At 37.0% G+C, this 72,089-nt stretch overlaps 5 protein-coding genes and 2 long non-coding RNA genes across 7 annotated transcripts; 1 reads left to right on the forward strand and 6 right to left on the reverse strand.

Annotated features, from left to right (window-relative positions):
• Positions 1-16,890: 16,890 nt before the first annotated feature.
• On the reverse strand, positions 16,891-17,734 carry LOC132601751 (uncharacterized). The gene is made up of 2 exons (XM_060314817.1): positions 17,386-17,734; positions 16,891-17,216 (listed from the first exon to the last, which is right to left on the reverse strand). Exons 1-2 carry the CDS (start codon positions 17,732-17,734, stop codon positions 16,891-16,893), a joined length of 675 nt encoding a protein of 224 aa, XP_060170800.1.
• Positions 17,735-20,171: 2,437 nt separating this feature from the next.
• LOC132602440 (uncharacterized) lies at positions 20,172-22,188 on the reverse strand. The gene is made up of 5 exons (XR_009567779.1): positions 21,862-22,188; positions 21,624-21,705; positions 21,475-21,520; positions 20,859-20,913; positions 20,172-20,745 (listed from the first exon to the last, which is right to left on the reverse strand). It is a non-coding gene; the product is annotated as an uncharacterized LOC132602440 (long non-coding RNA).
• A 4,087-nt stretch (positions 22,189-26,275) lies between these two features.
• On the forward strand, positions 26,276-28,020 carry LOC132601753 (uncharacterized). Its single transcript, XM_060314818.1, has 3 exons — positions 26,276-26,318; positions 27,099-27,277; positions 27,571-28,020. Exons 1-3 carry the CDS (start codon positions 26,276-26,278, stop codon positions 28,018-28,020), a joined length of 672 nt encoding a protein of 223 aa, XP_060170801.1.
• Positions 28,021-36,605: 8,585 nt separating this feature from the next.
• LOC132601754 (uncharacterized) lies at positions 36,606-38,033 on the reverse strand. Its single transcript, XM_060314819.1, has one exon. It carries the CDS (start codon positions 38,031-38,033, stop codon positions 36,606-36,608), a length of 1,428 nt encoding a protein of 475 aa, XP_060170802.1.
• On the reverse strand, positions 38,034-39,092 carry LOC132601755 (uncharacterized). The gene has a single exon (XM_060314820.1). It carries the CDS (start codon positions 39,090-39,092, stop codon positions 38,034-38,036), a length of 1,059 nt encoding a protein of 352 aa, XP_060170803.1.
• A 21,474-nt stretch (positions 39,093-60,566) lies between these two features.
• LOC132602441 (uncharacterized) lies at positions 60,567-62,821 on the reverse strand. The gene is made up of 3 exons (XR_009567780.1): positions 62,627-62,821; positions 61,627-61,692; positions 60,567-60,670 (listed from the first exon to the last, which is right to left on the reverse strand). It is a non-coding gene; the product is annotated as an uncharacterized LOC132602441 (long non-coding RNA).
• An 828-nt stretch (positions 62,822-63,649) lies between these two features.
• Positions 63,650-64,246, reverse strand: LOC132601756 (uncharacterized). The gene has a single exon (XM_060314822.1). It carries the CDS (start codon positions 64,244-64,246, stop codon positions 63,650-63,652), a length of 597 nt encoding a protein of 198 aa, XP_060170805.1.
• Positions 64,247-72,089: the final 7,843 nt, after the last annotated feature.

The following is a 72,089-nucleotide window of genomic DNA, read 5'->3' on the forward strand; positions in this document are numbered from 1 at the left end:
ATGAAGGGGAGCTCCTTCGTACATATAGTTGTTGTGGGGGAAGATATCGAAGATGGCCTTAAAACTGACAGGATTGTTAGTGTACTAAACAGGCCAGGCGCGCCGGGCACCATGAGTGGCAAAAAGAAAAAAGAAGACATAGCTTGCGCTTCTAGAACTGCTAGTCCAAAAAGTTAAAGAAAAGAGATAGTCCACAAAAATCCAAATAGCTACCAATCATCTCCACCAACCAACTACACAATCACCTCACCCCAATATAGCCCAATGATTGTGTGCTACGCATAGCCTAGCTACTCAGCCCCACGACCAAGCAACGGAACCCAACGACCAAATTAACGAATGCCAACACCTAATAACTAAGCTCCACAAAACCAAACTTTCCAGAACCAGCCTCCACCGGCAAACTATGAAATGCCTGAAAGAAAACCTACGAGAGCATTCACTCCTCTGCCGGAATCAAGGACAAGCCTATTTGCCAAACTAAGGGATGCCGGACGAATAAGTGCCATCTCACCAAAACATGCTAACCCCGCTGATCGATGGTACAACCTAGATATCAATTGCGCCTATCACTCTAACCAAGCTAGCCATGCCACTAAATATTGCATAAACCTAAGACTCAGATTTCAGGACATGATTCACAATCAAGAGCTCATCTTAGAACCAACACCGCCAAATGTGGACACAAATCCTTTCCCAAAACATGGAGAGAACCAAATTGACAAGATAGAGAAAGGTGATGAGTGGGAAGAAAGCCCAGCTAAAATTCATTCAGATGTTGAAGGATTAGAGAGCACTGTCGCCTCATTGTCGCTGCAAGAGCGAAAAGAAGTGGTACACCCTTCAATAAAAGGATGTGAGATATTTTCCCTAATTAAAAGACAGCCTTTTGTGCTCAGGTACCCTCAACTATGGCTCGAATTCACAACGAGCCCTTTATACTCAGAACATCAGGATCAATTGAGAATGAGCCCTTTGTGATCAAACCACCACACCGAATTATGATCAACAAAGATAAAGAAATAACTGTTGTAGTTCAGGGTATGACCAGGTCAGGAAGGTGTTATGCCCCAGAAGAACCTGCGCCCGAAGCACCTCCTTGCAAAAACCCTCATAAGAAACCCATAACTGAGGGTGAAGCTGAGAATTTCTGGAGGCAAATGCCGGTCAAGGATTATTTGATCGTTGAGCACCTGCACAAAACTCCTGCAAGAATATCAGTAATGTCACATTACTCAGTTCATCCCAACACCGTTTAGCCTTGATGAAATCCTTGGATGAAGTCCAAGTACCTGCTGGCACCACGAGTGAAACATTGGCCGAAATTGTGGGGCATGTTATGCGGGCTAATATGCTGCCATTCTCTGATGAAGAATTACCATGGGAGGGGAACTCCCACAATAAAGCCCTGCACATAACAGTCAAATACCGTGACAAAATTATTCCACAAGTATTGATTGATGGGGGAGCTGGGCTGAATGTATGCCCTGTGACGACTCTGAAATAGCTTGGATATGATATTGGTAAAATCCGCTAGAGTCGGACCAACGTAAAGGCTTATGATGGCGCAACCAGGACCCGATTAGCGAAATAGATTTACACATACAAATAGGCCCCGTAGAGTTCGTGGTGGAGTTCGCCATTATGGACATCAAAACAAGCTATAACCTGTTGTTGGGACGACCTTGGCTGCACGCCGCTGGAGTTGTAGCATCTTCGTTATACCAATCTATTAAGTTCATATGGGATAATCAAGAAGTCGTAATTCACGGCAAAAGAAGTGTCCACATTATCCAGATGACTCTGTGCCAGTCATAGAGAAATCACTAACAGGTGCTGACTTTCACACTGTTGAGTTAGCCATAATAGGTTGTAGGGGAGATGATGAGAACATCCCCATGCCACCGGTCTTCAAGATGGTTGCTACATCTATGATGAGGAATGGGTTTGAACCGGGAAAAAGTTTGGGAAAGAACTTAGAAGGAATCACAGAACTAGTAAGTATTAAATATGGGAGGTACCGGTTTGGGGTTGGATACAAGACATGTCAGGTAGAAGAAGAGGAAGCAGGGTATGGACTAAGAGGTCCCGTCGAAATGAAAAAAACCATTCCCTCATCTCTACCAATCCTTCATTACATGCCCATGGAGCCACAACGGTGGAGATCCAGAAGAGGGTTTGAGGACGCTGTTCGGAGAAGAAGAATGCACAGCCAACATCGAAGAATGCTTTGAAGCATAAAAAATTTGCCCTGCTGAACCAGGAGAGACAACATATGGATGGACTTCTACACCTTTGTTCACTCTGCGGTAGAAACAATGCTCATTTTTAGAAAATGGCAAAAGTCAGCTTTGAGGCCCGGCTAATGGCCTTTTTATGTTTCCTTATTTCACGTGTTGTTTAAATAACAGGAAATGGCTCGATGTTCCATTCCGAGTCAGGACCGTCATTTGTATTGCCTTTTAAATTTCAATGAAAATGCCTCAAAGTTTGTAATAAAAAAATGTTTTACTTCGCCTATATAAATATATATATAATACAACTATATATTAATGCATAATTAAGATTGCGTTTACATGAATAACAACCATGTTACTTTATTGCACTATAATAATACAGAGGCCACAAATAATGTCATGACATGTTACAAAGCAAGTGAAAATGACGATCAAGGAGGAGAGACAACTGAACCAAAGGGTTTAATAGATGTCGAAGAAGAATATGAGAACAGACCCATGCCAAACCTAGAGAAAACAGAAGCAGTGAATCTAGGAAGGGAGGAGTTGGTAAGGGAGACCCAAATAAGTATGCACTTGGCAGAAACCGAGAAGGAAGGGTATCGAAGTCTACTAAAAGAGTATGAAGACATTTTTGCTTGGTCATAAACCGATATGCCGGGTCTGAGTACGAATATTATTGCCCACGGGTTACCAATCCTCGAAGGGTTCGCCCCGGTAAAATAGAAAATTCGGCAACCTAAGCCTGATATTAGCATTTGGATTAAAGAAGAGGTAGAAAAACAGATTCAGTCAGGGGTCATTCAAGTGACACCATACCCGACATGGTTAGCGAACATAGTTCTGGTGCCAAAGAAAGATGGGAAAATAAGGATTTACGTGGATTACCGTGATCTTAACCGCGCTAGCCCAAAGGATAATTTTCCACTCCTAAATATCCACATACTCATTGATAACTACGTCAAACAATCTTTTGCGGATTACTACGCCAGCTATCATCAGATATTGATGGATGAAGAAGATGCTCAAAAAATGGCATTCATTACATCGTGGGGGGTGTATCATTATCGAGTAATGCCTTTCGGACTCAAGAATGCCTGTGCCATTTACATGAGGGCAATGACCGCCGTCTTTCATGATATGATGCACAAAGAAATTGAGGTGTATCTGGATGACGTTATTGTCAAATTCCGAATAGGTGAGGACCACCTTGAACATTTGCGAAAATTCTTTGATAGACTCCGCAAGTACGATTTGAAGTTGAATCCTGTGAAATGTGCATTTGGAGTGCCTACCGCAAAGTTACTGGGATTCATAGTCAGTCGCCTGGGTATCGAGTTGGACCCCACCAAAATCAAAGCAATCCAAGAGCTACCACCTCCTAGAACAAAGAAAGAGGTCATGAGCTTCTTAGGAAGGCTGAATTACATTAGACGGTTCATCGCCCAGTCCACAGTGATCATAGAACCAATCCTCAAGCTTCTCAAGAAAGACGCTCCAACCAAATGGATAGAAGAATGTTAGAAAGCCTTTGACACAATAAAAAAATACCTGTCAAACCCGCCTGTCTTGGTTCCGCCAAGACTTGGAAGCCTTTTGCTGCTATACATATCAGTATCGGAAAATGCTTCTGGGTGCATGTTAACACAAAACGACGAGACAGGTAAGAAAGATAAGGTTATCTACTATATCAGTAAAAGGTTCACACCTTGCGAATCTAGGTACTCCTTGGTGGAAAAGACATGTTGCGCCCTAACCTGGGTATCTCAAAGTTGAGACATTAAATGGCCGCTTACACGACTCATCAGATTTCTAGCCTATGCCCATAGGGAAACTGGCCAAATGGCAAATGCTTTTGAGCAAGTTCGACATACAGTACGTCGCGTAAAAGGCAGTCAAAGGGCAGGCATTGGCAGACCTATTGGCAGGAAGCCCAGTAGATGACAATCCATTACCTTTATGGACTTACTTTCCAGATGAAGAAATAATGACAATTGAAGGTGAGGAAAGTGAAGACGAGTCAGGATGGAAAGTATACTCTGATGGAGCAGTCAATTTTAAAGGATCGGGGATCAGAGCTATCTTGGTTTCAGACTCAGGCCAATATTATCCAGTGGCGGCCAAGTTAAATTTCAATTGCACTAACAACATGGCTGAATATGAAGCCTGCATCCTAGGTCTACGCTTAGCTCTCGACATGAATGTGAAAGATCTTCAGGTAATTGGCGACTCCGATTTGTTAATACACCAAGTTCGAGGAGAGTGGGCCATAAAAAATGAAAAGATCGTACCATACATCAAACTTATGCAGAGATTGGCAGATCGTATCTGAGAAGTCAAGTTCAAACATATACCAAGAACTCAAAATGAGTTCACCGATGCATTGGCGACGATAACATCCATGATCCAGCATCCCAACAGTAGATACATTGATCATGTCAAAATCGCGATGAAAGATCAGCCAGCCCACTATGCATTTATAGAAGCTGAGACTTATGGAAAGCCTTGGTATGTTGACATCAAAATATTTTTGGAGAAAGGAGAATATCCCGAATAAATCACCTTGAATCAGAAGAGGACTATCAGTAAATTGGCAAATGGCTTTTTCCTTAACCAGAATGTCCTTTACAAAAGAACTCCAGATTTGGGATTGCTCAGGAGTGTGGACTCTTCTGAAGCCACAAAATTGATTGAAGAAGTGCATATTGGAACCTGCGGGCCTCACATGAATGGGTTCGTGCTAGCGAAGAAAATTTTGAGAACAGGTTATTATTGGATGACCATGGAAAATGACTGCAGCAAATTTGTACAAAATTTCCACAAGTGTCAGATTCATGGTGACTTGATAAAAGTCCTTCCAACAAAACTAAATGCTATGACATCACCTTGGCCATTCGCCGCTTGGGGCATGGATGTCATAGGACCAATTGAGCCAGCCGCGTCAAATAAACATCGTTTCATCTTGGTTGCCATAGACGACTTCACCAAGTGGGTAGAAGCAGCATCTTACTCATCAGTGACAAAGAAAGTGGTCACAGACTTTGTGCGTAACAACATTATATGCCGATTTGGCATCCCAGAAACAATCATAACAGACAATGGGGCTAACTTGAATAGCCATTTGATAAGAGACATATGTGCATAGTTCCGGATTACCCACCGGAATTCAACTGCATATTGTCCGCAAATGAACAGGGCTGTAGAAGCAGCCAACGAAAACATCAAGAAAATCCTCCGAAAGATGATTGATCACTACAAAGATTGGCATGACCAATTCTCTTATGCGCTGCTGGGATACCGTACTACAACCAGGACCTCGACTGGAGCCACTTCGTACGTGTTAATGTATGGCACCGAAGCAGTGATACCAGCCGAGGTAGAGATCCCTTCGCTTCGGATAATACAAGAAGCTGAGTTGGATGAAACGAATGGATCCATAAAAGGTATGAGCAGCTGGCTCTAATAGCTGAAAAAATGATCGTTGTTTTCCATGGTCAATTGTACCAGCAGAGAATGGCGCGTGCTTTCAACAAGCGTGTGAGAACTCGGGTGTTTCAGATTGGGCAATTAGTACTCAAACAAATATTTCCTAATCAAGAAGAATACAAAGAGAAGTTCACACCAAACTGGAAAGGGCCCTATATGGTACGAAAAATGTTGTCAGGAGGAGCTATAGTGCTTTCTGAAATGGATGGTCAAGAGTGGCCAAGAGTGATAAATTCAGATGCCATCAAAAGATACTACGTGTGAAGAAGAAGAAGATGACGGCAAGGATTCTGAGTTTCCATAGTTTAGGTGTTCTTTAGTTGCATTCCCTCTATGTGTAATTTTACATTTATTTTAGAAAACCAAATCCAAAAATTATGTACGAACTACGCAAGGACCTGATTCCCTATACTTATAAGGGGATATGTAGGCGTTTTTCCAAGCTCAGTCGCTTTAACCTAAAAAATCCAAATTATATATATTGAACTACGTTATGACCTGATTCCCGCTTGGGATACGTAGGCGCTCGTTTGAGCTCGGTCCCTCACAAAAATAAAAATTGATATGCTTATCCTGAACTACTTTTCGACCTGATTCTCGAAACGGGATACGTAGGCGCTCTCCTGAGCTCGGTCATTCCAAGAACAATTTCCAACAAACATTAGGAAACTTCAGAGATGATTCAGCAAGAGGAAGATAAAGGTAACCCCACAAGAAAACTGGGGTAGAATTTTTTAGAAAGATCTCAAAAATTCCTTGAACGCGGTGAAATCAAGAAGTAACAAGTACACACTTACACCGGGGCAAATTTTTCGAAAAGGATTCGAAAATTTTCATGAGTCGAAATCAAGAAGAAGAAGAAGAAGAAGAAGAAGAAGAAGAAGAAGAAGAAGAAGAAGAAGAAGAAGAAGAAGAAGAAGAAGAAGAAGAAGAAGAAGAAGAAGAAGAAGAAGAAGAAGAAGAAGAAGAGGAGGAGGAGACGGGAGACCTTGCTTGAGTGACTAATGTCATGACATTAAAAAGGGCATATACAAAATATTATTTTCAGAACATCTATACATATATCTTCAAAAGCAAACAATCGCATAAAACATTCCTAAAGGAAGAACACATGATTTTAAAGAAAATGAACATCATTTCTTTCGAGGTACAAGCAGCAGAGGTCCATACGCATGGAAGGTGATCGACCATATAGGAAACTGACAAGTTTTTTTTGTGGATGCAGGGACAAACAGGCATGGATACTTTACACTAACACGTTTGCTAGAATGATTCAAAACAGGGTAACGATGGCAAGCAAAGTGAAGAAAAGATCCAACAATAGCGGTACAAAGAACACGCAAAAGGGTAACAAAATCCGTCCCAAGTGAAGTTTTCATTACACTGACAAGTATGTCCATTTTGCAGAGCATAATAATTTTACAAAAGAAAACCTTTTAAAAGACTACTTGGACATATAATCACGGTATCAGAGGCCGAGTTTCCACTAAAAAACAGTTTTCTATATCAAGGTATTGAGACCCTAGCCTAGACGTTGCATGGCTCTCCTTGATACATTAGCTGAGTGGACGTCCAAAAATCAAAATCAAAATGATGCGTTGATAGCGGGATTGAATGTCGTTACTCACAATCGAGTCTAGTCCTTTTGGAAGATGCAAATCCTGTCGATGGGCGGGTATTTTTTCCCGAAGTCAAAACAGGAAGGTGTAAGTCTTGACACCGAGCTAAGCTTTATTCCTCAAAATGAAGATATGGATTAGGAGATTACGTGCCGAAGGAGCTGAGTCGCTGTCCATTTATATAGCCAAAAATAGGTAACGTAATACCGAGCTTGATGTCCGCAACCGTTGAAATACGAATGTGATTCCTATGTCAAGATTTGTGGTCGCTATTGCAGTCTATTTCAAGTTAATAAAATAATGATTCAAGGACTGTGGTAGTCATGAGAAAAGGCTCTGCCTCTGAATATGCCGTAGTTAACTTGAAAATTCTGACTAAATGTTGTAATTCTGGACACGGGGGTTAGCGGTCATCATGAGAGGAATATGATCCCACACTCTGATAAGCAGTCTACAATTAGATATTTTTGACTATAGGTGATGTTAGACCAACTGGTATACCGCGGTCACTGTATGCGGATAACGGGATGGGCGACACCAGATTTGGACAGTCATCGCGATATGCAATCATGATGTGATGTCAAATTTTTTAGGGTAGTGGATACCGTAAGAAACAAAAATGGCCCCACACGAGAAAACATGGGTTTCATATTTGACATATCGAGTTACGAAAATGACAACCGGACTGGGTATGTAGGTTCGCAGAAATGCAGTATAACCCGACCCAGATCCCAACAGAAGTTATCATTTGAACAATGGAAACATCTGATAACGACGAAAAAAAATCGATCAAAATATCGTGATTATTATCCAGAGTAGATTGCTTTCGAAAATGTACACCAAAAGCACACACTTACAGGAGAAAGGAAGAAGATGGATAAACGTTGACAAAGACGAATGTAGTGGTACGGAGTGACGACAATGACAACAAAATGGCGAAATGCCGCACAGGTATGACTACATTAAAATTAAAAATTTTAAAAGACTAACTTGCAGGGTTCAGCGTTCGGAGACGGGCTAGAAGCTACCAAAGGTGGAAGCAAGAGCCGGATCCAAAACATGCGGAGCATACGTGGAATTCTTTCTTGGACAACCGGTCAAAAACCGTGTACGAAAGTTAAGCTTTCTACACCAGGGTTAAAGAATGATCCAAACATCAACACTAATAAGACTTAAAAAAAAAAAAAAAAAAAGGCCTCCGGCTCGGATCTTCAGCTGGAAATGGCCAAGGAGGTTCCCACATAAAGGATATTCCTTTTTGTTCTCTCGAGTCGAACTATAATTGGCCTGATTCCAAAAGCCAGGGATATGTAGGCTACTCAAGTTTCGAGGCTCGGCCATATTCCTATAGTTATCTTAGGACATTCCGAGATAACCTGAAAAGACTCCTATATTATATAGTCCTCATAGAGTCAGAACTACAAACATCCTGAATTCTCACGTTGCCTAAGATATGTAGGAAGCCCAGAAACTAGGGTCCGGCCATACATTCGAAATATTGCACAAAAGGACTGTAATTTCGATTATTCGATGAAAATTAGGTTTGTCAAATTTGTAACTCAAGGATGGCCTTGCCATCCTTGAACTTTGAAGGGGCAATTGTTGACACCTAATTTTCACATCATAAAACGTATATTTCAATTTTTATATTTCCCGAGTCCAAGACAGGATAAGGATTCCCTTAAAAATTAAAAATTTAAAAATCCCGAGAAAATTGGAAAGTTGATGTTTAATTATTATTCTGTGAAAATTGACAATTACAAGAAATTACGAGTAATTTGTTTTCATAAATATAAGTCCAATAAATAAATAATACACATCTTGTTCCGTTTAACTCGGGAAATTGTTAATTAAAACAACGTATGAATTATGATTTGCTTTTGACCGCATTTTTTTCACATTCTTAAATATTATCCGGAACTATGTCAATATTAGGCTCGTTTCGAAGCTAATATTTTAAATTTACGAATTTTAAATTCTAATTAGCCTAAATAATTATTTTATTTAGTTATAACACTTAGTTTCTATTTAATTCAAATTGGATAGAGAGAGAGTCTTTTAATATTTTAAATAAAAGAGGGGTCTTATTTGATTTTTTCCTTTTAACAAAAGGAGGGCAGAAGTTTAATGAAATAAACTTTACCCCCCTCCAGATTTTATTTTGCTATGGCTCGTCTCTCTCTCTCTCTCTCTTCGTCGGAGGCGATTTAGGGTTGGGTTTTCCTTTCTTTTGCCACCGCGACATGGTGGTTTCCGACCAAAATTGAAAGGGCTTTATATCCTTTCACTCGTTTATGGTGGTTCCAGGTTCAATTGCGTTAAATTTTTTATAAGTTACACCAGTTATACCTTTTTCTTTATGGATGTTGCTCGAGTCACCCATGTGTGTGGTCGCCATGGGCGGGACCTCGAGTCCCTTGCCACGAGTTTCTGCTGGTTTAGGTGCGAATTTGAGGGTTTTAATCCCCTTGGTACAATTATGCCGTTATATGTGCTGTTTGTTTGTCCTATATGTGACTAGGTGTACTATGCAGTTATTTGTTCCTAAATTTTAGTGATTTTGAATGAGAATTTTGGTACGAATGGTTTGGATTTTTGTTTGCTTGTGTGATGTGTACAAAATCTGAATTGAGGATAGTACTAATTGTACAATTTTGCAAGATTCTTATCCTAGTATGCCTAAAATTCGAAATGTTTGAGGTTTTGGGGGGGAAATCTATTTTGGGAATATTCCTTCCCATTGTTTACCCCTAAGCTTGTGGGATTGCCTATAAATAGAAATTTCTATTCGTTTTTAGGGGTCGAGATTTTTGATACCCGAAGAGGATACTAAGTTTACAATCTTATATACCACTATATTCCTACAATATATCATATATACACTACATTTTACAACATATAAACACAATACTATAGAGAATACTAAGATACACTACTCTATAAACATATACCTCTTAAAGAATACAAAGCTACTTTCCTATAAAAAGGGAAGAAAGGTGTTAAGGTCTTGTTTGGTGTTGAAGCTTTGGATTTCAACCTCTCCTATGATCTTTAGGTTTCCCCCAAGAAAGGTAACCACCCATGCTAACTCTGTTTACTTCATTTTAGCTTGTTAAAATGCCATTTTCTGTGCTATACATGTTATAAAAATGCTTTCTTGTATTGATTATTGTTTATATGGCTTGTTTGTGTTGTTATGATATTGTTAATATGGTCTGTGTTATTTCAAGTTAAGAATAGTGTTAAGAAGGTTTAAAAATGAAGAGTAATTGTTATACCCTATTTTAACCGAAGTCAAAATAGTTTACAACATTCCGGTAATTCCGGGGTTAATTAAAGTTAGGGAGTCGCCACCTAATTATTTATGGTGAATTAGGGAACCTAAGGTTAATTAAAGTAATTATCTAAATTTAACTCCGTTTTAATGTCTACGAAATCAAAAGATTCTAGGTAAGGGTTCAATTAGTCTAAAGGGAAGGTATTAGGCATCCTTTAAGACCCATTAACAATGGTTAACCGATCGGACTTATGCTAATTAGGCTGAGTGTAAATGTAAAAAAGTTTAAAATCTAGGTGTTGAGAGGGACGTAACTAACTAAATATGTTCAAAGAAAGGGAATATTTGTAAATGTCAATTTTAGCTATGGTAGCAATTATCTTGATGTAAAGACTTCCAAGAGGTTCTTATGTTGACTATATTTGAAAGTTGCACGGAAGTGGAATGGTCCAGCCCCTGCCATGACTGTGAAGGCTGGTTTTTGCTCGGAAGAGGAAAGAGATGAGAGAGATGATCTGTGCGGAGCAACGAACGTTGCCCAAAATGGGCGGGCAAGGTCTGGAATGGCAAAAGGGATTAGGGTTTTGCTAGAAATGGGGAGGAGAGGAGAGGGAAAGGAAACGAAGAGATGCGGCGCGTTGATTTTCCTTTAGGTTTTTTTCTTTTCCTTTAGATTGTAGACGACGGGTAGGTTTTAAAAGAAAGTGGGCCGGGTCGGGTAGAAGGCGGGTGTGGGCTGAATGGTGAGCTGATTTGTTTTTGTTTTTTTTGGATTTGAAATGGGCTGCTCGTTTGGGCTGGACTTAACATGAGTTTGGGGCCTGATTTTGGATCAATTTCTTCCTTTAATTAATTCCCTTTGGGCTTCTTAGTAATTAATTTCTACAACTTCTAAGTGACTAACTCGTACATATATAATGATGATAATTAGTGATTGATATGTAGAAAATAAAGGACTTAATGAAGTATAATTAATTTAACGAGTCCAAAATCGGAAAATGGAAATGATGACGAACCATTTTGAAATTTGTGATAAAGTAATGCTAGTAATGTTGATAGTAAAATAGTGAAAATGAAAGTAACGGTATTAATAGTAATATCAATAAAAATAATAGTGAAAATAAAGCATTTAGCTCGTCAATAAATTTAGAAGCCCAAAGAAATAAATAGGAATAAAAGAGGAACGAAATTGGGTGTCAACAGTAATGCATGTTTTTTTTTCTTAACTACAAGTCTACTGCTCCATTGATTATTGTTTGGTTTTCAAAGCTTTGTTTGGTTTAAGCCTTAAAATTCTGTATAGATTAGGTTGTGAGACTGTTCTGTTAGTTCTGGGTCCTGGATGGTTTAAGATGTAACGTAAATGCTCATTTTAGCCTAAGATTTATTGTTTTTTTTTTTTAGAATTTTGAAGTTTGTTTAAGCTTATTCTTTGAAAAATAAGAAATCTATCTAGTATTAGTTTGATAACATCTCTGAAAATATGATGTTTTAAACAAATAAAAAATGGAAAGAAAGGGGTTGTTTGGCCACTGTTTGTTGATTTTTGACTTCTATGGTCTTGCTTAAGGATGAAATCTGTCTAAAAAGAAGTAGGACACTTTAATACTGATTAAGTTTATTAATGAGGTGTTGAGACTAGGGGTGGGCGTTCGGTTTTTCAGTTTGGTTTTTTCAAAGTTCGGTTTGGTTTTTCGGTTTCGGTTTTTTGAAAGTGGACACCGAACACCGCACCGAATTAGTTCGGTTCGGTTTTTTGAAGTTCGGTTTCGGTTTTTCTAATTCAGTTTTGTTTAGCAATTACACATCTCTCCATTTATTTCCATTTTTCCTTCTTGATTGCTTCGAGTTACAGAGGTTTACGCTAGACTAAATGTTTGAAGGTTTGATGAGTTTAGAATTCAACCATAGTGATCACCCACACATACAAGATAATATCTTCTATATACAAAAAATAATGTATTATACAATTATTTGAGTGTATAATCAAATTATGTGAGTTATATCTAATTTATTATAATAGGTGAAATAAATTATATGAATATTATTCTATGTATAACATTTTTATTATACTATATATAATAAAAATCAACACTCAAATTATTATTATACTTGTGTTCAATATCCTGTAGTGTTAAATGAAAACTGAGATTTTATTTTTTATGGAACAATGAAAGAAGTTGAGAATAAGGAGGTAGTAGAAAAGGTAAGAAAAAAACGCTGGAAAAAAATCTTGCAGAATAAGGAGGAAGGATGAAATTGTATAAAAACAGTTATACTATGAACAACAAATAGGTATTGGAGTTATTCACGTTTGAAGGGTTTCCTTATATATAGCAATTTGATTTACTATAAAACACTTAACCTGCCATGCAATGTTTAATAACATTTAGTTGCTAAGAGTATGTAAATATTATAATATTATTGTCTACTTATGTTTTTTTCCCCAAAAAAAATTATATTCATGTAGTAAATTTTCAAAAAAAAAAAAAAACTTCGGTTAAACCGAACACCGAATTTGCTATTTAAAAAAACCGAAACTGAACCGAAACACCGAAAACTGAATTCATTCGGTTCGGTTCGATTTTTCGATTTTCAGTATTTATGCCCACCCCTAGTTGAGACAGCTTTAAGGGTAAGAAGTGCAGAAAAACTTGCTTGCTGGTTGTTTTAATCCTTGTTGAAGTCTTTAAGTTAAGAAATTAGTAGAAATGAGGAGATGGACATGTGATTTAGCAGTAGACTATCCCCGCTTGTTATTATTGTGAAGAACTGTAAGGGTGCTGCCTAACTTTTGTGACTCCTATGCAATTTTGCTCCAAAGTTGTTATGTGTTCATGTCCCTATATAGCTATATTATGCATATCTTGACCTGCTTGCTTAGCATAAGGTGATCTGGGTCTATTTTTGTCTGATTTGACTAAAACAAGATGTATTAGGGATGAATCTTTGAAAATCCTCTGCTACTATGAGTTGACTCACCTACTTGAATACTTGAAGGGGTAGAACCAACACTGTTTATTTGATTATGATTCCTGGAATGCCTAGAAATGTGAATGACAAGGCTCTGAGTAGAAAAAATGGGTTTGAAATGACATTTAATTGTCCTTAGGACTCTCTGAGTTGATTCATTAGGACAATTTAGACTACAAATAACCTTGACTATGTGTGATATTGTTTGGATTAGCTTCTAAGGTTTTTTTTTCTGGCTTAGGACTACTTGATTTCTACCTGTCCTGCTATTTTTCCTATCTGCCTAAGATGTACTTGTGCATGCCTTGATTACTCATCTTAATCAATAGACTTACCAAACCCCAATATCTTTGTACATGTGCTGGGAACTTGTATAACTTGCCTTTGTGTCACTTGTTTTGTGCTAAGACTACCTAAAACATGATTTAGCAAGCCTGTCCAGCCCATTTGCCTAGTTCATCTTTGCACATCTACCCTGCCTCTATCTGTATAAGCCATACCGTATAGATGATCACCTGAACTTGATTGACATTCATTTTTCTCATGTGTGACACTTTGCTTACTTTGGCTACTTCATTACATGTGACTCTTCTAATTTTCCTCTTCACTCTACAGTCATTCTGGGAACCTCTACATTAATATAGGTCTATTTGCATACTTTGAGTGTCATTAAAAAAACTTTATTCATCTTTGAACTTGAGTTGACTACCTAATCATGTATGGTTTGTTCTGTGTACCTAATCATGTATGGTTTGTTCTATGAGAAACTGGGATAAACTAAATGTCACCTTTTAAATCTGAGAAACTTGCTTTCAAAGGCTTTTTATGCATGACTAATGTTTCTGACCATCATGGATCATTATGAAAACCAAAGTATAACCTTTTACTACTCTAAAAATTGGAAGCCTTAGTTGACTTGGCATTAAACTCCTGGATACTAAACTTGGGAGAATGGCCTTTGGAAACTAGTTCTGGACACCTTGCCTTGCAATTTGTTGAAACCATCTATGTGCAAATGAATTTAGTGCAATGATGCAATTAAAGCTAAGTGATAATTGTGTGTCCACTATGGACTCTGTTCTTGTGTATTTGGAAGTCCTGCATGTCACTTTCCTACTTCTAATTGTCATTTGGTTCTAGCACACCTTATGCTTTGTGTTCTCATAGTTGACTCATCATTGAATCCTTGAGACTTTGCATCTTCAAAATACTGCTATGCTGTCGTAACTTATTCTCTATTGATTGTCATGTGCTGTGTGTACTGTCCTTCTTGGCCTTGCTAAGTTTCAGTGGCTTCTTTTGCCTGATTGTTGATTTGTGGCATTTGCTTAGCCGTTTTATTAAGTTTAGAGGTTAAAATTAGAATGATGTGCATCACACATGTGAGATTGGCTGGATATAGAAGGGTATGCCCCTTTTAGGGGGATTTCCCTTCTATATCCAGGTATATCAGTTCTTGGAAAACATGTATACATGGGTATATTCATGTATATCTTGACTCTTACACTTAGAAAATTTAAAGAAAAGAGGTTGGGAAGAGGTATATTGGACCGTATGTCATGTATATCTGTTTTCCATACTTAGAAAAATTAAGGGAAGGCCTTTTGGCTCTGATATTAGGTCTCTGGTCGATTGATCTTCTATTTCGCAATTTCTATGATTAATTAGTCGATTGGGTTGCTGTTTATATGCTATTATTTGGTTATCTGTTGATGGGCTATGGCCCAATCTGGTTGTAGTTCATATTTTTGGCTTTGTAATAATTAGTTTGGTTTAATTTTCTGCATTTGGATTTAATTATTGAATGAATACTAATGTCGAGTATTCCCTTTTGCATCTTATACCCCTTCAAAACCCATTGGTGGGCTTCCACGAGGCCCATCAATATGTATAGATCGAGTCAATGCCAAAAAATGGAGTGCATTTGGATCTTACGCCGGATTTGAGGAACCCGTTGCATAATACCTCTCTATTTGGGCTTGATCGGCCCAATTCTCAACTATTTACTTTAAGTCTTTTAAATTTATTATGTGCGCTTTAATTATTGGAATCCATACGATTAGATTATGGGTTAGAGTCGCTAAAAATGGCTTTTACAAATAATTAAAGATAAAGGATAAAAAAAAAAAGGATTATTTGGATTTTAAGGACTAAATCTGCCAATTTCCAAATAATTACAGACTGAAATTGACATTTTTAAAACTTGAGGACTTGGACCGTTTTGGATTGCTCTAGAACTTATGGACTGATTTTGAACATTTGAACTTGTGAAAATACGTATGAAAACGGATTAAAAGCTTAGGTGTTCAAGTCTGACACCCATGCTCGATTTTGAGCGGAACTATACTTTGATGATTTCTTAAAAGAGAACTTTTGCATGTAAATGACACCCCTTTTATTGCGAAAATCTAGATTTAAGCAATTTTTGTCCAAAACGATTTATAATCACAAGGTAAACTATTAGAATCCATAGGTAAACGGCAATTGAGCGGATCCTTAATACCAGGGTGCCTAACACCTTCCCCGGGAGATCACCAGAACTCTTACCCAGACTTTGGTAGATTAGGATTCTTTTAAATATTTTAAATGAACCCTTTTCGAACTGGTTTTCCTAATTTCCTAAAAATTAGGTGGCGACTCTAAAATATGTCCTTTAGAGCACCATTAAGTGGTTGGCGGGTTTTTCCGACTTTCCCGATACGATTCATAACCATACTTCCCTGGGACACCTCCTTCCTTTTATGAGGTATGTGCGAGCCGATTAAATTTAGAAATTCCCAACGCCCCCTACAGTAGGACTAGAAACAAGAAAGAATTTGGATCATAACACATATGTTCTGAGGCACTTGAATCAATGATCCAGGTGTCTGATTTTAGACTAGAAAATATTGAGCCCGAATATTTACCACTGCATTCGCATTAATCCCTGATCCTCCTCCTTTTGCTAGTTTAGATTGCTTGTGTAAATGCTTTATTTCAGTAACTTGTTTCTTTGTGAACTGCTCTCTAAAACCATTGTTATTGGGTTTAGTGTTTTGTGCTTTAGGTTCTTCATCCTCATTATGTGCTAGAACTGCATTCCCCTTTATGTTGTTATCAAGGTTTTAGAATTTGTGAACACAAAATCCTCTGGGTAACCAATAATCCTGTAGCAGTCATCTTCTATGTGACCTGTATTTCCACAATTACTGCAGGTTACATTAGGATTATACTTTTACTTTTTCTTTCCTTCTGAATCTTTGTTGCTGCCTCACAAACTTTTGTGGTTGGTTGTTGAACCTTTGAGGTGCAGATTCCCTCATTTTCCTGATTGTATCTTGAGTCTTTGATTGTTTCTCCCCTTTCCAACAGCCATGAATGCTGCAAATTGTGCCATCAGTTGTGTGTTAAATTGCTTGTTCTGTCCATTTACCATGAAAGATGCAAGATCAGAGGTGAATTTTGCATTTGCATATGCTTCTCTCTGGTTCTCATCCTGTAAGAAGAGTGAATATGCAAGGTCCATATTAGGCAAAGGATTCAACATCAGAATATTCCCCCTTGCTTGTGCATACACATCTTTCAATCCCATCAAGAATTGAATAAGTCTTTGATCCTCTAGTGATTTAGCCAATTCTGTCTTTCCTTCACACAAACATACACATGAACAACATATAGCTACATTGAGTGAATCTAATTCATCCCATAGTACTATATCCAGCAACATCACTATTTCCTTATGTTAATCCAGATAGTTCCTTTTGGAGGTGATAGAGTTTGGCTCAATTTGATTTGCCAAATCTCTTCTCCAAACCGTCCCATGAGTCTTTGGCTGTCTTAGAGTACTTAACACTATTTGCTATGTCCTTTGATAATGCGTTTAATATCCATGGGATGTCATTAACACAGCTCCAATGTTCATATTCATCAGATTCCAGATCTGGAGTTTTACAACCTCCATTAATGAAGCCTAGCTTCTTTTTGGCTGAAAGAGATAGCAAGACAGATCTTCTCCAACCCTGGTATCCTCTTCCATCAAACACTGTGTTGACTAGAGTCATACCAGGTGAATCAGAGTTATTTAGGTGATAAGGGTGAAGATTGTCAATGGTCATTGTTTTTCCAGATTTCTCTGTTTCATTAGTTGGTGTTTTGTCACCCATTTTGCTCTACTGAAATTGATTGTGAAATCTGGATTTTGATGTATGAAGATAAAACTTTGGATTGAGCTATTGCTCTGATACCATGAAAGAAATTGAGATTGAGATTGATGTGGAAATTTTCTCTTACCTTGTATTCATCATCTCTACATGTATATATACACTTGATCATGTGCAAAAGAATAATAGAAAATGATTAAATATATACACTTGTCCTATGCTAATTCATCTACCAAGAAACATAAAATTATTCCTTCACATGCTGGTCATGTGAAGGAAAGTTGGTGGAAATTTCCAAACGTCATAGCTGTACACTTCCTCATCTAACGGCTAAGATACAATCCATCTTATTTTATAACCAACAGCTGTGATGCTTCCACGTGTATAAGAAAAGAGTCAAACTGGGCTCATGTGGAAAGAAGACAAAACTAGACAAAACTTGTGTCTGAATAATTATTTTATCTCCTTCATCCTTTGTCTTCTTCATTTCTCTCCTTCTTACTTCGAGTCTCACCATGGATGAAGCCATCTTGGGGTTGCGATTTTCTAACATTCTTCTTCTTTCAATTTGTTGGAAACTCATAAAAAACAAGAATATGTGGCTCTTTTGGAAAACCATTAAGATGTAATGGTTTCATGATATATATATATATATATATATATATATATATGAAATCCTTTTTATTACAGTTCTATATTTATTTCAAATTCTAATTGTTTAATGGAATGGTTAGTTTGATCTCTCTTGTTCATAGATCTTGAAACCAGATCAATATCCATTTCTCAATAGATCTATTTATCCATAGAAAGATACAAATCCCTATATGGATCTATCTCCATATCTAAATATGGAAGAACCGACACTTAAAGGGCGTAACCAACGGAAGGTTCTCACCCTGTCCCCGGTTGTTATGCCAATAGCAGTGCCGGGCAGCTAAGTTGGTATGGAAGAACTGCAACGCCGCGGGAAATCCTTCTCTATACAAGTTCTCGGACGATGTTTTTGAACAAAACTTCGATAGGCGAGAGGTGTAAGCATCGCGAGGTGTGAAGCGATCTCGTACTAAACGAAACGAAAGGGACATGTGAGAATTTGGTCTTAGCTAGTGGAAAAAGAAAGGCATGGATCTATATTCAATACGCAATCAAAGGATTTCTCCCCAGAAAAGAGAATATATATATATATATATATATATATATATATATATATATATATATATATATATATATATATATAATTGAACTAACATGAGAAAAGTTACAACTTGTAGTACTTTAATTTCATATAATTATTAAATATAAATTTAATCATAAAATATTGAGTCGGTTTAATCTAATTTATCTTTAAAGATTAGTCAAATTGACTCTTGAAAAACCACACATGACAACTAATTTGGAAATTTGGAATGGAAGAAGTAATTGTTAGTGTAATTTTGTCAGTTTCCTAACTGTTTTCTCTAATTAATAAATATATGTTTGTTCTTTTCGTATTCGTCCCGATTACTTCTAGATATTGACTATTGAAGTTTAACATTTTAACCACATGCAAATTACAGTAGTAAGTGAAAATAAGAAATGTTAGGCGTTGGGCTTGACTTAAAACGCATTCTATGCGACAGGAATAAGAAATGTTCCGGTCAATTCTCCATTCTGTTATTTATTTTTCAGTAATTATGATATATGTATTTATTATATAGAAGATCCCTGCGACCGAGAGGTAAGAAATGTAACACACATATTTTGCTGATTCTTATTTTATCCTTATTCGTGACGTACACGGATTAGATAGGTTACTTCGGTCTTAATTTGGAAATATTTCTTAACATTTTTATTATCAATATTTCTTAACATTTTTATTATCAATATATATTTTGTATATAAGATGTTAAAAGAACCATATAAGGTGGCACAATTATGAAAATATGTTTGGCTTGTAAAGATATAAATTGATACTAAAATGCAATTACATTTTGATCCTTTTAATGACCGTGCGAAGTGCGGGTAATATGATTAATCAAAGCTCTTTGCTTTGTCTTTTTAGAGATTCTGTTCCCAGCGCCCACTCCATTCTTCCTCTTTTCTTTTTATAGTTAGGCTAGATAATAGGAATACGCTTCCTTATATTAGATCATTACAGATCGTACCACATATGCTTGTCCCTACAAGAACAAAGTCATAAAACTTCTTCTTGAAATACTCTTTACGTGCATTTTATCGAACATTTGACATGTTAGTTTTTTAGAGAAATCACATATAGAAGTTAGATTTCCACTCGCAACCCATAACGATTGTGATTTAGATGAAAAAAGCATTCACTAGCTACTTTTTGGCCTTGTATTTTAAATAATTACTCCTTCCATCCCATTTTATTTGATAGTGTCTCACTAGGAATGAATGTAAGAATGATATTTAAAAAAGAAAAACTTGGTAGTCTAAAATAATCCATATATATTTGTGCGGCTATATAAATTAGCTTATTAAGGTAAAATAGAAAGTCTAAAGCTAAGTAGTTGCTGAATACAGAAATTTGTCATTCTTTCTAGACCGACTACAAAAGGAAAAGTGTCACATAAATTGGAACAAAAGAAGTATTGTAAAAAGTTTCAAGTTCGACGGGTCGAATTCCATGACAAAATCCTGAATTTGGCGTCACAAGTAAATCACGCATTCAAATAACTCGTTAATGTCACCTATGCGCTGAACGATTCATACCCACGAGCTTAAAGAATAGCCAAAATTCTCAAACTTGGGTTCTTGGGGAATTTGGTTAGATCAATTAGCTATGGTATGTATAGAGTACTGGACCGGGCTTAGGATTTTCATTGTAACTCTGTTCTACTCTTTGAAATTCTTCATAATGAACTGCACTAACTTGTTTGTGAGTCCAATAAAGGTGATTGCGAATGTCCACAACTTTTTGTACCATGCAAGAACTGGACTTGTGAATGGTTGCAGAACAATCCTGTAAGTATTTAGTAATATTTGAACAGTACCTTGGTGGTTCTTTAGAAACCCTGCAGGGGGAAAAAAACAAAATTCATGTCCTGTGAGAATTTTCTTTTTCTTCTTAATTTATTCAATTTCAAAATGTGACCAAAAAAAAAAAAAAAGAAGAAGATTGACATACTCCTAGCTGCATCAGGAAAGTCGTCAAATACTGAAGTAACCATTTTGAACACCGCCTGTTTTTTGACAGGAATAAAGAAAAGGTGTGTTAATGAAACTGTCACTACTAGAAATTAAGGTTTTCCCGCCGGTATTTAGTAGGGAATTTGTGTTATAAAACATAATTTTTCCACCTTATTCCTATCGAATCATCGTGGGAAAACATGATGGGAAACAGTTCCCATTGTAAAACTAGGAAACTTCCTGATTTTTTTCGTGTGAAAACACTACCCCTTCCGTTCCATTTTAAGCGTCTTACTTTCCTTTTTGGTCTGTCCCAAAAAGAGTGCTGACAAAACATTTTTGTACATTATGCACATCTTTAATTCAGGACCACAAAATTCAAAAGTACTTCTTTATTTCTTAAATTTCGTGTCTAATCAAACTAAGATACTTAAATTGGGACAAAGGGAGTATTATTTAGGTTTTTCCCACCCGATCAAACATTTTTCGGTGGGAAATTTCAGTAGGTAAATAGTGGTTTTTTTTAGTAGTGAGTAACTTTTCGAGAATTAAGGATTCTATTTGCCAATGTTAAAAAAAATAAAAAATAATAAAAAAAAAGGTTATAGACATACCAAAATTCTTGGTATCATAGATGATTCTGTAATAACTTGAGCATTCCTGCAAACGTTATTTGTTCATTAATATTTATGCTTGTGCTGATAAAGTAAGAAGCTTAAATAAATTTAAAATGATTGTTTTTGATAGGTGTGGATTATTTTACTTAATGAGTAGTTGTTCTCCATCTCTTGATTATTCATAGTAACTGCAACCTCTTGTGAATGGAACTTCCTTCTTCTTCCACTCTGTAATAACAAGTATATGCACTTTCAGTTTGGGCATTTACACTAAAAATATTTAGGAATCAGTTATAATTCATTGATGTACCTCGATATGATCATAATGACTCCTTAAGTTAAAAAATGCAATTCTAATTCGCTTTAAGAAGTACTAGTGATTACCTAAATGCCATTTTACTATTGCTGTAACATCAACACCTTCATAAATGTTATCTATGCTTAATTCTGTGTCTTGGCCCATGCTCGTAGTTAGTTGTTCCATAAATTCTAAAGCCTCCTGCGCAAATTTGCAAAAGGAAGTTAAAGAGTCAGCCACATGGACAGAAGGATGGTCAATTGAACATCAAGGGTGGAGCTAGAGTTCTAGTTACGGATTCGATAGAATCCAATAGCTTTAGCCAAAAACAAAATTAGTTGTGTTAAGAAATCCACTTAATATATACTCCATATAAATATTCTATATAAAAATCGATAAACTGCTTTTTCAATAATCCAGAACCCATAACTCAAAATTCTGGATTGCCTCCGTGGAACAACCTTCTTCTGAAAGATCAAATAATTTATAGGCAGTGCCTTGGCAGGGAGAAAAGGAATCACTGAAGTGCCTTTCTTGATATATTGGTGTAAATAAATGTTCTGTGCCTTGCTTTAAAATTAGGGAGAAACTCAGAATATGATTCTTTTGGGTTAAACATGTTGCAATCTTCAACAGAGGTGGATGTAACATGTTTGCTACGGGTTGACCCTTACCATTTTCGACATTGAGTATATGTTTTTAGGTAACAATTACTAAAATTACAACACCTATTAGATGTCGAACCCATAATTCTGAAAAGTGCAATAGATTCAATCGTAAGATTTTAAAAGTCAAACACATTAAGTTTTAATATTCTTGATCTGCCTCTATTCAGGGCAGGTCTATGACATTGTACGATAAAAACAAAGTTTTTCCTTCTTTATTTTTCTTTACCACTTCTTTAAAGCATTCAAATAACATGTCTAACGCTTCGTATAATGCTATGATCTAAAATGAGCAAGCATGATTAGCGAGAATTTATAAAGTCGATCTTATCTTGTTTGGGAGTGAGGCATAGATATTTGTCTTAGCTTGGTGGTCTTAATTATAATGCTATGATGTTCGAGACAAAATGCCTTCTCATAAAAGAGTATAAGTAGGTAAATTTTTTTACTTAAACAACTTTTATCTTTTCACTTTACGTTATTTACTTTAACAGCTTCTTTGGATGATTGTTACCCTTCGTATTGAAAGCTCTGCACACGACTACACACCAAGAGTACAAAAAATTCATATACACTATAACGTTTTAAAATTATATATAACTATTGTATTGGGTAAAATATAAAGGATCCAGCTGTATCAATGTGGTCGAGACACGTGGCACGAAAGATGAGACTTCGGATGAGTTAGCATCACTGCCACCGGGAGAAGATCTATAGTACCGGAAGAAGCTGCAGGTCCGGTGTAACGTGTAGCTTCTCCGAGCCTGAGTGGCCTAACGGTCATCCGTTATTTCACAGATGGAGCGTTACAAATTGACTATTATTACAATTTTATGACCCTCTTTCTTTTACATTATCATCATGCCTTTAAGGCTTATTATGAGCAGGGATGTGACACATGGAATATGTTCCCCTAGCTCCAAGTATAAATAGAGGAGGTAATTCCTATTGTAAGACACGATATTCAAGCTAATACACACAGTTCTTACTCTCACATATCTGTACACTTTATATTCTTGTTATTGCTTTACTAAGCTCCATAATAACGGCTCATCGATAACCAGAGGAATCTAACCTTGGATAAGCATCCATAATCCAGGCTCTCTCTCTTTCTTTATCTTATTTGCGTCTAATTACAATAGTTAGATACGACTTAGAAAGTCAAGATAAGAAAGGATAAAGAATGGTCTACGATCAGGGAATGCCTTTTTTGTTAAAGAGAATTGGCCGTAGAAAGAGCGCCTATAATACACAAAGTTGAATAAAGAGGAATATTTAAAAACATTAAAAACCTTGAATGGTTAAGAAATTAATTATGTGTAAATATAACTGAAATAATAATGCTATCAAAATTGACCCGTATTTTAAAATCTTACGCAAACTGGCCTTCAACAGTAGTGCCCCCTCCTCTCTTTCACTTGTTTTTGACCATCATCCACTTTTTCCAATTTACTTTCTTCTACAGAGGCTCTACCACCATAGAGCTATCAGATCCGACCCCGCCAGATTCCATAACTGGTTACAAGTTTTAAACGGGTTTAAAATTTAAATGTGAAGTAATTTAGAGTAGATTTGAATTAGAATTTTAAATTTTAGATTTGGGTTTTTCGAGTTTGTTAGTTATTTGTATTGGGTGTTGTTCTGATTTATTCTAAACATCAAGCGGAGTTCAAAACTTAAATTTGAAATGTTTAGAGTAGATTTGAGTTGGATTTGAGTTAAGTTTTAGAAGAGGCATGAAGAAGAAGACAAAGTCAGTTTTTGATGTATACGAGTGCATAAACACGTGTTATAACTGTGTCTAATGTTGCAAAATAGTGTATATGGGTTTATAAAGAAATCTTATAAATTTGTATAATGTTTGTATACTGGGTGTATAATTTTGTGTACTGAGTTTTTAAACATTATTATAAAAAAACAAAAAAAACAGAGTTTTATATCATGGTGTATATCGAATTTCTGAACACTGCTATAAGAAAATAGTGGCTATGCGAATGAAAACGAAATGTAGTGTTGTGGGTTGTACTTTTGCGCAATTATCTCAAAATTAAAACGAAACAAACACCTAATATCTTTTGGAAATAAGGGGTGAGTGATTGAAGTACAGATATTTTGTTTCCACGGGAGAGGAATCAAACATGTGCCTACCCATAAAACAGTTGATAAAAGTAAAATTTTCACAAACAAGCTACCTTTTAGCTCCTTCTAACAACCTATAACTACATGTTCTATATTTACAATTTGTAGCTAGATGACTCTATATTTAGCTAGTGGACGGGTATACTAAAATTTAGTATAAATATAGCGGAAATACAGACGCTGGGCTAACTGAAAGTGCTATATTTATGGAAACAAAATCTGTTCCAATTTAAATTATAATCAGTTTTATTGTTCCCTGATTCACGCAAATATTCTCCCATTCGATATCGCATTCAAACAGCTAACAAATTCAAAAAAAATTGAATTCAAAAAGTACATTCATATTTTTAACCAAAAATAAAAAGGTTCAAAAGCAAGTTCATCAAAAATCTTTGAAAAATAACAATATGGAATCAGTGAACAGAGCTCGATTAGAACGACGAATATATATTTGATTTCATCTGTTGAAATATCGAATTCAAGGAGTTCATAATTGAGGTAACAATGTTTTCACTGCAAACTTTTTATTTTTTCGTCTTTTCTGAAATTTTGAATATATGAAAACTCAGATTCATAGGTTCAAAATATTATTGTTTCAGCTAAATTGAATATAACACATTGTTGTATTCGAAAACAACAGGATAATGACAATCGTAACTGCGTTGATCCGTCATTCTGGTTTTTGGAACGATCAGAACTGTTTTGTGAATTACAAAATTGATGTTGTTGTATTCATTGATAATTGCAATTACGATGAGTTAGTTTCCACGATTACAAATCAATTAGGCGTGGATACTGTCAGGAAAACTATTTCAATAAAATATACTATTAAAGGCGATTTTCAACCAATTGAAATACACAACGATATGGGAGTTCATGTTTACGTTGAGCTTAAGAGAGAAAACAGAGTTTTGGGGATGTATCCAATGTGCGTTAGTATTCATGATTTTGATGTTGAGGAATGTGCAACTGGTAATCGTATTATTAGAGATGTGCTGCAAATTGGATATAGCGAAAATCAGGATGGTATGGAAGTTTGTGATTCTACAGGAAAGGTTGTTGTTTTGTTTGGGAATGATAACAATTTGGTAATTTCGAAACTGGAGCGAAAGGAGTTTTTGTCGATCAAATTTACCAGGATAAAGAAACTTTGAAAATTGCGATGACGAAATACGCAATTCGTGAAAGATTCAATTTCAAAACAGAGAGATCGAATGCTATAAGGTATGATTTTCTATATGTATTCTGGTAACTGAAAGTGCAGATGTATTTTTGTTATATTTGTACTATATTGAGATGATTTTGTTAACTTATTTAGCACACTGTTAAATTAAAAATCTTTGATGCAATATATTTTTGATATATTTTTTGTATATTTCTACTGTATTTAATTGATTCAATATGTACTATTTGCATTGTATTATGTAGCTATACCCTGGGATGTTGGTCGCCGGAATGTAAATGGAAGTTCAGAGCGTCGAGAATTGGGGATTCTGAAATGTTCAGGGTTAGATCTTTCGATGACGAACATACATGTCCGTTGAAAGACAAGGTGTATTCACAAAGACAAGCAACAAGTTAGTTTATTGGAGAAGCGGTTGTCAAGGCGAAAATAACTCACCATAAAAGGAAGGTCACACCTAGGGATATAATAGACGATGTTAAAAATGAATTCGGCGTAGATGTTTCTTAAATAATGGCATGGAGAGCTAGAGAGAAGGCTATAAAAGATTTCAGAGGTAATCCAGCTGATTCATACAAGAAGTTGTCGGCATATATATACATCCTTGATAAAACGTATCCTGGATCGCTTGTTAAAATGCATAAGTCACCAGAAAATGAGTTTATGTATTTGTTTATAGCACTCAAAGCATTCATAAAGAGATTCGAGTGTTGTAGACCAATAGTTGTAGTGGATGGTGCACACCTTAAATCAACGTATAATGGTACATTTGTGTCGGCAAGTACTTTGGATGGAGTAGGTATGTGTAATTCTATTATATGAATGTTTTTTTTTTTATAAATACAACAATATGCTATTGATTTGCAAATAAAGCTGCTAAAAACATACTCTGGATATATTGCTGGTGTTAATTTGTGAATAATATATGCTGAAATACACTGTAAATATGTGGTGAATATAGTGTAAATATATACTGTTGTTTTATAAATGATGTTGCTAAATACATAGTGTGAGATCAAATTCAGTTAAATTATGTGCTAAATATATTATAAATATATACTGATTTTTGTAGGTAATATCCTACCACTAGCGTATGCTGTGATAGATTCTGAGAATAATAAGTCCTGGACGTGGTTCTTTTAACTGTTCAAGCAAGCTTATGGTGTTAGGAAAAATATGTGTGTCGTGTCCGACAGACATGAAAGCATAATACACACAGTTTCTAAGGTGTATCCTACTGTTCCTCATTTGGCTTGTATATGGCATTTGTGAAAAAATGTGACAAAGCAATACACAACAAACAGTGATGTGTTGAGTCCTATATTTTATTCACTAGCGAAGGCATACAGCCAGGATGAGTTCGATAAATTGATGGAGAAGACTGGGAATGTTGATATTCGGGTAAAACAATACCTAGAAGATGCTGGAAGGGATAAATGGTCTAGGCTTTATTCACATGTTAACAGAGGATGGACAATGACTTCGAATATAGCCGAATGTATTAATGGAAAACTGGTTGCTGCAAGAGAGTTACATATTTTTGATTTCCTTGAAGAAGTGAGGAAGATGTTTGGTAGATGGAATTGCACAAATAGAAAAAATGGTACCTACACATTCACAACACTGATGAGGAGGTATCAAGAGATGTTGTCGATCAACGAGTACAAATCAATACGAATGAGGGTATCTTTGTTTGCAACACAAAAATTTAATCTATATTTTACTATATCTAATCTATATTTATCTATATTCCCAATATGGTAAAACTGCCCAGGTTAATGCTTGTTTATTGGTATTTTGGTTCTCAGGTTGAAGCGTCAACTGAATATGTTTACAAAGTGAATGATGGACCGAGGCGTTTCATAATTGATTTGAAGAAGAAAACTTGCAGCTGCAGGATGTTCCAACTGGACGAGATACCGTGTTCTCATGCATGGGCAGTATTGAAGAATAAAAATTTGGCTGCTGATGCATATTGTTCGGAATTATTCAAGCCAGAAACAGTTGTGAACACATATGATGTGCCAGTTGATCCTCTTCCTGATGAGACCGAGTGGAATGTTCCTAAAAGTATATCAGATGAAGTTGTTATGCCATCGATCTATAAGAGACCCCCTGGGAGGCCAAAAAAGAAGAGGGACAAGCCATTACAGGAGTTGATGATTGGTAAGCGCAGGAATGCTTGCGGTAAATGTGGACGTCTTGGTCATAACAGGCGTTCGTGTGATAATCCGCCGCTCAATCAGAAGAATAAATAAGTCCATTTTGATTTTATTTGTTACGACAATTCTACTTTATATTTCTGTTTAAAATAAAAAATGAATTCATCTTGAATTCATATTATTCTAGTATGATTGTATTTCACATGGTTGAACATCCGATGTTTTTCGATGTTATTCTCTATTGGCGGTTTAATGGGATTTGGAAAGTTTACTCTATGTAAACTGATTTGACCTTTTGTTTTGGATTTATGCTTTAATAGCTGTATTTGGTATATATTTTGACTATATTTTAGTTGCATTTTGTCTGATCTGGTAGATAATACTTATTCTGGTTTACTGTTAACTATATGTCATATATATTTTACCAATATTTGAAGTGTATTTAGATGAAATTTTAACTTCTGTAACACACAGTACATTAAAAATGGACTTGTGGAATATATCTAAGTTATATTTTCTGTATATTTCGACTTTATTTAAATGGGTAGATATACTACTTTGTTAAATGAATACATTTCACAGAAAATGAAAATGAAATTTATGCATTGAAAAAATAACATACTTGAAAGAAACAACAATATAAAAACCATAAGGTGGTGTTCAACATTAATCATCCTAAAAAACATTACTGCACATGAAACGATATTTCCAAAATGAAAAAACAGCAACAAAAGTCGCAACCAACTATGCTATTGTTTAACATGAAAATAAAAAACACAAAAGACTTGGTGGCCTAATCAAGATCCTCTTTATCAACTGCATCATAATCAACTGCCGGTCTAATTGGTCTTGGAGGCTGCTCGTAATCACTTGATGCATTGTTGTTTGACTTATCCCATGCATAGTCGCATAAAAGGGCACCGTATCTCATATGGAGTAACTTTGCATCGAATTCGGTTGGGATGACTTCACTTGAGCTCAAGTATTCAGCAAAGGCTTCCACATACACACCACAATCCATGAAAAAAATGATCAAAAAATTTACTGATCAATACCCAAGAAAAAATAGATGTATTTATTGTGTTTTTTATTGGAAGAGATTCTTACATGCTAGCGGGAGCTTGTTGCGGGAGATTGTCTACATTCACAATGTCAAAGTTGTCGGTCTGTTCTCTATTTCTGTAAGAAGGATGTGTGGCAAAATCTATATCTGCCTTCTTGTCATAGAAATCAGTCATTTGTAGACTATGTGTCACAAGAGTAGCCAACATTTTTATTCCGGCTCTAACGACAGCATCATGCCCTGCAGCTCGGTATGAGTTGTATACGTAGATGCACCTGTTTGTAAAAAGAAAAAATACGAAAAAAACAAACATATAAATTTTGTAGAAAAATGAATGATTTTTTCAAATGATGAGAGCACACCTGTCAGTGAATGATATCACAACCAAAATCCAGTGATTTTCCTCTTTTACGTTGATAGGAATTAGTACGTTGTCAACAGTATACCATGGTACATTAGCCAACAGCTTGTGCCCATTAATGTACTCACACAGTTCATCTTCCTTACTGGCGACACATGTTGATGAATCAGGGTTTTCCCAAGATGTGTAAATTTCAGCAACTAAAGTGTGAAAAATACAGCTGACAGTGGTGAATCTATAATTGTTGTTATTGTGATACTTCCCCTTCTTGCGTAGGTAGTAGAAAATAATATCAATATGCTGTAAAAATATCAATTCAATGACTATAATCAATACTATGTTCAATAAATCTATTGTTGTATATATATTAAATATAGTGAAATATACTCTTAAATATAGCAAAAATACAATTCTGTATACTTGATCAGTACTATGCTCAACTAAAAAATTAATGTCTCTATATTAAATATAGTGGAAATATAATGATGAAAATATTTTTAAAATACAACACAGTCTTAACGTAAATACAAAATTCTGATATATATATATATATGTCAAATATAGTAAAAAATATACTCTAGATACATCACATTGTAATTCTATTATAAAACATAAAAAAATTAGATAACAAGCAGAAAGACATCAAACCTCATCAGTCCAAATTTGCCCATCCATAGATAACAAGTAGAACCAGTTTTTGTCGGATACGATTGTAACGCCTAAATGTAACCGAAGGCATCCGCAGGATCCAGTCCTTCCTTGTTCTTTCTGTAATGATTTTCGATCCAGTCCTTCCTTGTTCTTTCTGTAATGATTTTCCTTTGTCTTCCTGTATATCAACAATGGAAAGAACATACGTTAAGTTTATTAAGAATTGATTTCTGGAAACTAAAAAAATAAGTTGTGAAAATAATTACTTTTTGTTGTGCGATTTCAACAGATCCTTCTCAAGACACTTTTGATATTCTTGAAGAAACGAAGTATCTAACGGGGCATTGATAGGGTGCTTAACAAATGGGTGTTTTTTTCTGATAAATGCAAGGACTGATATTTTTGGCAGAAGAACCCGCTGAGCTGAAATTGAGACAGTAAGGGGACAGGTTATATTTGCTTGGTTTCCTTTCTCGGGCAGCCCCTGGATGGACAATGATTTGTTTTTCAGGGTTTGAAAGTTGTGCAGTCTCACCACTTGAGCTTTGACCCGCATTTGGTTGTACAGGAACTTGTTGTCCAATTTCATCACTTGAACTGTGGCCAACAATCGGTTGTACTCCAACTTGCTGTTCAGTTTCATTAGTTGAAATTTGTCCAGTTGTTGGTTGTACTCCAAGTTGGATTGGTATCTGAGAATCAGGAATCATCCACTGAGAGATCGTTATCGGGTTATCGTCTGGATTCTGAGGGGTACTTAAACTTAACAAATCGGCTTGATCATCGTGTGGTGCTGGAGGAGGACCGAGAGGAATAACACATGCTAAAGGACAGTTGACTAGAAAGTCCGCTATCATTTCCTCTGATGCGCTAAATTCAGCATTAGCATTCTCCATATCACTGGTTTGCTGAGATTCCTGAAATAAAAAACAAACAAAAAACGACTGGTGTTTGTCAATTATTGCTTATCAAACCGATATGTGATTGGCACTTAAAAGCCACATTTCAGTACTTACATCAAATTTAAAAGGGATTGGTGTTATGGGCACTCCATCTGTTTGTGCATCACTTTTAACTCCGGTTTTTTTATCCACGTCAACAACAGAAACCGGATCATTAATTGGCAACCCAACTCCCTCAACCTAAAACAATAAAAACATGGTTCAAATAAATTTAAAGGCATTAGTAAAACAAATACACATATACACATATATAGCACTACTATAAAAGTTAAAAGTTTCATATAAATATAGACAAAATATATGAAAAATATATCTGAAATATAGTCAACAGAAACCAGAATAAGAAACCTTGAACATAATAATCAAAATACAATTAAAATATAGCCAAAATATATATGAAAAACTACTATTAAAATATCAATCCAAAACAAATATAGCACTACTGTTATATATAAACACAATCATAACAAAAATAGCACAAATAGATACAGCAAATGGAACACTACTAAACAAATGACTATGTGAAAAATATATATGTAAATACACTATAGGTAATACTAAACACAAATAAAAATTCCAATATTTTTACTTTGAAAAATATACTGCAAATATAGCAAAGTGAAAGAAAAAATGAGTACCCCTGGATGACTCCTCTGCGCGGAAGTTGCACCACCACCTTGATTCTCTTTGGTTGAAAACTTTACTGCACCGCCACTTTGATTGCCTTGAGAAATCCCACCATCAGTATGTAAGTCAGCTTGCAACATTGTGTCTCCGACCTTTAAAATTTTCCAAAAGAAAATATAGTCTTCCAATAAATATATCAAAATAACTTAAAAAGTTAATAATTTCCATTTTTACCGTGTTGTCTTCGACTACGTCGTTGACAGTTGGTGTGCCTTTATCAGAACGATGACGTTGGATTTTCTCATGTGAGTGTTGTATGCCAACATCATGTTGATGTGACGGGGCTTTACTATCAGCGAGCTTCAAAAAAAATATCTTATTAATAAAAAGGTAAACTGGTTTGTTAATGCCTGTAATGTATTTAATGAACATAACTTTTAGTTTTGATTTTTACCTTATCTGGTGTTTGATTGCCCTTTATTGCATCTAACAACTTTTTGAAGTTGTTATCCATGTAGTCAAACACCTACAGTTTTGAAACACAAAAAATAGAATTAGAATTGTTAATTACTTGACACAAGCAATATGGAGTAACAAAAACATATTGAAAACAAACACCTACTTCTTTCTTGAAAATTTGAATCTCTTCCCTTATCAGTTTAAACTCATTTGTTCCGGATCCTGTAGGTGCATCTGGTTTGCTTGTCCCTTTTATCCGAGATTCCTTCCGTGATGGTTGTTTCCTGGAAGGAGGAACAGAAACGAGAAACTGTGTCCGTTTCTTGCATCGCGGGGAATCAGAATTGGCACTCCTTTGTTGCTGTTTGCCACTAGACAAATGCGGTGGTGTGGTACTAAAATCATCGTAATCATCGTCTACCAAATTAGTACCATGTACACCATCAACTCCATGTTTGATGTCTGGTATATCATGTGCAACAAGAGGCAAATTAAGAGTTTCCAACTCATGGGGTGTTGGCACAACTTCCTCAAATCTACAAGACTGTGAACAACAAAATATAGAAACTACATTACCATATATATCTACATTGGTAACATACTAAAATATAAGGAAAATATAGTCAAAATATATTGATCACAAATGACTTATTTCATAAATATAGTCAAAATATAATCAAAATATACCATTAAAAACAAACAAATTAAAACAGTTAAATGGTAAAGGACACAAACAAATATAACTGTTCAGTTTGTTAAAAAACTGTTTTACCGGGTTTTTGTCGTCTCTGAACATGCCATCCATCAATTTCTTGAATTCTGGTTTTCTTTCCGTAGTCCGCCAGTTCAAAATTCTGGGAACTAAATTCCCCGTCTTAACTGCAATGGTGGACGGGACTTTTGAGCAACATTCATACAACCAGACTTGCATAGCAAGTGGCAACCCATGAATCCTATAATATTTCTTAAAACCAACATATTTCTGCCCAATGCTTACAACCAACTCTCTAAACGAATCTTTACCCCAAGGATACTCATTATATCTCCCGTCCTCTACAACATCAAAATGGATCATTGGTATGTTTGTTGAGTTTGCCTCACCACAATGTACCCACGTATTTATGAAATACAATATTGCCATCTTGACTACGTCATCCCCTTTATTATCCCAAACTGTCTTGTTGAAACACTCAATAAGCTCGAGTCTTTTAACTGGAAGTTGGTTCTCCTCATTTCTACCAAAATATTCAACCATAAGCCTATTCGGTTTTGAGTTATCATAAACAAAATCATTTTCATCAGATACACAATCTAGCCCAGTGATCAGTGCAAATTCTCTAAGGCCAAAACGCAGAACTTTACCATTTATTTCAAATGTAAAGCACCTATATGTAGTGCCCTTAAGTTCTTTGACCATAAAGCACCGAAAAATCTGTGCTTGTACATCCAATTCCTGCATTCTGAGATATTTACCAAAACAAGAATTCCTAAACATATCCATCTGTGGGTCTGTTAGTTTGCCTATAATATCTTGCATTACATTAACATTCGTGTATCTACACATAGATGGTGCCACAGCAGGGTGCTTGGTAACCAAAAGTTTAGATACCTGAAACAACATGCCAAAAAACACGTATGATTGACAAAAAACAGTGAACACAATCAGGTAAAAAGGAGATCAACAAAAAATATATACAAATATGAAACAAAACAGTGATTGACAATGAAAACATATAATGTAATTCAACAATAAATATATACGAATATACTGAAAATATATTGACATATATTGACTGAATATGTAAATTACAGAACTGTAATAACTGTCAACAAACTATACACAAATATACTTAAAAATCTTTAAAATTACAGTTATGGTGAAGAGCAATAAACCCCAATTAACTGAAGAAACATGTGTAAAAAAATAACAACAGAAAATATACTTAAAATGCACATTAAATATAGATTTGGTTAATTCACGGATCTATAATAACTGAACCAAAAAAAAAAAAAAACTAAATATACTGAAAATACAACATAAATATACCTCTTCATCATCATCCTCATCCACATTATGTTTGGCTTTAGCAATTTTTTTTCCCTTAATATTAACAACATTGTCACCAGCCTTTCTCTTCTTTTGTTTCACTATTTGAGAAACCTTTCACTTTTTCTTGTTGTTTACTCTTCGAATCAACATAATCCTTAGAACGCCTAGGATCGTTAATTCTTTTTGAACGATTCTCAGCATAAGAGCCTGCAATGGCAGTTTCATGTTGAGAAATTCCCAAAGAAAAAGTACGAATCTCAAATTCGGGTTCTATACCTGTATTTCTCATCGGAGTAGAAGCTTTCTTAGCCGTTTCACTTGAATCTAAGAAAAAACAACCAAGAACAAACACTGATAATTAATTATTTTGAGTTGCAATCCGGATTCAAACGAAAAAAAACCCTCAAAATATAGGTTAAATACACAGTGAAAATTAAAAATCAGTATAGATTCTTACCTTTTTTGGGAATTAGATTTGAATCATGAGTTAAATTTTTTACCTAGACATGCCCAGGTGATCTGCCCCACTACTAACACCCACCATTCACTCGTAGCCACCTATCCTACCTTAATCTAGCAAGGATACCAGTTAAGAGAACTAATGTGACTAGCTAATTTTGCTTTCATGCTTGCTCTAACATAGACCTCTTGGATAATCTACTTCACAATATTATTACATGATCTTCTTCTTCTTCCTTGGAACCCAACTTGGTTTCTCTCCAGCCATATATGGTACACAGCTGCTGCTAGGACTGTTCTATACATAATTGCTCCACTATTTTTGCCATTGTATCTGCTAATGCACCACTGCACCTTGTCAGCCCATTGTGTAGGTCTTCTGCTGATTCCAAGCCATTGTAGTAACTTAGACCATATGCTAGCTGAGATATCACATTCAAAAAATAGATGGTTCACTGTTTCTTGCACTTTCTCACACAAAGGGCATAATGGATCCACCTGCATCCCCCACTTTGTCAATCTATCTTTGGTGTATAATCTTTCATGTGCTATTAACTGTAAGATGAACAACCACTTTGGAGCTCCATAATTGTTACATATGAGTCTTCTCCAAGGTACTTTTGGGCAATCACCTATCAACTTGTCATACATTTTCTTTATTGAGAACTTAGACAGTGCTATTAGCTCAGCCTCGGTCATACCTGCTTCCTCAATGTATTTCTTTGCTTTGAGAACTTTTTGAATTATCCAACACGCTTGTTTAGGACATGCATCCCACAAAGATCTAGTTTTCCTATAGTAAATGTGAACCCACTATATCCATAGCACATCTTTCTTTTTGTGGAGATTCCATAGCATTTTACATAGGGCTGCCTTGTTCCACAAATGAATGTTGATAATGTTCATACCTCCCACACTCTTTGGCAAACACAGCTTTTCCCAGGCAATTAAGGCCTTCTTCGATGTATCTACTCCTCCCGTCCATAAGAAAATTCTGCAAATCCTTTCTATGACCTTCATAACCTTCTTAGGCAGTAAGAACAGTTGGGACCAATAAGTCTGAATAGAGAATAGGACTGCTTTTAATAGTTGAAGTCTCCCTGCGTATGACAGGAATCGAGTAGTCCAAGAAGTAATCCTGCCCAGCATCTTATCCAGCAGAGGTTGGCATTGAGCAATAGACAATCTTTTGGTGCTCAAGGGCACCCCCAAGTATCTAATGGGCAGATCCCCTTAAGGAATTCCAAGCACCTCAAGTATATGATCCTGCACAGCTTGCTTCACCCCCACCCATATAGATAGAGCATTTCTGCAAATTTGCTTTAAGTCCCGAAGCTTGAGAGAATTGGTTAAATCAGTTGAACAGAGCTTGGACTGAGAGTACATCCCCCCTGCTAAATAAAAGCAGGTCACCTGCAAAGCTGAGTTGTATTACCTTGAGTTTAGCACATCTGGGATGAAAATGAAAGCTTCCATCACTATGAAGCGTCTTGAGTAACCTATTTAGGTATTCCAATGCTATAAAAAAGAGGTAAAAAGACATGGGGTCTCCTTGCCTCAATCCTCTTTTTGCAGCAAATGGTGGTGTGGGATTACCATTCAGGTTGATAGAGTAGGACACAGATGTTAAGCAGGTCATTATCCATTTGATGAAGAGATCAGGGAATTGAAGTTGCACCAGTACCTGCTCTAAATAAACCCACTCAATTGAGTCATAAGCTTTCTGTAGATCTACCTTCAACATGCATCTAGCTGATATTCCCTTTCTAGCGTACCCTTTAACCAACTCATGGCTCAGTATTATGTTATCAGATATCAGCCTTCTAGGTACAAAGGCTGATTGACTCCCATCAATCAGATTCTCAAGTACACCACTCATCCTCTTGGTAATGATCTTAGTTATTATCTTATACAGCACATTACAACAAGATATAGGCCTATACTCTTTGATAGATGTTGGATGTTTGACTTTAGGAATTAGGGTTACAGATGTGCAGTTTACTGGTCTGTAGAGAGTATTAGAGTTAAAGAAATCCAATATTGCAGCCCTCACATCCTCTCCAATAATGTCCCAATTTTTTTGTAGAAGAAAGCATTGTAACCATCACTCCCTGGTGCTTTGTTATCCTCAATGTCCATCACTGCCTCAACTATCTCAGGTATGGTCACATTTTCTACTAATATTAGTTGTTGATCCCTTGATAACACCCTTCCCTGTTGCATAACTTCAGTTCTGACAATGGGAAGGTGCGAAGCAGCTGTGCCCAATGATTGTTTGTAAAACCCCACAACCTCCTCTTGCACTTGTGCATCAGTTTGTATCAGTCTCCCATCATTTGTTGTTAAGCTTCGGATGTGATTTTGTGCCATTCTATTCCTTAAGCAAGCATGGAAATAGGTTGTGTTGGAGTCTCCCAATTTCAGCCAATTTACTCTTGCCTTCTGTTTCATTGCACTCTCTTGTATCTGGTACCATTTTTCAAGTTCTATTTTCACCCTTTGTTGCTCCTCAAAATATAACTGATGGTCATTAGGGCCTATCATTTGGGCTTGAATATCCTGAAGTTTCTGCTTAGTTAATGCTATCCTTTCATCCACCCCCTTAAACTCTGTATTGTTTAGTTTTTTGAGAACATGTTTCAGCCTATGCATTTTCTTCCACACCTTCTCCATAGGGCGACCATTGCATATTTGTTGACAATTCCTTTGAACACTACTTCTGAAGTCTGGATGTGTAGCTAAACAATTGAAGAACTTGAAGGGCTTAGCTCTCATGGTCTGTCTCTCCTCCACAGTCAGACTCAAAGGAGAGTGGTCAGAGAACTCAGGTGCCATTACTATAATCTCCAAAGCATCCCACATCTGAACCCAGCTAGCATTTACCAATCCCCTATCAATTCTGCTAAATACATGATTATTAGTCCATGTATATTCCCTGCCAACAACCTTCAGGTCCAGCATACTTGCACTCTGGACAAAGTTAGAGAAATCCACCATTTCATTTGCTTGTACAGGAGATCCCACAAGTCTATCCTCAATCTCAAGAACAGCATTGAAATCACCCATTATAAGCCAAGGAATAGTAATTTGTTGTGCAAGAGTGAGTAGATCATCCCATAAAGGCTTCCTATCCACTATAGTGTGCAACCCATAAACTGCTGTGAGTAAGAAATTTTTATTGGTAGCATAGATTCGCACCTGTCCATGTACGTATTGTTCTTTCATTTGCAGCACTGAGAACTCACAGTATCTTGGATCCCACATTAGCCATATTCTTCCTTTCCTATTAGGTGAATAATAATAAACTGACTCCCATCCCCTTGCCACTTTTTTTATTATAGGAGTAGCTTTTTGTTGTGCTACTCTATGTTCTAACACTGCTATAATATCTACTTTATTATCTACGATGAACTTCTTGAGGTCATTTTGCTTCTGGCCATTATTCAAACCTCTTACATTCCATGTCACCACCCTCATCTATATAGCATAGGGATTTTGAGAGTTTGTGGTACCCCCTTTGGTCCTTTGATCATGTATAGTAGTCAGCCCCATGTCCAGTATTTCTCTATTAATCTTATCCATCAAAGGACTGAGAATACTGGCCTGGCTTATAGTATTAGGCTTCAATTGCTGTGGCACTCTTGCTAAATTGGTGTGTTTGGCATTCTTCCGAATAGGCTCAGTTGCATCCTTCCTTTGCTTTACATTTTCAGGTGAAGCAGGAGGAGTAGATAGCACCTGCGCATAGTTGCTAACTGCTTGTGTCACACCTCTTTCAATAGGTTGACTCTGCATTGCCTCATTTGCCTCTTGTGCAGGAGGCACTTGGTTGTTAGTTTGCGAAGCATCCTTTATTACATTCATTGTGTCCCCTGCTACTATAGCTACTTGAATGATCTGGTCACCCGCCTTATTTGGTACCCACGTTTTGTTTGCTCTTGGTCTCGGCCCTCTAGGTCGCTCATTTGCAGGCTCCTTCCTTTCTGGTGCAGGCTTGCATACGTGCTCTATCTTTAAGCATTTAGGACAAAAACTAGGTTTCCAATCATATTCCATTTCCTGTATAAAGATATTCCCCTCTGGATCTTGTAGTTTAACAGTATAGGGTAATGCCCTTGTAACATCCATTTCCACCAGGATTCTAGCATAGGACACTCTCTCAATGCTAGTCATGCATTCATCCGCGTAGATAGGGCACCCCAACACACTACCAATCCAACTCAAAGTATGACCACCCCAGCAGTTCATAGGCAAATTTGGAAATCTTATCCAGAGTGGGATAGTCCTGAGTACTTCATCCCCAAAGTTAAAGTCTGGATTCCAAGCTCTCAGAATCAGTGGTTTATTATTGATAGTATGGGGTCCTGAAAATAACATTTCCTCTTTATCGGCATTACTATTAAATAGCACAACAAAATATCCATCATTGTGATAGTAAATTCTAGGTTTGTATGAGAATCTCCAATTGGCCCCTATAAATCTAGTAATAGTTCCAATGGATGGGGAATCTCCGACCACATACAGAATTAGTGCCATTCTCCATTTTGCAGTTTCCTGCTCAATTTCATTCTCCTGGATTTGGGCTATTCTTTGCCCATCAATGAGTAAGATTCATACCTTTTGCCCCTAATCTAGGTGCATGAAATAGCTTGACCCATGGTTCTGTGGCACCTTGTACTGGCTGATTATCCTTGCTAGTCGATGGTCCAAATAGTTGTCCTCGTATGTATTCCATTTTTGCTGCCGAACCTAATCCACTTTCAGCTAATTTCGGCCAACTCTTAGGATCTGTGTTTTCCGTTATCTCTTTGCCCTTCGCGCATTGCATCTTTGCTAGTTCCACCTGTGGAACCACCAGCGTAGTGACCGCTTCTCCTACTGGTGGGTTTCCAGTAGTGGTTGTGTTACTCTGTTTCTTGGTGGTTTCTCCCGTGTTCGACGCAGCCGTATTTTGTCTTAGTTGTCCAATAGGAGTCGTGGTGGCCATCTGCACCACCGTCGCCTGGGTCTGTTCTTTCCGACGCCTTCCTCGTGCCATCTCCGTCGATGGTGCACTTTAGCTTTAGTCACCCTACCGTGCACCAGGAGAGAGAACAAGCCGAACACGTTTAGAGTTAAATTAATGAGTAGTTAATTAGAGATAAAAAAAGGAAGTTGAAGAATTGTAAAACTGATTTGAAATTGGAGGAAATTACTGGATATTGTGAATAATGGCGTGTATTTAGGGGGATAGGAGAGTGAGACGTTTTTTTTGGCTTAAATTTAGGGGTGTGGGAAGTTATCAGATGAGTAGTAAAAACATGGTAGCTATATGAAGTAAATATATTATATTTTAGCTACTAAATATAATTATTGAAAATTTTAGTTTTGATCCATAAATAGGTAATAATGGAACCTATGCCAAGTAAATTTTACTTGATAAATTGAAGAATTGGGCCATTGAAGTGAAGGTTTCCTAATTGGGCAATTCGCAGTAATGCCTTTATTTTGGGGGTGGTCTTTAACTTTTGCCCATCAAAATGAAGATATTTAATTTTTGTCCTTCACCTAAAACTTCAGGGTTTCGAGTTCAAACCCCTACTTAGGAGAAGATTAAAAAAGAAAAGAAAAAAATCGCTAGGCAAAATTTGCCTACAAACTCTGCTCCATCGGGCATAGTTTGCCTGCAAAACTCTACCTTGAGGTAGAGTTTTGGGCAATTTATGCCTGATGGGCCAGAATTTGCCTGCAAATTATGCCTTAGGATAGAGTTTTGTAGGCAAACTATGCCTTAGCAAACTCTACGTTAAGGTAGAGTTTTGGACAAAATTCTGCCTTAAGGTAGAATTATGCCTGTTGCTAGGGGTGGGCGTTCAGCCCATCCGATTGGATATGAAATTTTTGGTTTGGATATTCGATTTTCGGATTAAAGAAATTACAATCCAAATCCAACCCAAATTAGTTCAGATTGGATTGGATATTTTAAGTTCGGTTTTAGATTATTCGGTTTGGATATTTTGGATTTTCGGATTTGACTCTTGAGGCTTAAGGCAAACTTATTAGGAACGAAATTCATGTGTTAGTTCCACAGAGGCCTAAATCTTAATTACTTAGTAAAAAAAAGCCTTCCAGTTCAAATTACGATTAACAAATTCAAGTCATGTCCAACATAGTAAATTCATACCAAATAAAAGCATTTTAGAAAAGTGAAAATGAACAAAATAAAATATAAGTAGTCATATGAAAAAATAACAAAGAACTATGCTATGGGTGACACTAACGTAAGACTTTTGAGACTTGAGAAATAAGAGAACCCTATATTATATTTGATTTAGTAGAGAATTGTATATTTGACTTAATATTTTAATGGGTAGGGCTTAGGTACTAATCTATTGAATCTTTAGAAACTAGACTTATTAGTATTGGGCACATATGATATAGGTAAGCCTAGATATAAAGTATAAATTTTTTGAATTTTCGGATATCCAAAAATCTGTAGTACTAAATCCACATCCAATCCGAAATCCATAAATTTTAAAAATAAAATTCGAAGTACAATCCATAATCCAAATATCCAAACCAAATATTTAAAAAGTTCGGATTTTGGTTTGGATTTCGGGTTGGCCCAAATTGTGCCCACCGCTATCTGATGGAGTAGAGTTTGCCTGCAAACTATGCCTTAAGGTAGAGTTTTGCAGGCAAACTCTGTCTTAAGGCCTCAAACTTCTGCACTGCGAATTCAAACCTCTACCTTGCGAAATTCCTTTTTTTTTTTATTGAGCTAGGGTTCGAACACAGAACCTCAGGGTATTAGGCGAAGGGCAAAAATTAAAGACCACCCCAAAAGAAGGCCAATCTGCGCAAAAGAATGTTCCTAATTCAAAAAGTATTGGGCAATTTGCACTATTGGCCTTATTGGGGGGATGGTCTTTAATTTTTGCCCTTCACATAAAGTTCTTGGGTTTCGGGTTATAATCCCCACTCAGTTAAAAATTAAAAAAAAAATCGCAAGGCAGAGATTTGCCTTCAGGCATAAGGCAAACTCTATCTTAATACAGAGTTTTGCCTTCATGCATAAGGCAAGACTCTACCTTGGATTAAGACGATTTTTTTTTTCGCTCAGCTGGAATTTTGCAAAACTCTGCCTTAAGGCCTAATTTTGCTACGAAACTCTGCCTTGCATTTTTTTTATACCGAGCTGGTGTTCGAACTTCGAACCTTGGGGTATTAGGCGAATGACAAAAATTAAAGACCAACATTTTCCGGGGCAAAAAATAAAGACCAGTGCCTTTGAAAGGCAATCCGCGCAAAAAAAATGAAAAGTATTAGTCCTATTAAGAACAACTTATGCAAAAGACATTGACCGCCCGTTAAGCTTGTCATTAAATTTTATATTTAGACAATTGAACTAAGGCATGTTTCAATTGCGCGCCTGAAGTCCTTAACATCTGATGAAATATATATTAGGCACTTCCGGCTCAAATTTTAAAAATATTTTTACGCATGTTCTTAAGCACCTATTATGTGAATAGGTTGACCACTTAAGATATGTCACATTCTTTAGATATACACAATAACCTCAATAAACGTAAAACCTCATGCATATTCCAGTTGATGTATATAATAGAGGAGGTTGTAGATGTATTCAAACCTTTAATTCAAGATTGAATGTGTCTGACAGTCATTGTTTAAAAAATCTTCACATCATTATCATAGTTTAACAGGTGGTATCATGTCAGTTACCTTATTTTTCACTCTCTAACTCATGTTTATTACTGATAAAAAATAAAAAAATAAGAAACACCAAAATAACATAATAACAAAAAGGAGTAAACTTCAAAATCTGACTTTGCTTACAAGAACGGGCGTAGAGTGCAAATTTTTTGCTCGCGTTTCTGTGTTGGTTAAACTCGAATAGATACAGAGAAACTTCACTAACTAAAGAACAGTAAGATAACTAAACAAAAGGGGCAGAATCAATACTTCGTTATATAAAATAAAAAATTAAAAAAAAAATTGAAACATGGAACTCGATCCATCAAAAGCTAACTTATGAGGTGAGAATTGCCCATGACCATATAAAGAGACCAAATATCCACATCCCCACCTGATGCATGTGGGAAAATTCAACAACCATGCGTTTGTACCATAAGTCCTGACATTCTGCCTAGCTCTAAAGGTGAAAATCTTCGTGGCCTTAAATTTATCAGTAAATTTTTGTGCGTATAAATAGTTCCAGACAAAAGCAATAGGTTCAATTGAATCAGCAGAACCAACGGTCTAAATCCCTCTCTGAGTAACAGATCATAAGTACAAAGTAATCAACATTAAGGACACTAAAAGTCTTTTAAACAGACCGTCTTGAACGCTCCAATCTTGGAATGATCTGCAGCAGAAACTTGAACGTCTAGCTGCAGCAGCGACAATCATGGCGTGCAACGTCATTGCTGCTATCTTTATTTTGATTTTCCCTCTCTTGGGTATTGGCCTCTTCCCTTCTTCTTTTTGTCAAACAACAATGCAGCAACTGCAATATCATTTATCTTAGACTCCATTCTGATAATTACGACGAAGCTTATACGCAACTTTTATCGAAATGAACAAGTTATTACTAGTGCTTTGAATCTCCATAAACTATGAGTTAAGAGTATATGTAGCATAAAAGCTTGGTCATCCAATTATATTTTAGATTTTGAATAATATAATAGTAAGAGAAGAAGAGGAGGAAACAGAAATTACATTATTAAAATAGGATTTGTTCATCTGTTGGCAGGGTATTAAGTAGACTAATGACAAGCAGACAATTTGTTAAGCATGTTCCTAACTAGGCAATACAATGAGGAGGCATGACAGCTAAAATTTATTTTCTGAATTCAGCAGAATAGAATAGATGTAACGTTTTCTATTTGAATGATTAATTTATATATCTATGAAGCTGGAAGAATTATATAAATCAACGTTATTGATTTGTCAACCAATTATTTAGGTATACACAGTTTAGCAACTAATCATTTGCTGAATACAACAAAAAAGATTCTTAACTAATGCTGGTGGCACTATCACTATGGAGAAAGCAAAAAAGATTATTTACTCTTCAAATTAAAGACGTGGTTAAAATAGAGCAGAAGTGTGTAAAAACTTATTTGGACCCAGTGTTTACACCAATCCAATAGATACATGACAGGTTTTAATACACACTTTAAGTATTAATTTGTCACACCCCAATCCCGATAGGGCATGATGGGCACCTGACCCTTACTTAGAGCCGAGCGAACCCGCTGTTTCTCGTTATAATCATAATCTCACAGGACTCTTAAGCCATGAAATGAAATGCATAATGAAAGCTTTTCGAAAACATTCTTTTCGTCTTTCTCGAATGAAATAAAATCTGTAATCATATGAACCTGTAAAGTAATGCATAATGACACATCGACTTGAATAGTCGCTTACAGGGCTGGCATACTGTATACATGACTTTGTCTGCAAAGTCTCTAACATAAATCAACATACCATAATATTGATACTCTGACTCGGCAACACTCCGGAAAGAAATGAAGCTCGCCAATCCAGCTGGAACATCTTCTAGCAATATCCACTACTCATCTGTATACACCTGCGTGGCATGAAACGTAGCGTCCACAAGAAGGGACGTCAGTACGAATAATGTACTGAGTATGTAAGGCATGAGTAACAACATAACATAGCTTTGAAAAGTAATGAGGAATAAGAGAGATAACCTGTACATCTGAATGCCTCGTAAGGCGGATGTTATGCATGCTTAGCCTTTAAAAAAAAAACGTTTTTATACATATACATAGTAACAGGCCCGGCCATTAAGGCGTGGTGTCATATATAATATCATGCCTGGCCATCAAGGCTCGGTGTTATCATCATTAGCCTGCGTCCAGGCCTCCCGCGTCCGGGGCAATATCATAACATGCCCACTGCAGTGGTGTGCACATCTACGTGCCTGCTCGGCCGACTATAGCGCGGCGCGGGGTGAGAAAATACATACATATATATATAAAGCATGCATGAGAGCCAAATAAAAGCTCTGAGTACATCAGAGTGACGTAAGGTCGGTAACCTCCAATTATATTATGGAATAATCATCGTCGCTTTGTCTCACCTTGAAGGAAAAATTATTATAAGGTGAGACCAACAACAATAAATAAAATTAAGAAAGGTCAAAAGATAGCTCAATATTCTCATATCGTCATTGAAATCATAAGCTTGGTGTCACGACCCGACTAGGGGCCGTGACGAGTACCCGATACTTGTACCGAGCACCCCTTATCTATCGTATTACCTGTACCTCTTAGCAAGCCGTGTAAACCGAGCCATTTTTTTTTCCTTGAACATAAACTAATAAACTCCGTTATTACCTTGTACAACAATATTAACATGCCAAAACACTATACATATACATATTTCCATTAGAATGGTACAGTACTTATCGTTTGATAATCGGAACGAGGATCAAAAGTTTCCTTTGGATTCTACTCCCAAAATAAGTCAAACGGAGCAATAGGGAAAATCCGGGAACAATGGGCCCACCTCGGGTCAAATGAGGCGGCGTACCAAATTTACGTACATTATATTTCATGACGTCACTTGTGAGGGTTTTAAGGTAGTCGGGTCATATTTATGCCAGTTCTAGATGTTTAGGAAGTTTCTCTAATATTTTACACAATTTCTAATTCAATTCTACTGAATGAAAAAGGGGAAACTTTAAGTGCGGATTCCGGGAAATAGAGTTGTCCCCGAGGCTCGTACCCAACTTTTTACGTTTAAGACATGCCATAGAAGGAAGGGTGAAGCCTTACATACCTTTTCCGCTTCATACACGTCTCCAAAATCAAGTTTCAAGTTCGCCAAAATCTACAATTTGGTCACAATTACCAAATGTTAATTGTAAGGCTTTAAGATTTCAATCTTAACCAATACTTGTCTACAAAAATTTGGGCAGCATCTCCCCTATAAATACACCATCCCCAAAATTCAACTTAGCCAATTTTTTATCAACAACAATCCGGGAATTCAACCTGGCCAAACTATCAACACAATGACAACAACCATGACTACAAAACACAATATAACACAACTAGTCTTCTTTTCAACATAATGCAATAGCTTTCATTCCAACTTCACATTTCCAAACCAATCTCAATGTTTTTACATTCATTACTAATCAAGATCATTACAATATAATTCGGAAGCATTTCATATCGTTTCTACCAAATATTCACAAGATATACAAAATATACAAACTTTCCACCAAAACCATAATCCATCCAAAACTTCTAATCTTCAATCTACATATTCATAACATATTTCCATCTTCCAATTTCATCAACCATAATCATAATTTGCACCTTAATAATTTCATTTTCATAATTACATAAATCTACCATAAAATCACAAAACTTCTCATAACCACTTAACAACCAATCTTTCATGCCAATATGGACTATTATCCTTCCAAATTCACCAACTAACATAATAATTCACATTTAAAACTCCACTTCTATAATTACATAAAAACTTCATTAAAATCACATAATTTCCTATAACTATTTCCAATAATTTTCCATGCCAACTTGAACCATTTTCCTCCATTTCCAATATAAATTTCACCATAACCACAACTAGAATACAACATAAAATTCAACTCATACTATTTATACAACAATATACATATATGTCCACCCACTTTGTAAACTTCCATATTTCCATAAATTCTACTCATTTCTACATACTACAACATAAACCAACCTTCATAACATAATAAAAAGGGATTAATTCTTACCTTTTTCTACAATCTTTTTCACTTGACCAAGTTGTCAACTTGAAGAAACAAGTGCTCTTTCTTCCAAAATAATTACACCAAGTTGTAAAGGACCCTTGAATTAGTAGAAATACCACAAGAAAATAATTTTTGGAGAAAGATTTCAAAGGGCAAAAATTTGCAAGCTATGGCCGTATGGCCTTTAAGCTTTTGTTCTTCTTTTTGTTGTTTTTCTCTTTCTCAAATTTTCTTGAAGTTTCTAAGACTAATGATCCCTTCTAGTCTTATTTATCACATGAAAAATTAATTAAGTGACATGGGTTGGGCCAGGTATGGCCGGCCACCCTCACTTTTGGGCCTAAATTCGTTTTTTATTTTTTTGGGCCAACTCGGTTGATCCCGAGTTGGGCCTAGCCCACTGACCTTTCGACCTTAAAACGTCCATATCTCCTTGTACCGACGTCACCTTAGAACCCACGACCTATGGTTGGAAAGCTAATTCAATTATCTACAACTTCTATTTCTTAGTATTTTTCCAAATTCCAAACTTATAATACCGTTTTTGCCCCTAAAAGTCAGATCACCCGAAAACGTTTTCTTAAAAATATTTGTTTGGAGGACTTCCACTTTGATTTGGCCCAAGGGTCCTTCTTGAGTTGTGTTTAACTTCACATATGTGATTCATATGACTTTTTAGATGTCCAAAAAAAATCTCGATGTGTGGGCCCCACCTCAGCTTACAAATAATCCGACGTAAAAAAAAATACGGGATATAACACTTGGAACCTTTGAACATAAAATCGTTCTCATCATAGTCATCATAATAATGTAAAGCTCATGTACATGGAAATCTCTATGAATAAAATCATCTCATAAAAGCATTGATCTCATAACTTGAGACTTTTAGCCATAAAATCATCATCATCATAATCATCATAGAAAATATCCTCATTTTTGACATCATCATTATCATCTTAACATGCTCATCGCGGTTATCATAAGAGCTCACAGAATCATAAATCTCTGATTTGAAAAATACGGCATTTTGGGAAAAACAGCTATGAATTATTAGGAAAGGAATTATGCCTTGGAGTCGTAAACATTTAACTTTTGAAAACGAGGAAGATATGGAAACCTTTATGAAGCCGTAGTATCGGAATCATGCCTGTAGAAGCTAAATAAAATTATAAGGATCACGAAATTCGTGGACTTCTAGCATTTGCGGAACCAATGATATTATGAGTACGATAAAAAGATTTATAACGAAAGGATCATGCCTTTAGAAAGAAGGGGACTAGCCTTAACATACCTGGAAGATAATTTCTCGACTTCCAACTTACTTCCAGTTTTGCAATTCACTTAAGATCATTGATAGCCTCGTAATCTACATATAGAACCATTCATATTATTGTTAGAATCATCATCATACGCTCGTCTTAAGCTCATAGTTAAAATCCTTTTAGATTCTATCGAAATTCGGGCAGCATCTCCCCTGTTTATATGCCAAGCCCGAAATCCTAATATCAATAACCAATCAACAACAACAATACCAACATCATCAATACCATTATTCATGCCAATATATCTCCCAAAACATCCCACACGATGTTTTCTAAATTTCTCAACTTACCAACTTGTGATACGACTATTTGAATACTTTATTTACGTAAAGAAGCCGAAATTACTACTAACAACATCAATAACAACATCCTCAACATCCTACAAGATAATTATATGTATTTTCATCCAAATTTCTCTTCAACCCTCAATCCATAAATCAACAACATCAACACAACACACCATAACCACTATTCTTGAAATTATTCCTTAATTCATATTGATAGAGAAAGAGATTCAACAATTCATACCTTATTTTTATGAAGGTAGCAAACTCTTCACTATTTTCTTGTTCCCAAGCCACTCCAACACCAAACGAAATTATATTCGTGACTACGCATTGCCCGGACCTCGATTGATATTCCGTAGCTTGAAATTTTGCTCAAAATCTTCAATTTTATGTGATGTAAGAGACCCTTTTGTGTGCTGAAAATTCTGGAACTTTTTGGACATTTTTGGATGATGAAAATGGGGGTTTGCCCCTTTTTATAAGGGCTGAGGCGGCGTAACTGTAGCTACAGTACTGTAGCAGTATTGTAGCAGTCCTGTTTCTGCGTCGACAGCTCAGTTTGTAACGTCTATAATTCTCTACTCCGATGTCCTATCGACGAGCGGTTTGTTAAATTAGAAACTAGACTCGCCGAACTTAATTTTAGAATTTTGAAACACCTTAAAACTCCAAATATACATGGAGATATACCCCTCCAAAGTTGACTAGAAATCTGTCCAACATTTCTCAAATTTTCGTCGAACTTATTTTCTTCAATTTGCTTAACCTCGAAACCTTCCGAAACTCTTCATACATGATAATGGCCATATTCTTATGTTTCAAAATAGTCTTTCCTGATTACGACTTACGAGATCGTAATTCGTCCTTTACTTAAACAATATACTTAATAATGCCTCGTTCCTCATACTCCAAAGTTGTTTTACCTAGTCGTAACTCGACATAATTACATTCAAATTTAACCAGTGCTTCTCCGAGGTATGGGGTGTAACATTCTCCCCCCCCCCCCCCCTTCAAAAACATTCGTCCTCGAATGTTGAGGTAGAGTTCGCTCTGAGGTAGATGTCAATGTTTTTACCCGTATTTGTCGGTTATTACTTTACTTACTTTCTCGTTTGAAACCAAATTTATCCAAATTATGCAGTCTATTCTTCTTCTTTTGTGGCCAAAATTTATGTCTGTACTTAAGGTCACCCTTTTTTCTTATTATTTGTCTGTCCACTAACTCTTCATGCTTTATCGCTTTCATCGTCTCTTCAGTCTTCGTTGTTTACATCCTTGTATGCCTTTTCATCCCGTTCTTACCACATACCTTTATCCAATTTTGATCTCATCTTCTTTTTATTCAGGAATTCTTGTTCTCTTCGATCTCCACGTATCTTTCTTACGTTTCACAGATATTCTAGGTCTTTGTCTTCTTGGAGTTGAATTATTCTTATTCTTCCTCCCTTAAAAATAACCTCGAGACTGGTCATATTTTAGCATCCTTTGCTTTCTATAGCAGTTGAATTAATCTTTGCGGTACTTTATCTTTCAACTGGTTTAACGCCGAAATGGCTCACTTAATTTCTCTTTCCTTCAATTGGACTTCTGGCCCTTGGCTAACTAATGGAAATTCGTGTACTTATATCAAAAACATCTCAAACATCTTCTTTAATGATTCATTTCCTTCAATTTACTCTTAAAGTTTCTAATCCTTCGTTCGGCTAATAACTTAGGGGTGAATTCAAAAATTTGTCGAAGGTTAACCAAGATTCCTAGTCATGCAGCGAATTCGAATCTTTTCATTCTTTCCTTTGTCCTTAACCTTCATTCATCTCTTTTTCCAATAAGAGCCTTCATGTTGCTTGTTCCACGAGGTCTCATTGTCACCCGCTTGTTCCAATCGAACGTGATATCCTTTGATCATTTCCTTTGGGGTTCTCCTTCTACTTTTAACCTTTGCTTGATTATCACTTAGTAAGTCTTTCCCATAGTTTGACGCAATTATCTGTCATTTCGGTTTATCAATCAAGCGGATCTCTTAATTCCTTAAATGTCTGTCTCCTTTATTTATATCCTTGAATTCCTTTCCTGCGATCTTGTCTTCACGACTTCACCTTCCGTTGACTCAGTCCCTTCTATTTCGCAGCCCTCAATTTCCCTACTAGTGGGCCACTTTCTTATTTAGCTGCGGCACTTTTCTTGCTTGCTTCTCTAGTGCTACTTTAGATTACGCTCTTGGTATTAAACGATTGCACATACATATCATCTCATCTCCTTTTTAATGCTTTTGTCAAACTCCTTGATTCCTTACAATGTCATCATAGTTCCACCTATGGTAGCGCCCAGATGGCTTGCAATAGCATTTCTTTGTCAACGTTTTATTATTCTCATTAATTACTTTACCTCAGATTAATCATCCAATGCGTCAAAAATACATAGCCAAGAAATCTATATTCAAATGGGACTCCATTCGACCCATATAACAATCCTATACACCATTCCTTATACACTTGTATACAATATTTTCTTTTCATCGTTGTTATCCCCTATCACAAGATTATACTTACAACATACTAATCCACTATTCAAAATATTTTCAAATCCTTGTTTGAATCTTCCTCCGATTTCTTCTCCTGTAATCTTAACATCATTACATGATAACTCATAAGACGGAGACTGAAATAAAATCTTACTTAATCATAACTTCCTTTCAATATGAGTGTTCTTCCCACTTTAAGTCCTTTTCCTCCTATACTAGCGGTTAATTGAGATTTGACGAGTTTCCATTCTTCTTCAAATATTTATCGTCGTCTCCACACTATTTTACTAGCCATTTTATCAGGACAATTATTTATATGGTCCTGTGACATATACTCTCGCGATTTAATATAAACGGTGACTTATGATTTCACGACGCAGGAGATATTTTTCTAGTTTCAGGTACTACTGTTGTCTTGCTATCCATAGGCATACTGTCTTTCTTTCCTTTGACGATCATTGAGATTCCCATAAATATTCCTCTTTTAAAACTTTCATCTCTTCCAACGCTGCAATTTTTCTTTAGTAATCCCGTCTGTCCTGATACTTATCCTTGATCACTTGTAGGCCTTCTCATTTCCTCCGTTACCTTTTTGGGGTACATCTACTGCATATTTACTTGCAACAAAATATTTCTCTGGTACGAGCGATTTGAATCATATCCCGGGACACAACGTATTGCATCGACAAAACTTATTTCCTTTGATTTGCTAAACCTTAATTATCTTGTCATGCCTCCTTCCCCCCGTATGTCTCATAATATACTTGCATTTAGTCCATTGCCACTTTTCTTTAGCGCATCTTTGCTTTATTAGTTCATTTCAAATTTCGACTCCTTCAAGCCGGTACATTTCTTTCTTCTGTACTTGGAATTATTCTAATTCGTCTAAGAAGGTTCTCCTATACCAGTATCATTCGAGTATTGATCGTCTTTGGTAGTCAATTGGCCGAGCCTAGCGATTATTCAACTCCTCTAGTCCATATAGTGTCGGAGCTACTTTTATCGTATGGTTTGACTTATTTCTCTTTTGCTAATTGAATTCTTGTATCAAGTCGAATGTCCACACATTATGGACACAATTCAAATCACTTCCTTCCTTCATGTCTAATAGTCCATTAGGTTAATGAATCCATGATGACATTAGAATTCGTTAGGCTCCTTATAGAATGCCCGACTATACCATGCTCCTCCAGCCGTAAAAGGGTGCATTACATTTATTCATACGTGTGTACCATTATTGGTCTGGTCAGGGAAAGAAAAACTGTGCAGGATTCCGCTTTTCTTCCGCGATGCAGACGAAAAGCGGAAAGTTCTGAGGCCTTCCGCTTTCCTTCCGCGATGCGGACGGAAAGCGCAATGCCCTGAGGCTCTCTGCGCAGAACTCTGTTTTTCCTTCCGCAGCAATGTTCTGAGGCTGATTTTGATTGAGAAATCAAGGATCTGATTCTTGGCCTTTCGAGTAACATAAGATCATAACCTCCGAATGAATTATGGAGCTCGTATCGAATTCAAGGGAGTAATCGATGATGATAAACCAAATAATGCTTTATGAATCCTTAAAATAACAAGGTTTTACGACTTGAAATACGAAGCATGGGAATAGAGTGGATTTGTCTTTGAACGTTCGTGTTTCTATTCTAGTTGGAGTCGTGCCAAAGAAAGAGGGGAAACGAACACCTTACATACCATATCCGTCAAGCCACCATTTAAAGAGTTCCTTACATCAAAACTTGCCTTTCACTCTAGCCCATATATCGAGAAATATATCATCAATCATACTTTCATCGCATTTCCATCAACTTATAAGTACTCGTAGACGTCCCTTCCTTAATTTAGCTCATAGTGTCCCATAGTTTCTCTTAACTAATTGTTGGTGTCATAATTATGCGTCATAATCCTTCTAATGTTCCGCCGATTCTTGTCCTCATCATGAAATTTTTGTAAAATACACTATTTTCTTTCTTCCTTCGTTCATTTCTTATTTCCCTTTATGATAGCATAGCTTGCTCGTATATTCGTCTTGTTTCCTTTATAATCGTATCTCTATCCCAAGTCCACCGTCGTATGCCATCACTGTCTACCCTTGGCCAACCTTGTTAATTTATTAACCTTCCTCTTCCTCTATAGACATACAAACAATTCAATTTGTAAAAATTTCAGCAGAGTTTCCTCTATAATTCTTACTACCTCATTTCCTGCACACAGCCTAGAAAACACATTCGATGCCCCACAGAGCAATCACAAATACCCCCAATATCTTGCTCAAGTTCTTACATCAACATCTATCCATATTAGTAAAATAGGAAACATACCTTTCGAATGGACAACTTCAATTCTCAACAATTACCTCGTAGCGGCATAATCAATTGCTTATCCATGATAAAAACATTTGGGATTCGAATCAGGGACATCATATCCTATGATTTAGCTCTATGGCACGATCTAAGATAAGAAAGAAGGTCAATGATTCCTAAATGCCCTGCAGCCTCTTGTTTATAAGTGTGGCGCGCTTCACACCCATAAACAAGACTCTACTGGACACGACTTTGCAGACAACCCTAGGACGAACCTGGCTCTGATACCAACTTGTCACACCCCAATCCCAATAGGGCATGATGGGCACCCGACCCTTACTTAGAGCCGAGCGAACCTGCTGTTTCTCGTTATAATCATAATCTCACAGGACTCTTAAGCCATGAAATGAAATGCATAATGATAGCTTTTCGAAAACATTCTTTTTGTCTTTCTCGAATGAAATAAAATCTGTAATCATATGAACCTGTAAAGTAATGCATAATGACACATCGACTTGAATAGCCGCTTACAAGGCTGGCATACTGTATACATGACTCTGTCTGCAAAGTCTCTAACATAAATCAATATACCATAATATAGATACTCTGACTCGGCAACACTCCGTAAAGAAATGGAGCTCGCCAATCCAGCTGGAACATCTTCTAGCAATATCCACTACTCATCTGTATATACCTGCGTGGCATGAAACGCAGCGTCCACAAGAAGGGACGTCAGTACGAATAATGTACTGAGTATGTAAGGCATGAGTAACAACATAACATAGATATGAAAAGTAACGAGGAATAAGAGAGATAACTTGTACATCTGAATGCCTCGTAAGGCGGATGTCATGCATGCTTAGCCTTCAAAAAAAACGTTTTTATACATATACATAGTAACATGCCCGGCTATTAAGGCACGGTGTCATATATAATATCATGCCCGGCTATCAAGGCTCGGTGTTATCATCATTAGCCTGCGTCCAGGCCTCCCGCGTCCGGGCAATATCATAACATGCCCACTGCAGTGGTGTGCACAGCTACGTGCCTGCCCGGCTGACTATAGCGCGGCGCGGGGTGAGAAAATACATACATAAATATATAAAGCATGCATGAGAGCCAAATAAAAGCTATGAGTACATCGGAGTGACGTAAGGTCGGTAACCTCCGATTATATTATGGAATAATCATCGTCGCTTTGTCTCACCTTGAAAGAAAAATTATTATAAGGTGAGACCAACAACAATGAATAAAATTAAGAAAGGTCAAAAGATAGCTCAATATTCTCATATCGTCATTGAAATCATAAACTTGGAACCTTTGAACATAAAATCGTTCTCATCATAGTCATCATAATAATGTAAAGCACATGTACATGGAAATCTCTATGAATAAAATCATCTCATAAAAGCATTGATCTCATAACCTGAGACTTTTAGCCATAAAATCATCATCATTATAATCATCATAGAAAACATCCTCATTTTTGACATCATCATTATCATCATAAAAACATGCTCATCGCGGTTATCATAAGAGCTCACAGAATCATAAATCTCTGATTTGGAAAATACGGCATTTTGGGAAAAACAGCTATGAATTATTAGGAAATGAATTATGCCTTGGAGTCGTAAACATTTAACTTTTGAAAACGAGGAAGATATGGAAACCTTTATGAAGCCGTAGTATCGGAATCATGCCTTTAGAAGCTAAATAAAATTATAAGGATCATGAAATTCGTGGACTTCTAGCATTTGCGGAACCAATGATATTATGAGTACGATACAAAGATTTATAACGAAAGGATCATGCCTTTAGAAAGAAGGGGACTAGCCTTAACATACCTGGAAGATAATTTCTCGACTTCCAACTTACTACCAGTTTTGCAATTCACTTAAGATCATTGATAGCCTCGTAATCTACATATAGAACCATTCATACTATTGTTAGAATCATCATCATACGCTCGTCTTAAGATCTTAGTTAAAATCCTTTTAGATTCTGTCGAAATTCGGGCAGCATCTCTCCTGTTTATATGCCTAGCCCGAAATCCTAATATCAACAACCAATCAACAGCAACAATACCAACATCATCAATACCATTATTCATGCCAATATATCTCCTAAAACATCCCACACGATGTTTTCTAAATTTCTCAACTAACCAACTTGTGATACGACTATTTGAATACTTTATTTCCGTAAAGAAGCCGAAATTAATACTAACAACATCAATAACAACATCCTCAATATCCTACAAGATAAATATATGTATTTTCATCCAAATTTCTCTTCAACCCTCAATCCATAAATCAACAACATCAACACAACACACCATAACCACTATTCTTGAAATTATTCCTTAATTCATATTGATAGAGAAAGAGATTCAACAATTCATACCTTGTTTTTTTGAAGGTAGCAAACTCTTCACTAATTTCTTGTTCCCAAGCCACTCCAACACCAAACGAAATTATATTCGTGATTACGCGTTGCCCGGACCTCGATTGATATTCCGTAGCTTGAAATTTTGCTCAAAATCTTCAATTTTATGTGATGTAAGAGACCCTTTTGTGTGCTGAAAATTCTGGAACTTTTTGGACATTTTTGGATGATGAAAATGGGGGTTTGCCCCTTTTTATAAGGGCTGAGGCGGCGTAACTGTAGCTACAGTACTGTAACAGTCTTGTTTCTACGTCGACAGCTCAGTTTGTATCGTCTATAATTCTCTACTCCGATGTCCTATCGACGAGCGGTTTGTTGAATTAGAAACTAGACTCGCCGAAATTCATTTTAGAATTTTGAAACACGTTAAAACTCCAAATATACATGGAGATATACCCCTCCAAAGTTGACTAGAAATCTGTCCAACATTTCTCAAATTTTCGTCGAACATATTTTCTTCAATTTGCTTAACCTCGAAACCTTCCGAAACTCTTCATACATGATATTTATCATTTATTATACATGATAATGGTCATATTCTTGTGTTTCAAAATAGTCTTTCCTGATTACGACTTACGAGAGCGTAATTCGTCCGTTACTTAAACAATATACTTAATAATGTCTCGTTCCTTATACTCCAAAGTTGTTTTACCTAGTCGTAACTCGACATAATTACATTCAAATTTAACCAGTGCTTCTTCGAGGTACGGGGTGTAACATAATTAACTATAGTTAAGCAATAAAAGTTTGTACTAAGACGTGTTATATATTCATTAGATTGATGTAAACACCAGATATGTAAGTGTTTACCGCTGATGTACACTTACTGTCTGCAAGCCTTTAACTAGGGAGGTTTCTGGTTCCAGGGTTGGAAAATTGATAATGACTGCACATAGTTGAAATTACTGTGTAGTGTATACAATAGTAATTTAATTGAAGAGAGCTCTCTTCCACAGTTAAATTCTTGAACCTTTTTTTGACTCTACCTCTCAAATTAGCAATGCACAAAAATGTCTCCATGGCTAAGAAAATTCAGGTTGCTCTTTGGAATCCAAAATAACAGTCATTTGGTGATAACTGGTATGAAGCTTCTTGGCTATGTCCTCTTCAACTTATGTTAGACACCTAAAATGGTGACCTACTCCTAAAACCATCAAATTCTTGCTTAAATTAATTAAGCTAGCTGTCAAAAGTGTCTGGAAAATCAAAAATCACCAAAATGTTGGCTACATTATTCTTTGTGTATGTCGCATGTTTTGTGTCCATATTTCCAGTGAAAACCAGACACCCCGCCACAACAACAACAACGACAACATACCCAATACAATCCCCCATGTGGAGTCTGCAGAGGATAAAGTGTACGCAAACCTTACTCCTACATAGATGTCACACCCCGATCTTACTAGGGTGTGATGGGCACCCGACTCTTACTTAGAGCCGAGCGAACCCACTGAATTTTAATACATACATAATCATTTGGACTTTTTAAATCAAATAAAGATGAAATGCATATTAAAATTTTCAGAAATATTCTTTTTCGTTACTTTCAAATCAAACAAAATCTGTAATCATATGAAACTTATATCGTGACACGAATGACACCTCGGCTGATGGAGCCTCTTACTGAACTGACAACCAATACCCACAACTATGTCTGCAAAGTCTCTAGCTTCGAACAAACTGTATAGCACATATACTCTGACTCGGCAGCACTCTAGGAACAAATGGAGTCTACCAACTCCGCTGGAACGTATTTTATAATGGCTTCCACTCATCTGGGTGTACCTGTGCGACATGAAACGCAGCCCCCGAAGAAAGGGGGTCAGTACGAGCAATGTACTGAGTATGAAAGGCATGAATAGTAACATAGTGAGAGACATAAATATGAATAATAACAGAATGGAAATACAGAGCACATCATGAGGTAAAAGAGTAACCTGTACATATGGGTGCCTTTTAGGCGGATACCATACATGCTTAGTGCTGCGGAACGTGCAGCCCGATCCATACGTCTATCATACTTTACTTTCTTTGAAAACATCTATTTCATATATCTGGAAAATAGAACATATCATGTTGCCGAGGCATCGGCTCCGATCCATCTAACCACATATCCCGCGTCCGGGACGATATCATATATCATACTCCAACTGATCAGGTGGTTGTGCGTCTATAGCGCCTTACCTTTCCCCTTCCCCATATACATGTACATATATATATCATATCATATGGAATAACTTATAATCATATGCTTATCATAATATGCTTATCTTAACATAATACATGCATAAGGCTCAAGATCATCTATACTCTATCGGGGTGACGTAAGGTCGTGATCCCCCGATTTCATTATGGAGCAATTATTGACATTCCACCTCACCTTGAAGGAATTAGTACATAGGGTGATTGTAAGCAATAAATGACATCGTTATCAATATGGCATCATCATATCATGTCTCTTATCTTATATAGACATGTAGGAATATAGGCTTTTAGCTTCTTGGAATACATGAACTCATGAAGAGTAAAAGAACTTATACTATGGGATTCATGCCATTGGAAAGAAAGGACTAGCCTCACATACCTGTTCAATCTCCTACTGGCTACGCTTATTCGTCCAAGCCCGTAAATCTACATTTAAGAGGATTTACACAAACATTAGCCTCTCCATCGCACATTCGTACCATATTCCAAATTATACTATTTTATATTCTGCCGAAAATCGGGCAGCACCTCCCCTGTTTATATGCCTAGCCCGAATTCTCAATTCAGCAACCAACAACAATAACAACAATACCAACATCAATTATAATGTTTCCAACTCCAAAATATCTCATAAAACAGCCCACACGCTGTTTTCCAACTTTTATAACTAATTAACTCAGTATACAATCATTTAATCACGTCTTCTTCGTAAATAAACTGGTATTAACACAAATAGGAAGAGATTCATACCTTTCTCCCTTTAATATTGCTGTATCTGCACCTTTTCACACTAATTTTTGGCCACCACACGCCCGCTATATGATTCTGCAGCAAAAACTATACGCTATCCGGACTGGAATTGGGAAATTATACCTGGTTTGGGCTAAAATTTGGTGGTGGGATGTTGGGGAATTTTCTGGAATATTGGAGTGTTTTTTGTATGGGTTTAACTGAAAAATGGGGGATAACCCCCTTTTTATAACGTTCCAGGTTCGGCTGGAACTGACATAAAATTTCTTCTGCGCGTTCGCGCCCCCTTTGTGTGCGTTCGCGCAGGTTTAAATAAATTCCTTCTGCGCGTTCGCGCAGAGTTAACTTTTCTGACTGGACCTTCGTTCAGTAAAATAGTCATAACTCTTGATCCAGTTATCGTGTGAGGGCCCACGACCTATCGTTAGAAATCTCTTTCAATTATCTACAACTTTTATTTCTGGGGGTTTTCCCAAATTCCAAACTTATAATGCCGTTTTTGCCCCTCCAAGTCGGATCACCCAAAAACGTTTTCTTAAATCGTCCTTTTGGAGGGTCTACACTCATTTTTAGCTTATGGGTCCTTCTTAGGACTTACTCAACTTTCCATATACTACTCACATGTCCCTTCTCACGTCTTTCATAAAACTCCGACATGTGGGTCCCACTTAGCTCGCGGCAGCGAGGGCTTTTCGTCAAATAACATATGAACTAATTTTACACCATATGGTCTCCAAATGTCATATATATGTTATTATTACCTTCTTATAACACAACCTTCATTCCGAACTTGATTCTCGAATTTTCGTATCAGACCTTGCCTAACTTTCTTTCAAAGCCTCGGAAACTTAACCTCCTTAACCCTGGCGTAACTTTACTCCTCCTTTGGCCCGTACTAAGCCGTCTACAGTTTCAGTAACGTGAAATTTTTCTGGGGTGTAACATTAGAGATAGAAAGGTTATTTCCGATAGACCCTCGGCTCAAGTAAAACATCTCAAAGCTATTTAAAAAGAGGGAATATGGATAGGAAAGCAGTAACAACAACAAAATAATGCGATATGGAAACCAGTACTTAGCATACAGAAAAAAAAGGATAGTAACAATAACGAAATAGCGCGGTAAACAAAGCACTAGAACCACAGGTGGTAATAGATATCGAAAAACCAGACACCCCGCCAAAAGGTAAGACAAAACAACCTCCATATACCTATCAAAACATGTACAAAAAGGCGAATCCAATATTTAGAGTCAACGTATTCAGAATGAGTGTGATCTTAGAAAACTCGCCCAAAATCCTGGTTAGACAGGCTCAAACGTTTATATAATACTAGTTCTGGGCACGTGTGTTGCACGTGTGGCCCATGTTTATTTTAAATTAGTTATACACATTACATGAACACATTCGTGTTAAGTAATATAAAACGTAACTGCACAAATTTGAAACTCTATTTGCGGAACATTCTGGGTGTTTCATTGTCATTACAACGATAATGTTTAAATATGAATGTGTGCAATAAGTAATAGAAAATGTTGCTGCAAAAATTTGAAGATCAGTTTGACGAACATGCAGTGGGCATATAATGAGTTGCTTATCAATGCTTAGGTGTGTCATTGTTCTCTAAACCTGAAAAGTGTAACCGTTGAATTTAGTTAGGGTTGGTCGAGAAATAAGTAGCGATTTTTCTATGGTATTAGGTGCAAACATGTTATAAGAGTGTATCATACCTAAGACTTCCTTGTAGACGATGTTCTTTGTGTATGTCCCGCTTCGATGTTTTGGCTGCTCTGTCAAGACCAGAACTTTGGTCGTGGACATTGATTTCCCTCTTGAAAGTACAACGTACAATTGACCATGCGAGAATACATGTTGGGGCAAATACAAACCAACGTTGGGAATTGTTTTGTCACGACCCAACCCCGTAGGCCGTGACTAGTGCCCTACTTGGGCACCTTGACATACCTATCCATATCGAATCCCATACAAATAGCATATATGGCCATAACTACTATATGCCGTCTCAAACCATATCAAACTGTATCCGACACATTCAACGCAACCATGTGCGAACATATATATATATATCAAAAAGCCGACTAGGCTGTCCAATGTATCAAAAGCCGACAAGGCTATTAAATGGCACAACGGCCCAAACGCATTTACAAAATGCACGCCGACGAGGCTGCCATAACGAGTAGAATCATATAAACACAACTGTACAGAAGTAGGCACACACACCCACAAATACGTCTACAGACCTCTAAACAGACCAGACGAATCATATGGCGGGACAGGGCCCCGCCGTACCCCTGAACGATTATATATATATATATATATATATATATATATATATATATATATATATATATATATATATATATATATATATATATATACATAGCGAACAAAAATATATACCAAAAGATATGCTCTGAAAGGAGAAGAGCACTCCAACAGCAAAAAGGGGTGTCCTAAACCGGTGGATCACCAAACTGTGCGTCTGTACCTGCGGGCATGAAACGCAGCCCCCCGAAGAAAGGGGGTCAGTACGAAATATGTACTGAGTATGCAAAGCAGAATGTACAGAAAGCAAATCTGAGATATAAATGAAATGGAAGTATCAAACATAAGTGCAAATCCAACATATCAAAATTTGTTTACTTTCAAAAACATGTAAGTCATGCATCAGGTACAGAAGAATATGGTCGCCCACCAGTCGATGGCGCCATAACGCAGCATAACACCAGAAAGTCTCAAATCTCCATATCCCCGTCACATATAACATCACAACATAACGCCATACACAACATAACACCAAATATAGGTGGAACCCGACCCTCTTTTGCGAGTAGCTCGGTGAACCATAAACACAGCATAACTCCGGAGTATATTAAAATGCGCACGATAACAGAACCGGCCCGGGACTCGGCGAAAGAAATAACAGAATGCATGAATAGAGTCGTGAGTAGTCGTATGCATAAAATCATTATCATAGCTTCAAACATAAGTAAAATGATCATACTTGAAATCAGAATAATGGTCATACTACATTCTTTCAAAGATTTTCCGAATTACATAAAGGAAGGTCGCTGGACCCACGGACGGGTATCGACCCGAATCAGGCCCGCTTATGGAAAACATACTCATTATACATCATGCAAACTCTTATGAAAATGTTGGAACAATCCGAGCCCTTATGCGAAAGGTATGGCATTCAAAAATTACGAAATTCATTAGAGTGAAACCTTTTTGTACAAAGTTTGGAAATCACTTCTTTCAAAAACATAATGGTTCATATTCCATCAAATCATACATAAGAGTGCCAAGGAATATATATATATATATATATATATATATATATATCATATCATGCTCGGATTTCGAATTTGGAATTCCCTTAAGGCTCTAATCTAGCCTATGTGAAACTAAGGCATGCCAAGAAAAGAAGGTTGCTTTACATACCTCGTACGCACTCCAAGCAAGCCAATCTAAAGCTAATCCAAATCTACGCCTCGGGCTCCCCAAGGTCTACAAATACGCCAACGAATACCAAACATTAGCTAAGGGCCCTTAAGCCATTCATTAAATTCTACAGAAAATTCGACAGCATTTCCCCTGTAAATAGGCCATCCTGAGAATTTAACTCGCTCAAAATCAACAACAACAACAACAACAACCAACCTAGCAACATCAATAATCAATTCGAAAGGCAAAATAATAATAGTAGCTCTCTTTTACACCATTCGACAACTTCCCAAATATTCGTTTCGACGGCTTACATTCAAGCCACAATATAGCTCATATATTCAATTTTCAACCCAAAATCCTTACCAACAATATTGGAGGACTTTCTAAACAATTCGCATGACATTTCTAACAATCCGAAAAATTTTCTCCAATGTTGGCCGAAAACAGTCCCTAGCCGAGAGCAACCCTCTTTTCACTTTCCTCATTTTCAAGTCATGTTTTGTATCACAATCCACAATATAACAATATCATTCTCATAAAATATACGAATTACATCGAACGTACAATAAGCCTTAGATCAGCCCCTACCATTTCAACATCATTCTTGAGTCACTAAACACTTATTTCCAACTAGAATTCATATCGACGATAACTAAAGCGCTAAGCAATATAAATGCGATCTTCGGCATAATAATAGGGCTCACATTCGTCCACACTACACACACACACACACACACACACACACACACACACACACACACATACATATATATATATATATATTGAGGACTTTTTATTCTCTTCCCCACTCTCCAACAATCTAACATGATATAAGAATTGATTCATAAATTCCATTTTCTACCCCCATATACACGGCTAGAACACAATGCACACACACCACTTCCAACATACTATATTTCACCAATTTCATCCATATTAACATACTACAACATGAAATAAACGTTCGCAACACAAAAGCAAGAGCAAAACATACCTTTGTTCTTCACCTCCACCAATAGGCTAGGGTTTGCAAATAGGCACAACTAATGGTTGGATGACCCAAACAATACTTCCACGCTACTTAGGGACTTCAATATAGTGGTTTTGTATCAAGGAAATATTTTTAGGGAGGCTTGAAATGATCTTGGTTTTCTCTTGTTCTTGGCCGAAAACAGTGGCAAAAATGGAGCTCCCAAGTTCTTATTTTTCTAAGTGTTGAAGTGAGCAAATGATGAAAGAAGACTTGGTCTTCATCTTTTAAGAGTATACAAAATATCTCTTAGTTGTCTTTGGCCCACACAATGTGTTGGACCAATTAAAATTGGCCACACAATGTGTGGGACCCTTTCCATTGTACACGGCCACATGCCCCTTTTTGCACAAGATTTTTAATTCCAATTTTTATGAATTGTGGTCCCAATTTTTCCTAAGTGTTCAATGCCATCAATTTCATATATAACTTATGTCTCAAAATAAAAATCAAATGGTCAAAAGTCTCGACTTCAAATCCCGGAATAATCTTGGTCTTAAATTATTATAATTAATCCGGGTTGTCCAATGTATAAAAATACGGGACGTAACATGTTTGACCTTGCGCTTTATTTATTGTCCTTGTAAAGCAAAGTCGTATTGGAAACTGCTTCCGAATGAATTTGAAAGGATATCCTTCATTTTCTGGGGGTGATAGTTGAATTCGTGGAAGGAACACATGCTTAGTTGCGCAATGGCCACTTGTAATTTCTGCGTGCAAGATATTCTTGTCGAGGCTTCTACATATCAGTCTTGTGCCATTGCATAATCCGTTTGACGTGTCTAAATTCCTTAGTAGCATGATTGGTGCATTCTCCTTCAGAACTAACCATGCACAAAAAAGGAATCGTTAAAATATATTTCTTTGTAAGTGCATCTTTGATATTATATTATATGTTCTATTTGTCTGAATATCTATGCGGTGGGAGACCATTTGGTGTTAAAGTATTTAGATATTCTTCTTGCTAATAGTTGTTGGTGTCATCTTCTACATAGTCAAAACTAATGAACGTTTTGCTTTCCCCGGGAACATGGTTATCAACTTCTCATTTAATTTATCAACATGCTCATTTCTGCTCTCTAGGAAAGCCCGCTCTGTTACATATTTTGCAGCGCTTGCATTTTCTTGCAGCGATAGGAATATTTCGTTTATTAACCTTTCTTCAGCAGTTCCATCACTACCATACTTGACAGTCAATTGTTCTGGGAGGCGGATCAAATTGTCTCTTATTGTTGGCTCTTCTCCGTTACCGACACGAAGTAAGAAGTCACTAAATGTTGGATCAGTTCTTGCTCTCATATTTCTGGTAAACTGGATCTTTTCCATCAAAGGCCAGAGATATGATTTCACTAAGCTTGCGTTAACAGTTTCTGCTCTTGTAGATTTTGGGACAACAGGTAATACCTGACGGAAATCTCCTCCAAAAACCATGACTTTCCCGCCAAAAGGCTTATCAATGTCCATTATATCTCTAAAGCTCCTGTCAACAGTTTCTATTGTTTGCCGCTTGGCTATTGGCGCTTCATCCCATATAAGTAGCTTTTCTTTTCTAATCAATTTGGCAGCACCACTTTGTTTTGACATATTTGTCATGGATGATTCATTTGTTTGAAGGGGAAGCTGTACGTCCTCCCGGTAAAATTGAAGCTGCTACGCCACTGGTTGTTGTTGCCAAGGCAATCATACGTCTTGATCTAACGTTGGCCAGCAATGCACGGTACAAGAATGTTTTTCCAGTTCCTCCAGGTCCATCGACAAAGAATAGTCCAGCCCTTCCACAATCCACCGCCTGTAATATTATTTTGAAAGCTTGCTCTTGTTCAGGATTTAGACTTGATTGTGAGTCAAAATCTTCTTTTGGTATTTGCACGGACGTTTCTTCAGCCACTTCTCTACATTCTGATGGGGCAACTTCGACCAAATGTTGCTGAAGGCGGGGTAGGTCATATACGTTGATGGTTTTGCCCATACTTTCCAAATAGTAATTAATATCCTGTAGCGTACATTGTATTATCGCGTCGGGTGAGTTGTTATGTATCCTGCTAAAGTCCTCAGACATATCCTCAAAATATGTATCCCATAGTTTTCTGACATCGGTAGGGTTACAGTGAACCAGAATTGTTGCAAACAAACTTCGTAGAGCTGATGGCATTTTGAATAGAACAGCCTCTCCCAAGCATTCTGATATGCTGTTGTCCGATTCTAATAACCCTCTTTCTTTGGCTGCTTCTTTAAAGGTGTCACATTGCCTTCCGCTGACAGTGAGTAAGTCCTCGAATGATAATGGTCCTGGTTTAGTAATAACCGCTCATAATACCTTTCGCCTTCCTTAAGATTAGCTGAAGTATGTAATGAATGTTAATAAAATAGTTTAATGGTAGATGTTGTGTATAAAGGTACACAGTAGTACTATATGCCTTACCAGTTGCAATGCGACCAATTACAGATCTTGTTTTTCTTTTTGTCCAAGCCTTTCCCTGTGGATTCCACACATAGTACTTAGGGAATTCTCTATAAAGGTATGTACTTGCTTCAAGGTCTTTGGCGCACATCTTGAAATACTCGGTCAGCATGGTTTGCCTGACGCCATCCCACGCGATGATGTTTTGCAAATTTTGCTTCTTCCAATAAAACACTACATATTGTTAAATAGTTAGATATTGTATATTTAGCTTTGGTGTTTCTATTTTTGAAACAACTATTCAGCAACCAAAAATGATATCACATAAACTATTTCTGTGTAGTGTCACTGAATACTAAACATTGGAAGTTACAATGGAGAAAATAAACTTACCTGTTAATTTACATCTGTAATGCTTTCTCCTGAAAATCATGTATGTGGTTCTATTGAAGGCATTCTAGTGCACATGAAACTCATAGCACAGTCCATCGTTTTAATTTTCACAGTGAAGTGTGAATTTAGGTAACAATTGACAATTAATTCAAGAGTTTTAACTTGGACTTCTAAATACAGTGGATACTATCCTAATCAAATATATAAGTTTATTTTGTATGCTGGGTATGCGCAAACGGAATCAACTTTTTCATTCTTTGGCCCAACATAATCATTCTTTGAGTGTAGCAGAAGATGTAGACGTAACGTGAGAATCCATACACTTTAAATATTTATTCAGTCGCCCATGCACTTTAACTTTAATGAAAATCACATGCTTAAATTATGGTATGTGTCAAAATATATAAAAATTAATGGAAGATACAACTTCATAATAATAGAAAGACTTCACCAGGAATTTAAGCATAAGTATCTGCATATATTGTTGGAGTTAATTAGTTTGAAGCCACACCAAGCATTAGCGTAAAAGTAATCCCATCCCAATTAAAGGAAACCTCTACCAATTTACCAACAAAAGTAGTAAAAGTTTGTGATTACTTGCTTTTAAAACTGGTATTTGGGGGGAAAGTAGCCAAGCATTGGCCAGGAAATTTGTAGGTGTGCTTTCCGTGGTTGGTGACTTGGTGACCGTATTGGGAAAATCTCTCCCAGATGATAATAGTTTTGCATTATGCATTTATAAATACCATAACTTCATCCGTTCAAGCAAATGAATAGATTTTGTCACTATTAGACATTGAATACTGTCGTTTTGAATTATTCCTTCAAATTAAAATAGCATAAATTCGAATAACTGAGGTTGTGAATAACGTTTGCTCTAACTAATTGTCACGACCCAACCCCGTAGGCCGTGACTAGTGCCCGATCTGGGCACCCGAACCCATCTATCAAATATTATCTCAAATTCTATCAACTCATTCTAGTATATGGCGGAAGCCGACAAGACTTTATTTCAAATTTAGGTAATTTCCAGAAAATTTCGGCAGAGTTTCCTTTGTTTTACGGACTATCCAATATACCCTGCACGCAGAAAATACCAACAAGAGCCACACAGGGCTAACCAAGCAATATATAAACATATGCGGACCGGCCGCCTCGGCGTATAGGATCGCCCAAACAACATATGCGGACCGGCCGCCTCGGCGTATGGGATCGCCCAAACGACATGTACATACATCCATACAGAAAGACCCTAACCCAAAAACATGTCCACAGACCTCTAAACATACCGACAGAATCATATGACGGGACAGGGCCCCGCCGTACCCATGAACGAATATATACAAATGCACTAATAAATATATATACCAAAAGTATAAGCTCCGGAAAGAGAGGAGCACTCCGAATAGCAGAAAGGGTGTCCTAAACAGGTGGATCACCAGGATGTGCGTCTGTACCTGCGGGCATGAAACGCAGCCCCCGGAGAAGGGGGTCAGTACGAAATATGTACTGAGTATGCAAAGCAGAAGGTACAGAAATAAATCTGAATAATAATCGAATCAGATATATAGAAAATAATACATATCAAAATGTTTATTTCCAAAGTATAAATTATGCATAGGGCACTGGAAAATGTGGTCGCCCGCCTGTCGATGGCGCCACAACACAGCATAACACCAGAAAGTTTCAAATCTCCGAATCCCCGTCACACATCACAACACAGCATAACGCCAAACACAGCATAACACCAAACATAAGTGGAACCCGGCCCTCGAGCGAGGAGCACGGTGAACCATAAACACAGCATAACACCGGAATGTATCAAAAAGCGCACGACAACAGAACCGGCCCGGGAACCGGCGAACGATATCATAGTAGGCACGAGCGGAGTAGTGAGGAATCATATGCATAAAATCATTATTATAAATCCGAAGGATAAGTAAAATAGTCATATTCGAAATCGGAATAATAATTATCACTTTTTGATTCAAAGTTGTCGAATTTACATAAAGGGCGTCGCGGGACCCACGGACGAGTATAGACCCGAACTGAGCCCGCCTATGAAAAACATACCCATTATACATCAAGCAAACTCCTATAAAAATTATTGGAGCGATCCGAGCCTCTATGCGAAAAATATGGCATTCAGAGATTACAAAATTCCTTAAAGTGAACATTTTCTATGCGAATTTCGGAAAGCGATTACTTCAAATACATCATGGTTCATATTTCATAAAAACATACATAAGAGTGCCAAAGAATATATATATGGATCATAACATGCTCGGATCTCGAATTTGGAATTCCCTTAAAGCTCTAATCTAGCCTATGTGAAACTAAGACATGCCAAAAGAAGGAAGGTTGCTTTACATACCTCAAACGCTCTCCAATATGATCCAACTCAAGCTAAGTCCAAACTATGATTCGGGCTGCCCACGATCTAAAAATAAGCCATAAAATGCCAAACATTAGCTAAAGACTCTTTGGGCATTAAATTCCAATTTCGCCCTTAATTCTACAGAAATTTGGGCAGCATTTCCCCTGTAAATAGGCTACCCCGAGAATTTAACTCGGCCGTATCAATCAACAACAACAACAACAACCAACCTAACAACATCAATAATAAATTCGGAAGACAAAATAACATTAATAGCTCTCTTTTTCATCATTCGACAACTTTCCAAATATTCAATTCAACGGCTCACATTCAAGCCACCACATCGCTCACACATTTAATTATCCACCCGAGTCTTAACCACAATATTCTAGGACATTCTAAACAATCCACATAATATTTCCAACGACCCGAAAATTTTTCCACTGTTTGGCCGAAAACAGTCCCCTTTTCCATTCCTCATTTTCAAGTCATGTTTTGTACCACAATCCACAATATAACGATATGATTTTCATAAAATATACAATTTACGTCAAACGCACAACTAGCCTCAAAACAGCCCACAATTTCTCAACATCAATCTTGAGCCACTTAAACACTTATTTCCAACTAGAATTCGTTTCGACGATAACTAAAATACTAAGCGATAGTATTACGATCTTCGACACATTATAAAACTCACATTCGCCCGCGCCACACACATACACATGTTAATGATTCTTATATATACAAATTTATTCAATGCACAAAGTTCTCCAAATCAGTCCGCAACGCTTACTATGTCAATTTGGGACATTAAATTCTCATTTCTAACCTACAAGTCATCACAATAACCATTACGACGCTAAGCGAGATTAATTCCTTCTTTGCTACAATTTGGAGGCTATAAACACGGCTACACTACACATATACATGTATCGATGATTTTTATTCTTTTCCCCACGCGATACCAATCTAACATAATATAGAATTAATTCATCAATTCCATTTGTCACACCCATATACACGGCTAGAACACCCATCACACAACCCACTTCCAATCATACTATATTTCATGATTTCCATCCCTATTAACATACCATAACATGAATAAATGTTCACAACACAAAAACAAGAGCAAAACATACCTTTCTTCTTCAATCCACCAAATAGTTAGGGTTTGCAAATGGGTACAACTAATGGTTGGATGACCCAAACAATACTTCCATGCTACTTAGGGGCTTCAATATAGTGGGTTTGTATCAAGGAAATAATTTTGGAGTGGCTTGAATTTGATTTGGGTTTTCCTTTGTTCTTGGCCGTGAGGTGCTTGGTGATGGCCTTCAATTTTCTTGATATTTTACTAAGTGTTGAAAGTGACAAAGATGACTTAGAAGTCCTCTTTTTACCTCCACAAAATTCCTCCATGTGTCCTTGGGCCCACACATGTGTTGGACCAATTAAAATTGGCCACACAAGGTGTGGGACCATTTAATGGACCACACGGCTAAAAGGGCCAATTATTGCACAACATTTTTAATTCCAATTTTATGAATTGTGGTCCCAATTTTTCCTAAGTGTCCCATACCAATAAATTCATGCACAACTTATATCTCAAAATAAAATCGAAGGTTAAGAATCCCGACTTTGTATCCCGAAAAAAAAAAATTGTCCTTAGCTTATCATAAATAAATCTGGATTATTCCACTGTACAAAAATACGGGTTCTAACATCCTCCCCCCCTTTAGAACATTCGTCCTCGAATGTCAGATTAACCTTACCGGTCATACAACAATTTGGGGGAGTTTCCTTACTAACTATCACAACAATACAATCCTTGATCAACGATTCATTTATCAAACAACATAGTCAAATAGAGAATTGGATTACCTGTAGGCTCTGAAAATAAATGAGGATACTTCTTCTTCATATGCTCCTCAGCTTCCCAGGTCATTTCCTCTCGGTTATTGTTCCGCCACAACACTTTAACAGAAGCCATATCTTTGTTCCGCAACCTTTTTACCTGGCGATCCAATATGGCTATAGGCTGCTCCTCATAAGATAGCTCCTCGGTGACCTGAATATCATCTACAGGAAAGACTCTGGAAGGGTCACCAATACACTTACGAAGCATAGAAACATGAAATACCGGGTGTACCGCTCCCAAGTCAGCTGGCAAATCCAATTCGTAGGCCACCTTGCCTATTTTGCGAATAATCAGATAGGGCCCAATATATCTCGGACTGAGCTTTCCTTTCTTGCCAAATCGCATAACACCTTTCATCGGTGACACTTTCAGGAACACCCAATCGCCAATCTGAAACTCTAACGGTCGACGTCGCTTATCGGCATAAGATTTCTGTCGGCTCTGGGCTGCCAACAATCTTTCTCGAATAAGTTTCACCTTATCCACGGCCTGCTGGACCACATCTGGGCCAATCAACTCAGTCTCCCCAACATCAAACCAACCGATCGGTGATCTACACTTCCTGCCATACAAAGCCTCATATGGTGCCATCTGAATACTGGAGTGGTAGCTGTTATTATATGCAAACTCAACAAGCGGTAAATGGTCGTCCCAGCTACCCCTGAAATCAATAACACAGGCACGCAACATATCTTCCAATGTCTGAATAGTGCGCTCGGCCTGTCCGTCGGACTGGGGATGGAAGGTTGTACTCAGGCTCACCTGGGTCCCCAATCCCTCCTGAAACGATCTCCAGAACTTAGCTGTAAACTGGGCACCTCTATCGGAAATAACAGACACAGGAACTCCATGAAGTCGTACAATCTCCCTGACATAAAGCCTGGCATAATCCTCAGCTGAAAAGGTGGTCCGAACCGGAAGAAAATGGGCTGATTTCGTCAGCCGATCAACAATAACCCAAATGGAGTCGTACCTCCGTGGAGTGCGAGGCAAGCCTACAATGAAATCCATATTAATTATCTCCCACTTCCACGTTGGTATCTCCATCTCCTGCAATAACCCACCGGGTTTCTGATGCTCAATCTTCATTTGCTGACAATTAGGGCACTGGGCAACGAACTCTGCTATATCCTTTTTCATACCGTCCCACCAATATAGGCATCTGATATCATGGTACATCTTCGTCGACCCTGGGTGAACAGAATATCGGGCGTAATGTGCCTCGCCCATAACCTGTCGCCGCAACCCTGCAACGTCAGGTACACACAATCGGCCTCTATGAAATAACACTCCATTAGGTGAAATCTCAAACGGAGTCTTCTCCTGTGCCAGCGCTGCGTCTCTGTACTGTGCCAGAATAGGATCCTCATACTGATGCCGCTTAATATCTTCTGTAATAGAGGACTCAGCAATACCTCGAACAGAAACCCCAACATCTCCAGAATCAACCAAGCGAACTCCAAGACTAGCCAACTGATGAATATCGCGAACCATTTCTTTATTCTGTGATGGCACGTCTGCTAGGCTACCAATAGACTTGCGGCTGAGTGCATCCGCCACAACATTAGCTTTCCCAGGATGGTAGAGAATGTCAACATCATAATCTTTCAGCAACTCTAACCACCTCCGCTGCCGCAAGTTCAGCTCCTTTTGCCTAAAGATGTACTAAAGGCTCTTATGATCTGTATAAATGTCAACGTGAACCCCATATAAATAATGTCTCCACATCTTCAAAGCATGAATGACCGCGGCCAGCTCCAAATCGTGAGTAGGATAATTCTTTTCATGTTTTCTGAGCTGCCGGGAAGCATAAGCTATCACCCTGCCGTGCTGCATCAACACACATCCCAAACCAATACCAGAGGCATCACAATAAATAACATACCCATCTGGACCCTCCGGAAGAGTCAGGACTGGAGCCGTAGTCAACTTCTCTTTCAGCAACTGGAAGCTACGCTCGCAAGCATCTGACCACTGAAACTTAGCTCCCTTCTGAGTCAGCCTTGTCAAAGGCGCTGAAATGGAAGCAAACTTCTCCACGAATCTCCGATAATAACCAGCCAATCCCAGAAAGATACGCACCTCTGTCGGCGTCGTAGGTCTAGGCCAATTCTTTACGGCCTCGATCTTCTGGGTATCCACCCGGACGCCATCATCCCCAATAATATGTCCCAGAAATGCCACTGAAGATAACCAGAATTCACACTTAGAAAATTTAGCATATAATTCCTGGTGCCGAAGTGTGCCAAGTACCGTCCTCAAATGGTCCGCATGCTCTGCCTCTGACCGAGAATAAACCAGAATATCATCGATAAATACGATCACAAACATA

The sequence above is a fragment of the Lycium barbarum genome, chromosome 7 (genome assembly GCF_019175385.1).
Source record: "Lycium barbarum isolate Lr01 chromosome 7, ASM1917538v2, whole genome shotgun sequence".
Taxonomy (NCBI): domain Eukaryota; kingdom Viridiplantae; phylum Streptophyta; class Magnoliopsida; order Solanales; family Solanaceae; genus Lycium; species Lycium barbarum.

Bases quoted from the DNA above. Each gene is read 5' to 3' on its own strand.
- LOC132601751 (XM_060314817.1), bottom strand. From the start codon at position 17,734: ATGGGTGACAAAACACCAACTAATGAAACAGAGAAATCTGGAAAAACA. The intron at 17,217-17,385 runs GTTTGGAGAAGA...GTTTGTGTGAAG, and splicing joins AGCCAAAGACTCATGGGACG to GAAAGACAGAATTGGCTAAA.
- LOC132601753 (XM_060314818.1), top strand. From the start codon at position 26,276: ATGGCATGGAGAGCTAGAGAGAAGGCTATAAAAGATTTCAGAG. The intron at 26,319-27,098 runs GTAATCCAGCTG...TTTATTCACTAG, and splicing joins GGCTATAAAAGATTTCAGAG to CGAAGGCATACAGCCAGGAT. The intron at 27,278-27,570 runs GTTGCTGCAAGA...TTTGGTTCTCAG, and splicing joins AATGTATTAATGGAAAACTG to GTTGAAGCGTCAACTGAATA.
- LOC132601754 (XM_060314819.1), bottom strand. From the start codon at position 38,033: ATGAGGGTGGTGACATGGAATGTAAGAGGTTTGAATAATGGCCAGAAG.
- LOC132601755 (XM_060314820.1), bottom strand. From the start codon at position 39,092: ATGGCACTAATTCTGTATGTGGTCGGAGATTCCCCATCCATTGGAACT.
- LOC132601756 (XM_060314822.1), bottom strand. From the start codon at position 64,246: ATGTCAAAACAAAGTGGTGCTGCCAAATTGATTAGAAAAGAAAAGCTA.